A 72,089-nucleotide genomic window follows, 5' to 3' on the forward strand; every position below is an offset into this window, starting at 1 on the left:
CCCCAGATTACCCTTTGTTTTGGACATTTTAAATAAATGCCTCTCCGAGGCCTGACATCACACCCACTGTCTCTTGTTCACCCCTCCACACAGTATTGTCAGATTTAACTGCTTATCTGAAATGTGTTCTTTTTTCGTAATCTTGATCAACCATTTTGGAGATTTCGGTCTTTCTCCATTCAAGTAGATAGGAGCTGCACTGGCAAGATGCTTGTTTACATAGAAAAATAGCTGCCAAAACTGCCGAAGAACGTTCCAAAAACAGAACACTCTTGAAAAAGAGACTTTGTTGAAAGAATCCGGAAATACATTTACCGTTCTAATTCCTTTGTTTTTGTTTACATTCTTGAAATGGTCTATACAGGTCCTGCTATCTGGTCTTTTCCAAACAATAAAAATGGATTGCAACTGGGACTGTTGAGCTCCAAAAAGGACAGAAAGGCATCCTAAAAGTAGTCCATATGACTTGCCATATGATGGCACTATATTTCAAGTCTTCTGAAGTCTTATGATAGCTTTGTGTGAGGAAATGTAAATAATTATTCACTGAAAATGCTCCCCTCCGCTGTAGTTTTCGAATCTAACTTGTGCCAGCTCTTGGTCACTGTTGTTATTTCACTGTATTGAAAAGATCTGCTGCACATTCTTCAAAACATGTATCTTTTGTAGCCTATTTCATGAAAGAAAGAAAATCACATATGTTTGGAATGACACGAGTACGGAGCCCCTTAGAGGACAGAGCGGTAGTTATGGTTTTACTATACAAATACCATAGTTTAATTATGGTTTTACTATACTAACATTGCAGTAACTGTAGTAAAAGTAAGTTAAGTAACCATGTTTTTATTGGCGGAAATCATGGTTTTAATATAGTATACTAGTTATTATTATAGATTAACCATGGTAATTCTTGTGGTTACTATGGTTTTACCATACAAACCACAAAATTATGATTTTTATTACCATAGTTTTAATTTTCCTGTATTATTACTATTGTTTCACTATAAATATCAAAGTTAAAATATGGTTACTCAAGTAAAACCATAGTAAATTTATTGCGAGGGCACTCAAAACTATTTCAGAAAAAAATTCCCGCTCTGTCGTCTAAGGGGCTCCATACATAAGGGTGAGTAAATGATAACGGATATATTGTGGGTTAACTATTACTATCAAAGGTGATGCTATTCAAACAAACCAATCATCTCGACAGAAGTTTAGGGTTGAGCACTTTTGCACCAAATGCTATGCAACCACCTTCCCAAAGCCTGTTCTCAAATTCCTGCCAACTTTCCTTGATTCTCTCCATCCTCATGTGACTCAGGGTATTGTGATGAAATGCCTGATGAGGAGGCACAGCACATGAACACACTCGGCATTCTCACCGGGCCACGTGGATCCCATATCAAATATAATATCACCATTAAAAGTGAGCTCGACTCACCAGTACACACTTGTGTACCTGTTGTTTATTTCTGTAAATTCTGTCCCTAACGTCTGGAGATATTTCAGTGCAAAGACGAGCGACTAAAGCATTACTGTTAAATGGTCGATTGTTTGTCGGTGAAAGTCAAGGTTACTGTAGTACCGTGTTTTACGTTAGGTCATGAACAAACTCTACACAAGTATGCAACCATAAACCTTTGGCTACTTTTCTAGCGTTATTGTGAATGATATATTTGTGCACGTTATTTCAAAGAAAAACATTGGCTTTCATCTTAATGTTATAATGTTCTCCGCCTCTGAAACGATTTTCCTTTTCTGCTGATGTCATCAAGCCCCCTTCCCACCAATCCAGTTCTAATGCATACAATCAATTCTTGCCATACAGTTCGTTTTCTCCTTTGAGTTTCACCAAAGTCTTTCTAGCGAGTCAGTCCACTGTCGGCCCTGTCTGGAACGTTTTCGGGAGGTTATTTCCAGTCATGCCAGTGCAGCTCCTATCTACTTGAATGGGGAAAGAGCAAAATCTCCAAAATGGTTGGTCCAGATTACGATCACAGAACATGTTTCAAATCAGCAGTAAAATCTGACAACACTGGTCTCTTAAATTGTGCTTCTTTACATCAGATTACGCTAACCCCCCCCCCCCCCCCCCCCCGCAATTTTCCCGGCTTGTATAGCTAATGTGCATATGCGTTCTCAAGTTGATTGACAGGTGATGTCTGTATCTAAACGGTGATTGGCTCTTGTACCTGAAAGGCGGGATTTCCTTTCTTCATCCGTTGCCCATTGGCTGCTGTTGGGCGTTCCAATTTCTCCCATTCAGTTTAATAGAAGTTGCCCATCTCTGCTAAATAGTCTCTGTTTTAACTCAACATGCCACATTATTAATGTAAAATGGGTTGCAAATACAGTTTCACAACTAACATTACTGTGGCAGTAACAAAGCTCAGTACACAAAGGGGGCTGATAGAGTTTCCTTCAAATGTCAGTGCCATTAAATCAGACGTGTTATTATTCAGATCGCTGCTATAAACATGTCAACAGTTTCACTAACTTTAATAAACGTACTCAGCAAGATAATCTTCAAACTGTTGCTCCGCCAAAACTGACCGTTGACGCGATTTCTGCTAATGTAACGCTACATCGCCCCTTGCGGCAAAGCTGAGAATGTAAAACGTACAAATCGCGACACATTTTAGAACGAAATCGAGCTTGCGTGGCTCAAAGTGAGTTTGCGTTCACTTACTTATGTAGGGTTTGTTTTAGGCCTTAGTATAATTTCAAACTGAACAATTACATTAAAAGGAATGGGAATGTCATACACAGCAATGATGTAGTCCCGCTTGATGTGTTTGGTCAGTTTCACAGCCGAGCGTTTAATTTCCCAGTCTTGACCTCGATGGTTATGGACGCCTGTACACAGTATGTTAATGTATGGCGTCCTTTAAAGATGGCAAAAAATGAGTGATAACTGTTACAGAACATCATTGGACTAAACAAGACCAGTATGGGTAAATACAATTGTGTGTTTTGAATAATTAAATAAATAAATATAAAAAATGAAGAAAAAAGTCAATGTTGTTTTCTCTTATAATTGCTGACATGTGCTGTAGTGCTACACTGATGCCTAGTGGTGGAACTAACACAGTACTACACAAATATGCCCTCTTTTTGTTCTAAAAACTGAATGTTTTTAATTTTTTTTACATTGTTTAGTCACCCCTGTGTTGTTATAACCCTATATGACTTTCTTTCTTTTTCTGAACACAAAGGGAGAAATTGTGAATAAATGTTGTGCTCAGTGATGTCATACAATGGCAGTTTATGGTGACCACCTCTTCAAGCTTCAAAAGAACACAAAAGTATAATTCAGAAGTCTAATAAATTATTCATGAGACTCATGATTGTTATAAAAGCAATCAAACAGAAACATAGAGGAGCTACAGGCATCCACAGTCACACCGTGTCCTAACCTGACGGCAAACGACATGCGATAAAAGGTATATTTTCTATGTTAATGAGAGTTTTTGTCCTAACCATCAGTGACGAGCGACGGAACATTCTAATGATCACTTGTTTTCTGTTTTCGGCATCACGCGGGTAACTCCGTCCACTGTGAACTGCCACCGGTCCAACCAAAAACCATAGAAAAGATACCTTTTATCATGTGTTGATTGCCGTCGGTTAAGGACACGGTGTGACTGCGGAGGCCTGTCGCCTCCTCTATGTTTCTGTTTGATTTCCGAATACTCCGTTCAAAAAATAAGGCTGGGCATAGAAATGCATCAATTCTTCATCTACAAACTCTTCAGACATGTTTAGTAAGTTCTGTTCTCTGTTTTGTGTGCAGCTGTGTTCTGTTGTCACTATCACTGTAGAGGACCTGTTTTTAGATAAACGAGTTTTCTCTTGAACGCCCCAATGTCGTGAGGGGGTTGCGTGAACTGTTGCTCTCGTGTCCTATCATGAACACACACAGGAGATCAACGGTCAGTGAACATTATCACTAAATAATACATTAGATTTCAGTTTGTTTCTCATCAAATCTTATCATATGCTTTCATAACAATCATGAGTCTCATGAATAATTTATTAGACTTCTGAATTATACTTTTGTGTTCTTTTGAAGCTTGAAGAGGTGGTCACCATAAACTACCACTGTATGACATCACTGAGCACAACATTTATTCACAATTTCTCCCTTTGTGTTCAGAAAAAGAAAGAAAGTCATATAGGCTTATAACAACACAGGGATGAGTAAACAATGACTGAATTTACACTTTTGGGTGAACTATCCCTTTAAAGCCTTGTTTATCTTTGTTTATTGTGTTTTACAATTTTTAAAACAATATATGTAAAAACAATTTAATAACTTTGTGCAATGTTGATTGTGAACTCTTTCTTGCCTGTTAAACAACAACAACAACAACAACAACAACAAAATGGAAAGAAAATCCAACGCAATGTGGCTTAAAATCAGTATATTATTGGTTTCTTTAAAGACGGCCCTTTAAACACCAAAATGCAACATACTGTAATTGTTTTTTCTGAATAGCAAGAAAGTGAGAGATAATACTGCCATATGGCGAGTGGCAACAGCATCACAAGTTCACAAATAACTCTTCTGATTTGCTGTGAAACAGATATATGACAAAAACAGCAAAGACAGTGAACAGGGTACAACATGCTTTTATGAATAAAATGTCTTTTCTCTATTTTGTTTACAAGACAAACTGTATAAAATAAACAGATGCATAGAAAAAATAGCAGACACTTGAAACAACATTCATACACATTATTCTCGACAAAAGCTGCTGTGAGATTAGATGAAAACCAGGTGTAAAATGACATTTTCTGACATGTTTCTTTTTTTTATTTTTATTTTATTATACACATGTGTGCAAACAACAAACGCTTGACCTGAAATATCTAAGATATCCAAAGATATATTTGTTCAACATATAATACCTGAAATCTTCACAAACTCAGTCTGAACGCTCTGTGAAATCTCACAACAAATATGGCTCGTATTCAGACGACGAGTTTAAATGAACAAGTATATTTTCATCCAATCTCACAGTGAGCTTAAAAGACATCAGATGATTTTTACACAATCATAGGTGTGTGTGCTTGACAAGTTTAGGGACCAAAATGTCAAGAAAAGAAAGCAAACGCATGAATTTATCCCTAATGGACATTGTCTGAAAAATAGCATTCCCAAATCTAATTTCTTTATTACAAGTAGAAATATTAACAATTGCTGAGCTAAAGACAGGTGCCCCGTTTTATTTATCTGTACACAATGCTTTACTACTGTCAAAGCAATTAGATCTATCTTATTTAGCTCTAAAAAGCCTGCATCCTATGCACTTTTTTACCCAAAAAAAAAGAAGCCTTTTTTTTCTTCCTTTTTTTTTTTTTTTACTAAAGTATAAATGAGTTTTAATATTTATTATGGGAGTAACAGTCATATTTCCACCTGCATAAAATTTCTCCACAGCATATGGCAGGTGATTCTCAAATAGTTTGCATGTAGCACTTTCACTCTTCGCCGCTTGATGGCAGTAAAGTTACATGAAAGTTAATTTAAGCTCACAATGGGCCAGTGTGCTTAGAGTAGATAAAAACTATTATAAATCATATAGAGCAGTGGTTCTCAACCAGGAGGCCTGGGACCCACTAGGGGGCATCAGCACACTTCCAAGAGGGCCTCAAGATGACTTAAAATTCATTTAAAATAAGAAATAATAATTAAAATAATCCTACTTCATTAAAATGCTAAAAAATACTTTAAGATGTATGCCTACAAATTATAAGCAGACTCTTTCTGAAGCTTCTAGAGTGAAAGATTATCCATGATTAATTATTTTAATCAGACACGACTAGTTTCGGGCGAGGGGGCCTTCAAATATTGTCTTGGACAGTGGGGGGCCTTGGAGTCAAAAAGGTTGAGAACCACTGATCTACACAACACTATATATCTCTAGCGGCTTTTAAGGGAGCTTGATATATTGATGTTTTCATTTCACGGGTCAATAATGATTCAAGAATGTGAACTGACCTCCATTTCAGACTATCAAATCTTTCTCTCTGAAACTCTCTTCACACGTATAAGTTGATCAGAATTTAGTGATGGGAAGAAAATGATGGCAAAACTTTCAACTAAAATCAAGGTTAAATTAATGATCTTGAACGATGCCTTCGAAATTGTCGTAAGAGGTATGACAGTGTGTAATTTACGTTCTAGAACAAAACATCAAAGTATCTTCAAGTAATGTTTACCACGGACCTTATTTTACTCATTTCAAAAACTTCCATTATAAAAACCCATCCAGAGGGCGCCCATGGCTCAAAAATGCTAATTCTCTTCCTGCTCTATAGCCATTCACCCAAAAATGTAAATTCAGTCATTGTTTACTCATCCCTGTGTTGTTATAAGCCTATATGACTTTCTTTCTTTTTCTGAACACAAAGGGAGAAATTGTGAATAAATGTTGTGCTCAGTGATGTCATACAATGGTAGTTTATGGTGACCACCTCTTCAAGCTTCAAAAGAACACAAAAGTATAATTCAGAAGTCTAATAAATTATTCATGAGACTCATGATTGTTATGAAAGCATACGATAAGATTTGGTGAGAAACCAACTGAAATCTAAAGTATTATTTAGTGAAAATGTTCACTGACCGTTGATCTCCTGTGTGCGTTCATGATAGGGCACAAGCAGGGGCGTACAAGCAGGGGCGTAGCATTGAAACATGTAAATGCTTCACACTGCAACCCCCCAGTGTTCAAGACAAATCTATGCCCTTGGGCACGAGAGCAACAGTTCATGCAGCATCCTCGTGACATTGTGGCGTTCAAGCGAAAACATCGCTTTGTTTATCTAAAAACAGGTCCTCCACAGCGATAGTGACAACAGAACACAACACAGCTGCACACAAAACAGAGAACAGAACTTACTAAACATGTCTGAAGAGTTTGTAGCTGAAGAATTGATGCATTTCTGTGCCCAGCCTTATTTTTTTGAACAGAGTATTCAGAAATCAAACAGAAACATAGAGAAGCTACAGGCAGCCACAGTCACACCGTGTCCTATCCTGATGGGAAACGACATGTGATATAAGGTATATTTTCTATTGTAATCAGAGTTTTTGTCCTAACCAGCCGTGATGAGCGATGACACATTCTATCGATCACTTGTTTTCTATTTTCTCCGTCCACTGTGAACTGGTACCGGTTCAAAACCTTTAAAAAAAATAAGGCTGGGCATAGAAATGCATCAATTCTTGGACTACAATCTCTTCAGACATGTTTAGTAAGTTCTGTTCTGTTTTGTGTGCAGTTGTGTTGTGTTCTGTTGTCACTATCGCTGTAGAGGACCTGTTTTTAGATAAACAAAACGCTTTTCGCTTGAACGCCCCAATGTCGCAAGGGGGCTGCGTGAACTGTTGCTCTCGTGTCCTATCATAAACGCACACAGGAGATCAACGGTCAGTGAACATTTTCACTAAATAATACATTAGATTTCAGTTTGTTTCTCATCAAATCTTATCATATGCTTTCATAACAATCATGAGTCTCATGAATCATTTATTAGACTTCTGAATTATACTTTTGTGTTCTTTTGAAGCTTGAAGAGGTGGTCACCATAAACTGCCATTGTATGACATCACTGAACACAACATTTATTCACAATTTCTCCCTTTGTGTTCAGAAAAAGAAAGAAAGTCATACAGGGTTATAACAACACAGGGGTGAGAAAACAATTATTCGGTTGAACTTTCCCTTTAAGTCAGTGCTGTTAAATCAGGATTAAAATGGCTGAGTACGATTAGCTAACCACGTTGATAAATCCGATCCGAGAATGGTTTGCAATTGTACCGTACCGTTCCATGCTCAATTGGAATTGCAGCTAATATTTACTAGGGCGTTTGCTATGCTGTTGCTAAGGTGTTCTGTGTGGTTGCTAGGGGTTCAATTTAGTCAGAAGAATCCACCTTCACGTCTAAATAATATTCTTGTTTCTAGATATGGCTCGACTCCCTCCATCAATGTAAATTCACACGATTCGTTCGCCCGTTTTATCATCCCCCTGGCGAAAACGATTAGAAACAAATACCTGTTTAAGATTCATGACACAACACCACTGACCCAACTGCATTAGCATTTAAAATATGTAGGTCAGAAACATTCATTTAATGAGAGTATAAAACATTTTGTGAACTTAAGATGTTTTTTTTTTCAACAACGAAGTACCTTTTTTCATGAAAGACACTTTAAATGAGAGTGAAATGGGATTGAATGAGGGTTTTCTGCAACATAAAGCAAACCAAAGGCAGTAAGTATTTGTGTGTGTAAGAATCAATAGGAGACGGTAGAGGAGACCAGACTGGCGAGGGGCCCGGGGACCGTAAGACCTACTTTCTAGAGATAAGAGTGTCGTGTACTACACTGCCTGAGCTAATGGGAGAACAAACTCACGGAATGAACCAGAGGATGTGTGTTAAATCATAGAGAACACAAAGAACAGCTCAGAAAAATCCTGTCTGAAACAAAACATCTGAGACAGCAGAGTTTTATTGGACATACTATCTTTGATATGAAATAAACCCACAGGCGCAACAAAACATGCATGGCCTCTTTGATAAATGTGGCAAAGATGTTGAGTAAAAAATGAGAGCTGCTATGTTCGGAATAGTCAGGGTTGGAAAGGTTACTTTTAAGAAGTATTCCGCTACAGATGACAGAATACATGCTGTAAAATGTAAATTGTAACGTATTCCATTAGATTACTCAAGGTTTGTAACGTAATCTAAATACTTTGGATTACTTCTTCAGCACTGGACAATTTTTTCACTTGTTTTGACTATAAACAAGTAAAACAAATTAAGAAAATTGAATTATATTAAAAAATACATTCTCCAAAAGCCTAAATTTATATGCAGTTTTGCTACTCAAGTAAATTGATCTTGTTTTAAGGATTTTTAGATATTTTTACAGCAAAAAAATATTTGAATTCTTATTAAGATTAATATTTTTGCAGTACATCTTTGCTCTAATATCAAACCCCAGTTTTTACACAAAATTGGGGTTAAAATTGTTTAAAGTGCTGTAAGCGATTCTAGCCGTTCTAGAATTTCCCCAAGCTGAGCTGTTGAATTAGCCACACCCACTATTACCAAAACCCAGCACTCCAAAAATACCAAATGAGCTTTATTGAGACTCACACAAGAAGAAACGGTTGTCAAAAACAACAGCAGCAAAATAGCGCCCTCAACTGACAACTGTTATGAACAACATGGCATAAAAATGGCATTAAACCTCAATATTTCGCTGCAACTACAATACTATGAGAAGTTCAAAATGATTGAGAGGCAGAAAGCATCATTTTCCGACGGACACATTTTTGTTTGCTGTTTACAACGTCTACAGCTGTCACAGAGACCAGTGAGATATCTCAGGACACTTATTTCATTAGCATCTTTCAGGGAGTAGTAACATTTTTTGCATACCTTTCCATGAAACAAATCGCTTACAGCACCTTAAATTAATGATGTGATGAGGTCATGCTATACCTTTGGCCCATACATCTGCATTCTGTATACTAAATAGCAGTATACAGTCTATACAGGTGACACAAAAACTATATATATATATATATATACACCTTATTTATTCCTGACATAACACCCCTTCACTCACTTCATTAAACATGTGGAAAGGTCATGTGGCAACATTTGCGTTGTTTACCATTGTATACTGCATATCATTTCACATACTGTTTTTAAAAAATAAAAAGCAATATACAGTATATATAGTATATACTACACAATGCAGTACGCTAGTACTCCATTCCAAACAAAGACTGTGTAATTGAACATCAACCTGTTAAGAGTAAATTGAACCTCCTTACAAGAGAGAGTGCTAATGTTTGAAGCTTTTCTGTTAAAATCAGCATCTGAATGTAGGCAGATGCTTGTAATGTCGCTCTGGGCCTCGAGAGAGAGAGAGAGATAGCAAGGTCTGAATGGAGGTTAGAAGCAATTTCTATTTGTCTGCCAGACTGTATGTATTGACATGTTCAATAGGGGGCGCCATGGAGCCAGTGTAGCTAAACATACTACTAAATATTATCAGTGTCCGCGTGAACACGTGATTGACATCTCGCTGTTCTCTCTGCTTGAAAAACCATCCGACTGAATAAGAGCAAATAGAAAGTTTCACGGTTGCAGAGAATCAGCACATTTCATACATGAACACACACAATCATAGATTTTATGTCTTAAGTAAATGCCTGATGTCACGTTTCTTGTATCACAGGGTTGTGTTGCATTCAGAATTCCATTTGACAATACCTTTTATGCTAATTAACTTCCTGAATTTAAATTGAGGAAGCAAAGAGAATCCAGAATTTCAATTTGAATGTAAGCAATTACTATTCAATTAAAAATACACTTACAGCATTTATATGAATTTCTTTACATGTAATTTTTCAGTATGGAATACCCAACAACACATTATCATAAACAGAAAATATGACTATTTCTTCGAATTGTTACTCAATTTAAATTCCTCTGGGATGTGGCCAATTTAATTGAAAAGAGGCCAATTTTCAAATTCAGAATTATGTCCAATCCTTTTGTATCATCATGCATTTTGCGCCGCGAAAATAATTGTCTTAATCAGCATTTTTGTTTTCTTTTCCACTACAAACGTTCTTAAAGCAAGACATAGTTACTTGAAATGTTAATACTTGAAGAGTTTATTTTTCTTTCCAAAGTGCATAACGATTTATGCTTTAAAAAAAAAAAAAATGATTTTTTTAAATATTATTGTGTTTGATATTATTTCTAAAAAAGATATGCAAAAATACTGATAAAGAAAATTATTTTTTGCAGTGTGTAATCCATGTGGATTTAATTTGGAAAGGCCAACAAATCTGTTCATTACGCTTCAAAATATTCCACAAATAATCACTTTTCTAGTTGAAATGCGGAAGGATAATGCAGAGCAGTACACTTTGAAATCACATTCTCGTGAATGGAGGTGTGAACGAGTCATTTAGTAAAGAAGAAAAACACCATTCAGCTCATAAATGTGGCTGTAAGAATATGATATCGAAAGGAAGGGTCGGTTGAGAGGAAGCCGGGTGGTTGGGGGTACAAATCCTGACGGTGCCTCCAATCTTTCGCTCTATCACCAGACCTATGCACAGTGACTGACTGAACGGCTAAAGGCTAACGCTAACAGAAAGAGCTAAACTAAACAAACAGTTCAACAAATCAACGATATCGAATCACAGGCCACAAAGACAACATCTACTGTACTCACATGACCAAAACTCCAACCTACTGACGGTGGATGATGTCGGTGAGGTCTGAGAACAATACACTTTTAAACAAGTGAACGAAACAGCTAAGGGTAACAAAACCTGATATGTGTACTTCACCTAATCAACTGAACACTAGATTAGGGATGTATTTCTCCCTGTTTAAAAGAAATAGAGCCAAACCAGCTGTATGTCACAGTCCGTTTGCAGCTTTATGCAATTACATCAGTGTGAACTGAAAACAAGGCATGCGTCACTTTGTGTATCGGCTCCAATTTAAAAAATGTCACACGTTTTTGAATCTATACAGTCTGTTAAGTGTATCACTTAACTGTTTTATTTACTGTCTAGATAGGAAGCTACCTTCAAAGAGGCTGTTCATACCGAATGCGTTCTTGCAATAAAAAAAGCTTGACATAAAAGTTGCCATTCTTTTTAACTTGACACACCGTCTATAAAAAACACGAGATGCTGTAAAAACAGCAACGCAGCAGATGTCCGTTTTATGATTGTAAAACAGTGCAGACGGACGGCTCCTAAGGCAGCAAATTATATGAAACCTTACAAATGACTTTAATTACATTTAAATAACACTTCTCATGTCAATTTCACAAGAAATGCAACTAAAGCTCACGGTTAATTCAAATGGAGTTAGCGTTCACACATGGATAAGCTAACAATATGCCTATGATGCATTAAAATGTAAACTAGCTTACTAGGTTTTGGACTACCTGGTTTCCTAGAAAAATGTTACTATACTTACAATTTTGTAACGTGATTTTTACGTGGCTCGTTATACAAATTGCTGCAATTTCCTGGTGAAATGAACACTAGAGGCGCTGCAACAGCAATGCCTTTTATTCACTTTCACACAAATCACGAGTAAAACGGCAGATTATCAGTTCATATCATTTACTTTTCACCCTGTTCTGCCCTGTTCCATACATTTACAAGCATGTTCGAGTGTGATAAAATTGTGCATAAGCTCAACTGATACAGCATTGCACTTGTGATTTAAAGGACAGGGGTACGAGTCCTGAAGAGCACACGAGTCAACACGTGAGCCGAAAGTGTCATAGAAGCACCACAAAGTGACACAATTGTGTTTTTCATCTCGCATTTGCTTTTTCTGACATTATCGGTTAGGTTTAGGTTTAAGGTTTTAAAGGTAGGGATGTTTAAAACACAATAGAGCATTAAAGGTGCTGTAAGCGATTTTAGCCGTTCTACTACCACGAGACTGAGCCGTTGAATTATCCACGCCCCCTCTTTCCAAAACCCCGCACTCCAAAGATACCAAATTAGCTTTATTGAGGCCGACATCATGCAGAAATGGTCGTTAAAAACAATAACAGCAAAATAGCGCCCTCAACTGACAACTGTTATGAGCAACATGGCATAAAAATGGCATTAAGCCTCAATAATTAGCTGCCAATACAATACTATGAGAACGTGCAAAATGATTGACAGGCAGAAAGCATCATTTTCGGCATACCTTTCCTTGAAAAAATAGCTTACAGCACCTTTAATCTTAAAAACCTCATCTACATTTAACTCGCTTTTAGCACCACACAGTGGACATTTCACCTCAGAACTGCTGCGATATGTGTAAAAAGCCACGTAATATCGTTTAGCAACATCAGGAGCATCCTCTAACTAACTGTTTTTTCTTTTTAATATACCCGTGGATGCGACATAGCAGGTTTGACTCTATTTGTCATATTGCACACATATTTCAGGACAGGTGAGGATACGTTAGAACATTCTTTGTTTATGGCTCTTTTATCTACATCTGTTTTCAACACCAGCTGTTGGCTAATTTCATCAAAATAGGCACATAGCTAGGACTAGTTCTCAGATTACGGTTCATTGCCTGACTGTTCGTTTGTCTTTGCCATTAGCAGTGGCACCTCGAGCAATCTGGAACCTCACTGTTTGATTTAACGGTAAGATCAGATCTTAGCAACACACTCCTATTTTAAAATGTTAAGCGACTGTGGTGTTGAAAACAGAATGTGTTGCAATTTTAGTTGAGATTTTCAAAACACTAAAAGAAAACAAAACATTTCAAAACAGTACAAAAACCAAGTTTGAAACTAATCATAAATAGAAACAAATAATACCCTCTACAGTCAAAGACACATGGACTAGATGGGCGACATGATTTCATGAACATTCGAAGTCACCAGCCAGGGACCCCTCCCACATTGAGACCCAGTTGGGGGGGTGAAAGGTAAATGACATGGGGGGGGGTGGGGTGAAGACTGGGCAGAGGAAGCAGAGACTTTAGCACACCGGCCACCAAATAAAGACTGTCAGGATGAGAGAAACTGATGTATGTTGGTATTGAATGTTGTACAAGCCAAGCTAATCAATGGTTAAATATTTGACACCATTATAACAGAGGAAAAATACTCTGAAAAGATTCGTCAAGGGCTGTGTTATTATAATAATGTGCTTTAGAAATTAATAAATGCATCTTAATTGTGCATAAATTAATCACTTATTAGTTAATTTCTTAAGCGCTAAAATGCTGTTAATCGAGCATAAAGGACTCTAGAGAGGCAGTATAGAAAAATAAAATTCACTCTTGCAATATTATTTAACAGTTATTGCAACCATGGTATGTTTGCGTATTTGAATAAAGGTGCAAATTCAATAAATGAAGCTATTGCTGTAAACGTCTTGGTAATATATGGCTTGAGTGTTCATTTCAGTGTGTTTGTGTGCATGTTTCTCTCAGTGCCTGACATCTAGTGATCCGGACACCCAAACCGCCTCCCCCCATGAAGGTCAGTGGGTCGGTACTGTAAATGCACGAGTCCAGGCTGATCGAGGGATAAGAAGCAACTCTTACCTCGTCTGACCCCTCATCAGCATGGTCTAGGCACCTGAAAGCAACAACTGTACAGTCAGAACCAAGGGTTTGGTTTCATAAACATGCCGTGTGATTCTGACTTACAGTAACTGGACTCACAGTAGTACAGTTCTGCGACGACAGTATTGTACTCACAATGATGCGGCCGGTGTGCTTGACCCAACTCACACAGTTGCTCATCGCAGAACGCCAAGCCAATGGTGTTTTATGGTGGAATGGTTTGATTTTATGGTAAGGTTTTTTGTTTGTTGTTAGACACAAATCAAATGTACCATTACAATTTGTTAAATCTATTAATTTGGGTCTAATTTAGTTCCTTGTCTCAGCATCGGTAATTTTTTTTTTTTTCTCTTAGCTGCGGCTTGGTTGTATAAGAACACATTATGGAAATCACCTTGGTGGGATTTGTTTATTACTATGCTAATTAGCAACTCAAAAAACCTAATTTACATGACGTTACTTTTCATAAAAGTCATTTGAAGCTTACAGAGAGAAAACTGTGGTTGTTTGCTAGTCTTGGTCTGATATTGCCTGACGGTTATGACCTCTCCTCTGAGCATGCTATATATTTAGGTATACATTTACCATTGCATATAAGAACTACTAAAAGGAAACTTAACTTAAAAGGGTGATTCTTGTGAAACCTGTCATCAACAAAATGTCATGGTCATATTAAACCCAGAATCAATACAAAAAATATGAAATTATAAGTCAATGTTTAGCACCATTAAGATTTTTTACATTGTGACATTATTTTCAGAACACTTAAGCACATTTTACCTTCCAATTCTCATTTCCGTAACACATCCAGACATTTTACTTGTACTTTTTCCAGTTTCCAATGATAATTTTAATTACCGTAACAGTCATTTAAAAAAATAAAATATTGTACGATAATATTTTAACATTAAAATCAGCAAAAATGAAAGGCAGTACCAAGAGGGTACTACTATGATGTAGAAATACTTTACAATTTAAATAATATATCTTTGTTTTTGCATTGCAGCAATGAGAATTGGGGAGTAAAATATGCGTAACTGTGACGAAAATAATGTCATAATGAAAAATCTTAATGCCCCTAAAAATAGGTCTTATTTTCCATATGCAAAATATAAATAATATTTGTTTTTAATCATGTTGCGGTAATGAGAATGTCATTACCATATTTTTTGCATTGCGGTAATGAGAATTGGATGGTAAAATGTTCGTAACTTTCACAAAAATTGTTTCACAATGTAAAAAAACCTTCATGCCCCTAAAATAGGCTTAATTTTCTATATGCAAAATATAATTAAAAATTAAATAACATTAAATTTTTTCATGTTGTGGTAATTAGAGTATCATAATGACCATCTTTTTTGGCATTGCAGTAATGAGAACTGACGGATAAAATGTTTGTAACTGTCACAGAAATAATGTTGCAATGTTCCTTAATATCGGCTTCACTTTCTATATGCAAAATATGTTTACAATTTAAATAATATTAAAAAAAAGTATAATGACCGACCTTTTTCATGTTGCGGTAATGATAATTTGGGGGTGGGGGGGTAATTAAAAAAAATATAATGCCACTAAAATAGGCTCCATTTTCTATATGCAAAATATTATTACAATTATATTAATATTTTATACATTTCACGTTGCGGTAATGAGAAATTCATCTTTTTTTGTGTTTTGCGGTAATGAGAATAGAGGGGTTAAATGTACGTAACTTTCATGGAAACAGTTTCACAATATAAAAAAATCTTCATTTTCAATATGTAAATTTTATTACAATTTAAATAATATATTTTAAAAATGTGCATTGCGGTAATGAGAATTGGGGGGTAAAATGTGCATAACTGTCAGAAAATATCCTCAAAATAGGCTTCATTTTCCGTATGCAAAATATAATATCTTATTAGTTTTTTTTTTATTATTATTTGGAGTAAAATAGGACCACAAAAGTTTTTTGACAGGTTTCATGAGAATTCCCCAAAAGCAGATTTGAGATTTTTGCCAAAAGGGCAGAAAAGTCACATTACTGTCACGTTACCATATTACATAACCATCAGCTGCAAAATAAATATCAATACGTTTCCAAAGGCAGTGAGATCAAGGTTGTCTTACATTTTTAAGATCATGTGTGACCTGGCGTTTGTATTTCTGCTCTGAGTCAGCACTGTGTGTGTGTTAGTGTTGGGAGTCTATGCTTCCCCTAGCGGGCCCCTGGCTGCGTTGTTTCATATCATCTTCATGTTAAACTTCCGTGTCCCTCCAGAGGTTGTGGTGGTGGTGGGTCCTTCTGTTTTCCTGAAGGAATATTCCACTGTGAAGTTGTTCTTGCGTTGACCACGTCCACGGCTCCACACAAACAACAACAGGAAACAAAACAGCACGACACCCAGGAATGTAATGCAGCCCATCGCTGTTGACACCAGGATGGTTGTGAGATCCAGCGTGAACTTCAGGAAAACACGTGTGCTGTTGAGACCTGTGTCGTTAAAGTCCACCGCATACAAGGACCGGTTGCCGAACAGCACAGAGTCCAGCGGCTGGCCTTTCACTGTTAGTGTGGCAAAGTAAGTGTCGTTGCCTCCAGCATTGCTGGCAATGCAGATGTACGTACCACTGTCAGTGACCTGTGCATAACGGATCTCCAGCGTTCCGCCTGGAAGCACTGTGATCCTGCCGTTGCTTTTTGAAGTGATTCTTCGCCTCTGCGGTGAGATCCATATGATAGCAGGTGTCGGCTCGCCTTCAGCCCGACAAAGGAACGATACCAGTTGGCCTTCATGTGCCGTCACCTGTTGAAGCTTCCGATTCCGTATCTTTGGCTTCTGGCAGGTGAAATAATCAAACAACGCAGAATCCGTGAAGGTGCTCAGCATGTATCCCTGCACCTCTGCAGGGCCAGCACACACTGGCATCTTTCCGTCAAAGTTTAAGGTACGTCTGCGTTGCAGGATCCAAAGAAGCCGGCAATCGCAGGACAATGGGTTTCCATCCACCCTCAGAGTCTCCAGACTGTTGACGGAGTGGAACGAGCTCTCCTCGAGAGTGACTAGCTCGTTGTTGGACAGGTTTAGAACTCGTATTTGTCTCAAGCCTCCAAGGGCATGGGGTTCTATGGTGAGCAGATTGGTGCTGACCATGACTAGTTCCTTCAGCCTGATCAGGTCTCGGAAGGCCCAGGGCTCCAGCACGGAGATAGGGTTGTAGGAGAGGTTGAGCGACGTCAGGTAAGCAAGGTTTCGGAAGGATGCAGATGGCACGGAGGTGATATTCGTGTTGGTGATGAACAGCCAGGACAGGTTGAGCCCTAGGAAGCTCAGAGGTGAGATGTGCTCCAAGTAGGGCCAGTTGTCTATTTCAAGTCCTCTTAGAGCCGACAGCTTGCGGAAATTTTGGTCCTCGAGGGCTGAGATACTCAGGTGGCGTAATCGAAGGGTAACAAGGTTACGCAGGTATGAGAGCGTCTGGCCTGAGATGGACGTCAGGTTGCACCTCTCGATGGTGAGATCTTCTACACCTAACAATCCTGAGAACGCTTTATGAGAGATGTAGACCAGGTCATTATCACCCACCTGGAAGACATGGACAGATTTACGCAAATGCAATGAAAGTGATATTATTGAGCAAGATATTTAAAGGGATAGTTTACCCAAAATTTCTGTCATCATTTATTTACCCTTATTGTTTCAAAACCTATATGACTCATGCATTAGACTGAATTTTAGCTTCAGTCACCATTTACTGACATTGTATGAAAAAGATGCAACTAAAATAAATCTCCTTTTGTTTGAGGAAAGTCATACATATGATGACAGAATTTTGAGTGAACTATTACTTTAACATTTCAAGCACACCATTCATCCATTTATTCATCCTCTTTACACTCAGAGACAGAAAGAGGTGGACAACTTATAGAATAAATATACCTGCAAGCGGCAATTATCGGGGTTCAAACACTCATGGCTCATGTAGGCTATTAGGTTATTAGAATGTAGTGCACTGGCCTATCGGAGTGTCTATTACAAACTAGACTTTCATTATATTTATTATTCCTGATGTTACAGGCTACAAAATAAGATCAACTCTTTCTCTTGTTAACCCCCAGTGGACAAAATTGGTAGTACATCCTTTATCTGTCAAACAAAGTTGAAATAAATAGCTGATTATTTTGATTTGTTGTAAACAATTGAAATGACTGAAATTTGATTGTCCTAGTGTGAATGTCTAGTAAGTTTTGTGAAGTTTGGACCTTGAGCACACAAGATACAGGCCATTTAATAAGTATCAACCACACCACAAAATTCATGTATCGGTTCATATCTGATAAAAGATTCAATGAATTCAAATTCTGTTGATACATTTTTGTCAGGGACATCTCTGGATTATACATCCCAAATTTTGTGCAAATCAGACAAATGACCTAGGATGATTTTGAAAAAGTAGGTTTTTCAAAACATTTAAAGTGGAGCAAAAATTTTCATATAAAAATGAAATTTCCACATGACCAACTGATTCGGGGGTACTAAAGGATTCTGGGGAATACACATTTTTATTCTAGCCCTTACGGTTCTGGAGTTATTAGCAAAAATATAAATTAGCTTATTATAGCGCCACCTTGTGGTCAATTCTCACAAAGTTTGGTACACAGGCTCATCTTAACATTCTGTATGTATATGCCAACTTTCACAATGATCAGACATAATTTAAGTTAGTAGCTGCTGAAATGTGATTGGCTGCAGGGGGGCCATTTTTGTTGATTCGTCCAATCAATATTTAAGGACATGTTAGCACTTTAACAAAAGTAAATGCATGCCAAATTTCTTCAGCCTTTCTCAGACTTCTTTGGTTTGGGTCACAATATAGTGCTAAAGGAATGGAAATGGAGCTTTCCCTTTAAAGAGACTTTGTCACACCTGTGAACTAACCTCCAAATTTTTGAGACTGCGCAGATCCTGGAAGGTGTAGTCCAGCAGGATGACAATCTTGTTCTCACTCAGATCAAGCGTGGTGAGGTTCGACAGTCGTGCAAATGCTCCCATGGGCACAAGCTTCAGCTGGTTTCCTCTGAGGCGCAGAGTACGCAGCGTTTGCAGGCTGGCGAAGGCATTGGGTTCTAGTGTCGTAATGAGATTTTCACTTAGATCGAGCTCCTCCAAATGCGGGTAAGGGGCCAGATCACCCGGGGCCACCCAGCGCAAGCGGTTCCGACTAAGATCCAGCAGTCTAGTTTCTGTGGGAATGCCCTCTGGTACTCCAGACAGACGCTTACGCTGACAGAACACAGAGCGGAGCTGCGCCGCACAGTCACAGCGTGGAGGGCAACCCTGGCATGGGTTTGGCAGGGCCATGAGGGCCAGGATAAGACCCAGCCACCCCAGCTGGCCCAGGCCCCGCGAGGAAGCCATAAGCCTTCCTCCACTTCACTCTACACACCTATGGAGAACAAGAAAGACCAAATATAGGGGAGGGAGGAAGAAACGGGAATGGGGATGGAGAGAAGAGAGTTGGGAGGTAATTAGGACAGCTGTTTTACTCTATTGAAATAATGCATGATATATCATTACATAAACAGTTTTTGATATGCATCCTATACAGTGGCCACAAAACATATTGGCACACTTAACCCTTGGGTGTTCTTAACGATCAAGTCCCTACTTTGAATCTGCCGGGTCAAATTGACCCGCTTTTTAACTTCAATTTCAAAGCTTGTAATAAAGTCTCTGTTTCCTCTGTTGCTCTATTTTTAGTCTGAAATATTTTCTCTAGGAGGCAGCAAACAGTAAAAAAAAAATTTCTCTTTCACCTTCTATCACAATATACAGTTCTGAAAGGTAGGGGAGCCCAAATGTGTTTTGTGACTCCACCCATAGACATCCAATCTTTTTTGGGAAGCCCCGACCTTCCCCCATGTTTTGTTGAATATCTCGGCCTCTGAATGGACTAGAAACTTGATATTGGTGTCACTTGAAAGCTAAGAACCTTTGCAATGATGTAAAAATGTTTCTTCAATAGCCAGGAACATATTCAAACGATGATTTGTTTATAATACTTATTTTTGCTAAAATGTCCAAAATTTTTGTTCTCGACATTTGAGACATAACATTGGATTATTTTCCCAAACAAGCTGAACGAATAAGTAAAAATAGACTAGTTTTGTAGAAAACAACCTAAGGTAAGAGTTGATATAGAGTTTTTGGCTATTTGGGGCTTACATATGGAGTAATTGGAGAAGATACGAGAATTCTTTTTTTTTATTCACAATAAATGTCTTGTTGCTAAACTGTTGAAATAGTGTGTATTTTAACATTTATGGATTGGCCCAATTCCCTTCCATTGTTAGTGTCTTACTGTAACTGCAATTTTTGCTTCTTTTTTTAAATAAATGAGGGACTAAATAAGTCTAAATAATTTTTTGCGGTAATCAACATTATGCAACAAATGCTGTCAATTGAGCTTAACTTGTATTGAACCCAGAATATTCCTTTAAAGGGATAATTCACCGAAAATGAAAATTCTGAGGCTAACATTCTGCCTCACTTCTCCAATTGTTTTCCATAGAAGAAAGATTTGCAACTACATGAGGGTTTGTAAATGATGACAGAATTTTCATTTTTGGGTAAACTATCCCTTGAAGTCACACTTAAAGATGTTTGAATGTCACTGCATGAAATAGTAAATATCAAATCGAGTTAACATGTCACTTGCTTTGATATTTTATTATCGAATGCAATGATATTCAGACATTTTTAAATGTACTTTTAGTTTTCAAATACTTTTTAGAGCCACTATTTTGTGAGGTTTGTAAAAGCAACTTCAAAACTTTGTTACTTCCAACCTAAAAGTTTAAAATGGTGAAATCACCCTCCTGAATAAGTTCACGCTCTGCTTATGACAAGCTAATTTCTCAGCTCACTGCACTCTTCATACACTAAGCCGGTCACGTAATATCAGTAGACAAGAGGATGTGCCTCGCAAACACTCCTAAAATGACAACAGAGAGTCTGAATGTGTGTTTGTGTGCCTGTGGATGATTATACACAAACTTGGTTACATAAAAGGGGTTAGTAAATACAGCAGTTTTTTGTCTCTATGTAAGAGAATAATTGATGTGATTGAATAGAAAAGGCAACGTCTCAGACTACTGCATTTATTTTCCTCAAATATTCAGCTCAGTGTTAGTCAGGATAAGATGATATGACAGGCTGGTGATGAATTGCATTCAGCTAGTTATATAACACTAATACCAGCCTGAAAGAGGCAACTCAGGCAACATTTTTGTCTTCTTTTCAGTGGCGTAGTGGGCTAAAGCACATAACTGGTAAACTGGTTGTTGGTTCAATCCCCACAGCCATCACCATTGTGTCCTTGAGCAAGGCACTTAACTCCAGGTTGCTCCAGGGGGATTGTCCCTGTAATAAGTAAGTCGCTTTGGATAAAAGCATCTGCCAAATGCATAAATGTAAAACAAGATACATTTATTTGAGAAGCAAAATTGCATAAGACATTAAGTCTTGTTTTCAGAAAATATTGAATATAAAGTGAGGTGTGTAATTTTTATGCCACTGATGGCACCAAATGGAACTGAAAAAATTACGATTTTAATCAAACTGGTTTCCTGAACACTCCCGCACAAAAAGCTAAGGGGGGTGAACAAATCTTTATTGTCACTGAAGGAGTTTTGGTGCTAATATTGGACATATCACTCTTGTTTTTGAACACATCTCTGGTGTAGGCTATGTGAAGTTGAAAACTTGATGTTTGATAGTTGACAATCACTGAAAATCGTACTGTTCCTCTCCTTATATTTAAAGTAATTACTAAAAGGGATAGTTCACCCAAAAATGAAAATTCTCTTTTCATTTACTCACCCTCATGCCATCCCAGATGTGTATGACTTTATTTCATCGGCAGAACACAAATGAAGATTTTTAGAAGAATATATCAGCTGTGGTTGTCCATACAATGCAAGTGAATGGTGACCAGAACTTTGAAGCTCACAAAAGCATAATAAAGGCAGCATAAAAGTAATCCATAAGTCACCAGTGGTTAAATCCATATCTTCTGTTGTGATATGATAGGTGTGGGTGAGAAACACATCAATATACTGTAGATGTCTTTTTTTACTATAAATCTCCACTTTCACTTTCACATCTGTAAGTCACACGTGGCACCTGTTTATTGATCTGTCTCTCATTCACAGTGCAGAGATATTTCCCCCCCCAAAAAATAAAAATAATAATAATAATTTGTCTTCAGCAGAAGAAAGTTAAACACATCTGGGATGGCATGAAGGTGTGAAAATGATGAGAGAATTTTCATTTTAGGTGAACTATCCAGTTAACTGACATTCCAACATTCTTACTATGAAAACGTTAACTCATATACGTATATATATATATATATATTAAGCACAAATATTAAGAGTGCGGCCCTCAAGGGTACAGGGATCCAGCTTTCCGGCCCCTGACCTTTCCGAAGTTGAGTAGCCCTGTTTAAGACGATCTAAAAAAGCCTGGTAGTATAAAAGAGCCTTAAATGTATACTGTGCATTTTACACTGAAAACTGCCTATTATTATTTTTTTTTTAATCCTCAAACAGTAGTATGCTACATTGTCACATGACTGTAACGTTGGTTCGAGGAGTGGAAGAGAGGAGATACAGGAATAACTTCCCGTCTTTTAATAGTAGATGCTGGAGTGGAACAAATACAGGAAATCAATCAAGGTAACACGCTGGAGTGGAAACAAATATCAGACTTGGAATTAATCAAGGAAATGCGCTTGAGTGGAACATCATACAAAACGTAACAACATACCAATTCATAACCAACTAAATAACACTTTAAGAACTGACAAAGGAATGAACAAAACTAAAGGGTATTTATACACAGGTGCTAATGAGGGAATGGAGGACAGGTGAGGAGAATTGGAAACAGATGGCAGTGATGAGGGCAGTGCATTATGGGAAATGTAGTTGGAGAAAACTGAAGACATAGGACAAAAAAACCATATCAAAATAAGAGTCCATGGAACAGAACTGTGAATAACTGTGACAATGTCCTCATTACCTGCATGTTTTAACCCTTATATTGTGTTCCGGTCAAAACTGACCAGTTAAATGTTTTCTTCTGAAAACTGTACTTTATTTCATCCAGTTGGAATAAAATTACATGACTTTGTTCACACAGGGCATCTAAACACACAAATGTGTTTTTTTTTAGATAATTTTCATAAAATTTTAGTGGTTTTATTTCACTTTGTTACACCTGTGGTGTTCCCGGTCTAAAGTGACCGGCCATTGGAAATGAATGGATTAGACTAGAAAATACAGAACTATTAAGTGTTCAGGAGCATCCCAAACCTATAGATGAGCACATATGTGGATGTGTGTTTGCACACACAAAGTCCTCGGACACAAACACACACACACACACACACACACACACACACACACACACACACACACACACACACACACACAATGTGTGTTGAGCGCTCTTGTGCATCATCTTTCCATGTACACTCTTTGAGGAATATTTCAAGACCACCTCATCATATTATGTTGTGTTTGGGCTCGTTTGAATCATGATAGTCTGCTGTAAGTTACGATGTGTCAGTATCTATGTTATATGTATGTTTCAGAAAGTAATAAGGAGAAATGTGACAAAAAGACTCCTGTTTACTACAGTATATTTATGTGTGTCTGTGGGAATTTCATACACTGAAATTCACTGCAGTTTGGCCTCTGAGTGAAACACATTTGTTCATTGCATTATAGAAAATGAGATATTTCCAACGATGTATAACACATGACTATCTCATCTTTTTATGGTTTTATCAACTCTGAATATAATTGTTGTGATAACAAATGTGCAAATGATGAGAACGAAATATCTTATTTGTCAGTAAATTAAAAAGCATTATTTAAGGATTGGTAAAATCAGCTATATGCATTATAAAGTCCAGATTATAAACTTTAAAATGACACCTATTTTTTTCAGATCAAGCAAGTGGTTATTGATTTACTATGTAATTATTTGTTTTTTCTGCAGAGAGTGCCCCCCACTAGCCTTCTATCAATACTTTTTTTTTTTTTTTTTTTTTTAAATATGTGCAAAAAAAGAAGTACAAAAACTGTCATAATTACTAAAAAAGAAGTTGATAAAAAGATCTGATGCAATCTTGTGATAATATATGCAATATGAGAGATTTATAAACAATTTTAGTGGGCTGGTCATTTTTGACCTGGAACACAAAAGGTGTTAGCACAAACGAACACAACACGAGGGTCAATTCAGTGAGTGGCGACCAGTAAGTTATTTTGTTGTTTTTTTTATCCAATTTTGTTTAAAAAATATGTTAACTTTTGGCAAACCAATTAAATAATAAGTCAAAATGGAGAGCTAATATCTCCTCTGGGTCATTCGTAACACTGCAAATGGAGGAAAGTTGAGCGCATTGCATTGTGGGATATAGTATTAAGCGCAGTTTGTTCTGTTGTATACTGTACATTGACAAATGTCATCCGGGTATTCTGTTAAGTAGGGATGTGCCTGAAACTGAATACCTTTTTCAGAAATGCATGAAAAATGAACAAATAACAAATCCTGCAGAATAATAGAAAATGTATTCGTAAGATTGATTGTCCAGCAATCACAAGGATAAAGTGATATTGTAAATAAATATATCTAAATTTATATTTGCTATATGGAAACAGTAAATGATGTACTCCTGCCCACATCCAGTTACATCTGTATACAGACACAGATAATTTTGCCACTGCAACAGATACAGATACAGATAATGCTTTGCTGTGCACAGTATAATGCATAGAAAATAGTAAGAGTAGTATGCTATTCTGAACATAGCGACTGATCGATATAATCTGTTTTATTTCTGACTGCATTTATACAAGTATTATAAACAACATAAAAAGCAGGAGTTTAAACTAATATTCAACACACTGACTGATAATGTAAAGAGCATTCATCAAAGATTCCCACACAAATGCACATCTCACCTCTGTCATACGCAGTCGTCACATATTTTCATGCAGTGGTCATTAGACACACGTGTGGGTGGATGTTCAGTGCCTGCAGCTAACAGAGCATTTGTGAGTTACTGTGTATCCGCTGTTTGATTTATAGTGTGGCCATCAAACTGTGTGTATCATTTTAATAGCATTATGTTCTACCACTCAGAAATGACAAACAGCCAAACACAAACACACACAACCATCACTGAATGAAGATTTATTACTGACACGCATCACGTTTTTATTTTTCTATCTGTCTGTCTGTTCATTTAAGACCTTTCTTTTCAAAGCCTGGACAAAAGCAACCTCAGCAGGCTTGTGAAATACAAGTGAACTGCTAAAAAGGTGATTGAAAATGGTGAAACCTCAAATTTAACCCTCCTATATCTACTGTAGAAAAACAAAAAAAAAAACAAGCCATTGGCAATGTCTATGTTTATAATCAACAGGAAAATCTGTTTTCACTAATAACACACAAATTATTGTATCGCTCATTCATCATTCAAACATTCACAGTGTAGGTTGGAAAAAGTATGTGAACCCCTAGGCTAATGATGTTAACAAAAGCTAATTATAGTCAGGAGTTGGCAAACCTGGCATCCAATTAATGAAACGAGATTGTAGGTGTGGGTTAGAGCTACTTTGACTTATAAAAAGCACTCAAACATTTTGAGTTTGCTATTCACAAGAAGCATCTGCTGACGTGGACCATGCCTCGCAAATAAGAAATCTCAGAAGAATTGTTTTTAAAAAGCTGGAAAGGGTTACAAAGTTATCTTGAAGAGCTTCGATATTCATCTGTCCACAGTTAGACAAATTGTCTATAAATGGAGATGATTTAGTACTATAGGTACTCTCACTAGAAGTGGCTGTCCAGCCAAAATGACTCAAAGGGCACACCGCAGAATGCTCAATGAGGTAAAGAAGATCCCTAGAGTGACAGATAAAGACTTGAAGGAATCATTGGAACTGGTTAACATCTCTGTTCATGAGTCTACTATATGGAAAACATTAAACAGGTATGGTGTCCATGGCAGGACATCACGAAGGAAGCCGCTGCTTTTCAACAAAAACATTTCTGTGTGCCTGAAGTTTGCCAAAGACCACCTTGACACTCCACAACGCTACTGGGAAAATGTTTTGTGGACTGATGAAAGTACGGTTGAATTGTTTGGGGAGAACATGCAGCACTATGTATGGCAAAAAAGGGCACCGGATACCAATATGAAAACATCATCCCAACGGTGAAGTACAGTGGAAGGAGCATCATGATTCGGGGCTGCTTTGCTGCTTCAGGGCCCGGACCACTTGACATTATCAAGTTTATCATGTTATCCTACTACAGGATAATGTCAGGGTGTCTGTGCGCCAGCTGAAGCTCAGTAGAAGTTGGGTGATGCCGCAGGACAATGACCCTAAACATCAAAGTAAATCCACTACAGAATGACTTCAGAAAAAGAAAATCCACCTTTTGGGGTGTCCAGTCAGAGCCCAGACCTTAACCCAACAGAGATGCTGTGGAATGACCTCAAGAGAGCCGTTCACACCAGACAGCATAAGAATATGGATGAGCTGAAGCAGTTCTGTAAGGAAGAATGGTGTGCAAGTCTAATCTGCAGATACCGGAAACACTTGGTTGAGGTTATTGCTGCCAAAGGCGGATCAACCAGTTATTAAATCCAAGGGTTCACTTACTTTTTCCACAGCACTGTGAATGTTTAATGGGCTGTGTTCAATAAAGACATGAAGGATTATAATTGTTTGTGTGTTGTTAGCTTAAGCACATTCTGTTTGTCCATACTTGTGACTTTGATGAAGATGAGATCACATTTTATGAGCAATTAATGCAGAAAACCAGCTAATCCCACATACTATGTTCACATAATTTTTCTTGCCACTGTATTTAATTGTTTTGTGAAACAGTTTTGGGAAGTGGTGAGGAGAACTCGGTTCATGTCCTAAAAATAGCGTGGCTTGCACTCATGGTCTTTTAAACAGATACGCACGAGTGCCGCTGGTGTTTTGGCTGTTTGTCAGAGTCCAGCGGCCCCTGTGAATGTGTTCGTGAAAGACCTTTCTCTGAGGACGTAAAAGAACGCAGGCGGTTTAGCATTCCAATTAGTCTACTCACTCATAAGAAAGCAACAACAAGCTACTCACTCACACACACACACACACACTCGCAGCCTTCAGCAGGAAACCCGCTCCGAGCATCAGAACTAATGAAATTCAATGTGGCCAACAGGGATGGGTTTTTGTGGATTGACCTAATTTAATTTATGTTAATCGAGAAGATATGGCAAAACCTGATTTTTATTCAAATATCTGTCGAATCCTTCATTAATTTTTGAAACTCTTGCTGCATTTCAAATTGGACTGAAGTGGAAATGGAATTGAATAATTGAGTTGGTGGAGAGGAATTTTTCTGGATGCATGAAGGGCTGTACTGGAGGTCATGACCTCAGGGTCATCGATGGGTAATGAGTGAAATTATATTGGAGTGTGCAGGGTTAAAGGTTAAAAACTTCCAGAGAGTGTGTGGCATTACATTAAATCTCATGGCATTTCAAGTGACACGCCCACATTGTTTTATCTTTATATAATATAATATAATATAATATAAAAGTCAGTGTTTATTTTATTCTAAAAAGGAAGAGAGATAAAAAGCTAGAAAAGATAAAGTAGAATAATCAAATATTATAGTACTAATAAAAGGAAGATATATATATATATATAAATTATTCAAATATATTACAATTATTCAAATATTTCAGAACTAACATTTCAAATATCACGCCCACATTGATTCATCTTTATATAATATAATATAATATAATATAATATAATATAATATAATATAATATAATTAGGGTTAATTACAAGTGGTCGCACACCAGACGACATGGCACATTCTAAAATTCAAAACAATTATTTATTATTAAAATAAAAAGTATTTAATTATTACTATAAAATATTTAAAGAGTTATTAAAATATTAAAAGATATTATATAATATTACATTGCACTATAATGAATAAATATAAACCATATAAATTATATAAAATGTTATAAAAAGTTTAAATATGCCATTAGTAGTATAAGGAAATATATTCCATTGTGTTAGTATTACCAGACAGATGCCGTTTTTTCTTTTATTGTCACTATAACATGAAAAGAACACTTCAGAGCGTGGGCATCCTGTTAACAGGTTAAAGGAGAAGCTCATCCAGTTTTCAAATTCTAAGCTGGGGTGTTGTGATTGGTCACGAGACTTGCTATCGTATGACTTTGATTATAGTCAATGAGTCATATGGACTAATTTTTATGATGCTTTTTGTCTTTTTTAACCTTCTGCTTATATTGTATTGAAAAGAGCAGCATGAACATTCTGCCTAACATCTCCTTTTGTATTCCGCTGAAGAGAGAAAGTCATACAGGTTTGGAACAACATGAGGTTGACTAAAGAGTGACTAAACTATTTTGTAATAGCTTTGTTTCTCAAAAAGCTCTGTTTTTAAAATGTATTCTGTCTCTCTGTCTTCCTCACGCTTGCCAAACGTCCCGCCGGCGGATGTATCAGCAGAGAAATTGTATCGCCTTGAGCCTGTACCATGCTCTATGATTTGTGAGCCGATTCTCTGCCCCCCCTGAGCATCATCGCACAGGTCAGCACACTGCCACCACATCACACATGGCCCCGGGGCCCCAAACCAGAGAGAGAGAGATGTGCTATCAATCTTACTATAAATGGAGAGAAGAATCTGCGATGCCAAAGGAAGTAGAGACAGACAGAGCTGAGGAGTGTGTCAGTAAAGGTGTGTTTGAAATTCTGCATCAGCAAACACAATGTCATATGAGAGACCGGGGTTAGTTGTTTAGATTCAAATGTCTTTATGTAAAGCTGATATGATTACAGTGGAGGAACTGTGTCCAGAAAGGGGGTGAGTGTGTGGTGACCGTTATTTTGACATTTTGACAAGTATGACATCTGTGTTGGTCCTGGAACAACATTCCTATCAACCAATTAGATTTTAGGATGAGGGAAAAGGGTCAGGCTACACTTTTTTTAATTTTTTTGTCATATCTTTTTTTGTTTTATACATTTAACACATTGTATGCATGTAAATGTAATCGCACCATTAGCTAGGTAACTCGTAGCCAATCACATGTAAGCCATTGCTTTATAAGTCTGCTCACAGTCTATCACATTGCTGTTTCAGTGTGCTAACACGGCAACCTCCACCACCACAGGTTGAGTCCTGTCCTGCACGGGGGTAGGCTCCTCGCCCCTGCCTCCTATCTCTGGCAGGATATGGTGGTTCCGAGTACAGCTTCTTCGGCCAAAGAGAGACATTACATTTCTGTTTTATATTCATCAAATAAATGTCATCTTAAATTTTAATCAAGTCTGCGAATCTTCCTGATAGAACTGAACCTTTCCCCAAATCTAACATGTGGCAGTGTAAGTAATAAAATTAGAAGTACAAGAAAAAAAAAATACATGGCAGCTTATAGCACATATTCATCATCATAGCGTAGTTAATTTCACCTTAACTTCACACTTCCAAAGCCTCTTCAAAGTCACCATTTTTATTTATCCCCTTTTTTCTCTCAATTTGGAATTCCCAATTCCCACTACTTAGTAGGTTTTCGTGGTGGCGCGGTTACTCACCTCAATCTGGGTGGCATAGGACAAGTCTCAGTTGCCTCTGCTTCTGAGACTGTCAATCCACGCATCTTATCAAGTGGCTCATTGTGCATGACACAGTGGAGACTCACAGCACGTGGAGGCCCATGCTATTCTCCACGATCTGTGCACAATGAGCCACACACCCTATTGAGAGCGAGAACCCCTAATCGCAACCACAAGGATTTTACCCCATGTGACTCTAGCCTTCCTAGCAACCGGGCCAATTTGGTTGCCCAGGAGACACCCTGGATTCGAACTCGTGACTCCAGGGATGGTAGTTAGCGTCAATACTTGCTGAGCTACCCAGGCACCCCCAGTGTCACCATTTTTTTTAATTACCAAAATACCTCCCAGATGTCATAAAATTCAGAAGCTTTCTTCCTCACTGCACATGTGAGTTTCTCAAGGACCAAACTTGATATTAAGTTTTTCAGCCATTTCCAAGGGATGGGCAACTAACATACTTCCAACACATGGCAATTGAGCATCTAGCTTGTAATAGACATAGGTCAACCATTTTCCTTTCTCTATGAGGTAAATACTTAGTATACACAGTTTAGGACTTAGTGGTATTGGGGAAGAGGTAGTTTGAGAGATATTGCTAATCGCTGCACCCAAAACTTTTTGCATCTCCTCACATTCCCACAAGCAGTGAAATAAAATACCTTGATAATTATTGCACTTATAGCATTAATCAGGAATACTAGGATCAAATTGATTTAACTCCACAGGGGTGATGTCCATTCTCATCAACCAATTATATTGTATTAATCTCAGTCGAGTATTGATGGTTTGTGCCTTTGAACATATTATACCCCATTCATCCAATGAAATGTCCTCTTGAAAGTCTTGTATCCAATCTTGTCTCTTACTTTCAGAGTTATCTTTATGATTTCCCACACCCTATACTGAAACAATTTTGTGTGGAAAATATTTCCACTGTGGACAATGGGGGTTGTTGTACAGATAGTTAAAACCATCTATAACATTTACAAATGGGTGGGATATTGTTGGTTTTCTTCTCTCTTGTTCATTTAGGAACATAATAGATGATTTATCTTTGTTTACCTTAAAACCAAAATTTACTGATCAGTTTTAAGAGGGATGGTATTGATTTTCCAAGATCTGATAAAAAAACAATGGTATCATCTGCATACAATGCAATATGATGTTCTAGGACGCCTGACCGAATACCAAAAATTGAAGGGTGTGATCTTATTGCTATTGCCAGTGGTTCCAAGGCTATTACAAAAAGTAAAGGTGAAAGTGGCGAGCCTTGTCTTGAGGGATAGTTGAGGGATCAAATTATTTGTCGATACTTCTGCAGTTGAATCAACAAACAGAATTTCAACCCATCTACGATAGTAGTCCCCAAACCCAAAACGCTCAAGCACCTCCAATAGATAGGGCCATTCAAGTCTGTCGAATGCCTTTTCAGCATCAAGTGACATGATGGTGGTATCAGGGGACCCTTCACATATATGGATTGTATCGAGTGTCCTCCTCACATTGTGGAACCCCCGTTTTGATCTGCATGTATCAAGGGAGGCAGGACCCTCTCCAGTCTCATTGCCAAGGCTTTAGCAATAATCTTTGCATCAGCGTTCAAAAGAGAAATTGGTCTGTAGGAGTCACATTCTGTAGGCGGTTTGCCTGGTTTCAGAATAAGAGTGATCAGGGCACTTCGTAGCGATGGGGGAAGGTAACCTTTTTCAAAGGATTCTACATACATATCTAACAAAGACACTATTCGTTTTTCTTTAAATAACTTATAAATGCCTACTGGGAGCCCATTGGGACCTGCCGCTTTACCGCCTTTCATGTTAAGGATAGTGTTAGAGACCTCCTCCAAACCCAGTTCCTTTTCAACTTTTGTATCTTCAGAGATACTGGGAATGTCCAATCTATCTAGAAAAGTGTTCTGATTTAATGAGTTCATTGGATATTCCGATTGATAAAGGGCTTTATAGAACGAAACGAGAGCATGGTTAATTTCTAATGGATCTGTAGATATTTCCAACTCTTCATTCCTAATTGCATTTATGGCTCTTTCTGAGTTAAATTTCTTAATTTGCAAGGCTAGCAATTTACTAGGTTTTCACCCTGATCATAAAAAGTTTGCTTAAGTCTTAATAGATTATTTTCAGCTTTTTGTGTGAAAGCTCCTCATATTCAGTTTTAAGGGCTAATAATTGTTGTTTAATTTGTACTGACGTATCAAGGTTCACCACTCTCTCCAAGTCTCTGATTTCTGAGTCCAACTCGTTCATCTTTTGTTTGAATTTATTAAATTTGGAACCGGTGAAGCTGATCATTTGACCTTTAATATATGCTTTAAAGGCCTCTCACCTAGTGGTCACCGAAGTCTGGTCAGTGTTTACTGCGAAGTGAACATCTATATGCTCCCCCACAAATTTTATGAAATCAGAGTCCTGTAGCCATTTAAGGTGTAAGTGCCACCTAGGGGAGCCATTGAATGACTGTGAATCATTGTAAAATAGTGAGGTGGGGGAAAGATCAGACAAAACTGTGCTATCATATATACATATAGCTATATTAGGTAGCAGACAAATGGAAATTAAAAAATAATCTATATGAGAATAGGTTTTGGAAGAGGATGAAAAATATGAATATTCCATTTTAACTGGATTTTGCATCCTCCATGGGTCGCATAGGTTCAGATCTTTCATGACCTATTGAATTTTCGTTCTACTTTGAGAATGAGAGGAGTCCAGCCCAGAGGAGCGATCAAGCTTCGGGTCAAGAGCCCAGTTAAAGTCTCCTTATACTATTACTGTACTTGGAAGGGAGGCAATCAGTATAAAAATATTCTCAAAAAATGTGGGATTATCATCATTCGGACCATAGACATCAACTAATATTTTTGCTCAATAGAGTACCCTGTACCATCAAGTATCTACCAGCTGTATCAGAAATAGTATTATTCACTTGGAATGGCACAGACTTATGGATCAACACCATAACCCCTCTAAAGTGAGACAAAAAAACAGTACCTGGCCTGGACATCTCCTTTGTACCTTCAGAAGTTCATCCCTAAGTAAATGAGTCTCCTGGGGCCTGGGTAGCTCAGCGAGTATTGACGCTGACTACCACCCCTGGAGTCACGAGTTTGAATCCAAGGCGTGCTGAGTGACTCCAGCCAGGTCTCCTAAGCAACCAAATTGGCCTGGTTCCTAGGGAGGGTAGAGTCACATGGGGTAACCTCCTCGTGGTTGCTATAATGTGGTTCTCACTCTCGGTGGGGCGTGTGGTGAGTTGTACATGGATGCTGCGGAGAATAGCGTAAAGCCTCCACACGCGCTATGTCTCTGCGGTAACTCGCTCAACAAGCCATGTGATAAGATGTGCAGATTGACAGTCTCAGACGCGGAGGCAACTGAGATTCGTCCCCCGCCACCCAGGTTGAGGCGAGTCACTACGTCACCACAAGGACTTAGAGTGCATTGGGAATTGGGCATTCCAAAATGGGGAGAAAAATATAGAGGACTCAAGCTGCTTAAGCCTAGTAATAACCAGTTTCAACTTAATCATTGTAATCATTTCTCTTACATTCCAAGAGGTGAATATTAGTTTCTTATTCGAAGTAATCTTAATTTAACTTTAGACCAGATTGTACAGCATATTAACATCTAAATAACGTAAATAGACCTGTTGCTTCGATGTGGAAGTCACCTTAAAAGTCTGCTGACGTATCAAGTTATATTGTGAAAAACACAGACAAACGTATAAAATAACAAAATCCTGCCCAAACAAATCCCCTTAGCTGTCATCAAGAACAGGACAGCCTTTCCTACCCTCCCACCCTTCCCATCACATTGGGGTATAGTTATGCACAAAAACTGATCCATTGCAACCAAGGGAGCAGTTAAACCAAACCAAGCTATCAAAGTAGTAGTAATACACTACAGTACACAGAACAAAATAAACAACAAAAAAACAACAGAAAATCAAAAGAGAGACATGTGAGTCTCCTGGCAACAAATTATTATTTTCACGGACAAGCATTTATGCAATAATCCAAGTAACCACTATTACAGAACACTCCATGGAAATCAGCCACTTAGAGTGCATATCTATTACTCACTAAAATTATAGGTAACAGCTATTAGGGTGAACACCAGAACGCACCACACCCAGTTAAACTAAATAAAAATATTGCCAACACACAACAGGCTAACAATATAGTAAAGATTCATAATAAAGGTGTAAACGTTACCCTTTGTATTTAGAATAATCTATTTGTCAATGGATCAAATAGTGTCACTTCTTGCATAGTGTCGGTGAATATGGAAAGTCTTCATATTTCCACTTCAGCTCCTCTGTGCATCGCCTGTGAGTTGTATGCCCTGAACAAACTTCTCAGCGTCTGCAGGGGATTCAAACTCACGAATTTGTCCGTCAATTGTCATACGAAGCTTGGCTGGGTACACTAATCCACAGCTAATGTTCAGGGATCTTAGTTGTTGTTTTATCCCGTAGAAACGCCTCTTCTGCTGGTGTTGCTCCGCCGATAGGTCCGGGAAAACCTGACCTCTTGCTCACTGTACAGAACTTTGCCTTTGGCCCTGGCTGCTTGCATTACTCTGACTTTATCTTGGAAGTTGAAAAACTTCATAATGAGCACTCTTGGTGGGGTTGGGGGGTTGGATTGTGTCCGGCCGGGCAGCCTGTATGCTCTCTCAATGATAGGTGGAGTAGGAAAGGTTGCGGGGCCCAGTGCTTCAGGAAGCCATTTCTCGAGGAAAGTGATCGCATCTAACTTTTCCGGGCAAGTTAACCAGTCTGAGGTTGGATCTCCGCAAGTGGTTTTTGAGCTCATTGCGTTTATGTGTAAGGAGAGCCACTCGTTTAACTAACTCTTCAGTCTTGCCTTTCTCTGAATTAACTGTGTCCTCAACATTGCCAATGCGCTCTTCAGCCTCGTCCATGCGGCCAGAGAAATCTCGCACATCCCTCTTAACCTCATGAATTGCATTCAGGACTCCATCAAACTTTTTGGTAAAATTACTTCTTATCATGTCTAGTTTTTGAATAACATACAAGTTTTGGGCAGTTCTGGCCAGCACTCCTTCCGACTGGAGGGCAGTGCTAGCGTTACTTGTTGAGCTAGCTAAGCTGCTGGCATCCCACTCGTCATACTCCTTGACTGGGTAAGAGTCCACTTTGTTCTTATTTTTTGACTTTTTCGACAACATTGTACTCCACAGAGCTAATACAAACAATTGGTATTCATGTCCATGTTCTTACCGGATAATGAATAGAAATTTAAACAAATATCGCCATGAGCTCATAAAAAGATGCATGCTTAGTTCAGCACCATAGCCATGTATTTTTGCTAGTCAGTTTCTGCATATCCATATATACGGAACCTACATTTTTCTTTTATGAAATAGTTTTGCTTTCCCTCTAATTATTTACCAATAAATTTACAATGGTTTTACTACATTAACCATATTTTAACCATGATATTTGTAGTGAAACCATAGTGATCATACAGGAAAACGAAACTATTGTAATAAAAAAAAAAATGTTGTGGGTATCATGGTTTTACTATAAAAATACCATAGTTTAACTATGATTTTACTATAGCTATATTGTGGTAACACTTTTAAATAAGATAACATTTGTTAACATTAGTTAACATGAACTTTTACAGCATTTATTTATTAATCTTTGGTATATTAATTTCAGCATATACTAGCACTATACAAAAATCAAAAGTTGTATATTTTAACATTAATTACTGCACTATGAACTAACATAAACTAACAATGAACCATTGTATTTGTATTGACTAACATTAACAAAGATTTATAAATACTGTAAAAAATATATTGTTCATTGTTAGTTAATGATACCTAATGCATTTACTAATGTTAACATATGTAACCCTGTAATAAAGTGCTAACAATATTGTAGACTTTGGCAGTAGTCTTTTTGGCAGAAAACATGTTTTCTCTATAGTAATATTGTAGAAACTATGAAAAGTGAGTTAAGTAACCATGTATTTCTTGGCGGAAACCGTGGGTTTAATACACTATATTGCAAGGGAATGCAAAAATAATTGCGAGGGAACGAAAAACTAATGTGAGGGAACGCGAACTATTGCGAGGGAACGCAAAATGTATTGCGAGGGAATGCAAAATGTATTGCGAGGGAACGCAAAATGTATTGCGAGGGAATGCAAACTATTGCAAAGGAACGCAAACTATTGCTAAGGACGTGAAACTAATTGTGAGGGAATGAGAAACTATTGTGAGGGAACAAAAAACTATTGTGAGGGAACGAGAAACTATTGTGAGGGAACGCGAACTATTGCGAGGGAACGCAAACTATTGCGAAGGCACACAAAACTAATTGCGAGGGAACACAAACTATTGTGAGGGAACAAAAAACTATTGCGAGGGCACAAGAAAATATTGTGAGGGAACGCGAAACTAATTGCGAGGGAATGCAAACTATTGTGAGGGAATGCAAACTATTGTGAGGGAACACAAAACTTATTGCGAGGGAACAAAACTTACTGTGAGGGAACACAAAACTTATTGCGAGGGAATGAGAAACTATTTTGAGGGAACACAAAAGTTGTTGCGAGGGAACACAAAACTTATTGCGAAGGAACGCAAACTATTGCGAGGGAATACAAAACTTATTGCGAGGGAACTCAGACTATTGTGAGGGAACAAGAAACTGTTGCGAGGGAACACAAAACTTATTGCAAGGGAACACAAAACTTACTGTGAGGGAACACAAAACTTATTGCGAGGGAATGAGAAACTATTGTGGGGGAACACAAAAGTTGTTGCGAGGGAACACAAAACTTATTGCGAAGGAACGCAAACTATTGCGAGGGAATACAAAACTTATTGCGAGGGAACTCAGACTATTGTGAGGGAACAAGAAACTGTTGCGAGGGAACACAAAACTTATTGCAAGGGAACACAAAACTTACTGTGAGGGAACACAAAACTTATTGCGAGGGAATGAGAAACTATTGTGAGGGAACGCGAAACTAATTGCGAGGGAATGCAAACTATTGTGAGGGAACGCAAACTATTGTGAGGGAATGCAAACTATTGTGAGGGAACGCAAACTATTGTGAGGGAACACAAAACTTATTGCGAGGGAACAAAACTTACTGTGAGGGAACACAAAACTTATTGCGAGGGAATGAGAAACTATTTTGAGGGAACACAAAAGTTGTTGCGAGGGAACACAAAACTTATTGCGAAGGAACGCAAACTATTGCGAGGGAATACAAAACTTATTGCGAGGGAACTCAGACTATTGTGAGGGAACAAGTAACTATTGCGAGGGAACACAAAACTTATTGCAAGGGAACACAAAACTTACTGTGAGGGAACACAAAACTTATTGCGAGGGAATGAGAAACTATTGTGAGGGAACACAAAACTTATTGCGAAGGAACGCAAAACGTATTATAAAGGAACGCAAAACTTATTGCGAGGGAGCACAAAACGTATTATAAGGGAACGCAAAACTTGTTGCGAGGGCATGCAAAACTATTTCACAAAAAATGTCCTGTCCTTTAAAATCGATATATAAATGTTAAAACAATGCAATTCAAATATATTTATTATTTAATGAAATAAATATTGATACTGATTTGCATATGGGTAGCTGATGCATAACATGCCCATTGACTTTTTTAAATCAGGATTTTAGATTCAAATTGTCATGAGACATGTCAGTGCATGAGCTGAGAAAACATGCATAGATCTCTCATAGATGCATCAGTGGGCCTTCAGGTGTCCCGACTGCATGCAGAGTCAATGAACTTGACATTTACACATTACAAACGCATTCAAGAGCCTGAAACACAGTTATAGAACTGATTCCACACCTCAGAGGGGAAGTGAGATCCTGGTTTTGTGTGAGACTGTAGCTTTGTTCCAAAACCTAGTGAGCTGCCTTACTGTCTACTGCCTACAAAGGAAGCTACTTTCTAAGGCAGCATCCTAACTGAAATTAATCAAGCAAGTGACTGATTTGGAACAAACTAAATAGGCAACAACTCTGCATGATACAACAATAAACCCCACCCCCAATCGATTAACTGATTCCAATAGAGTTTGATGTGCTAATAATGTCATACTCTAAAAAGCATAAAAATACCAACTTGGTCTCATCGAATCACATTACTAGACCTACATTTTGCTAAATGATTTTGACATGGCTCGTTGTTCGTATCGCAGCAGTTTCCTGGTGGAATGAACACTAGAGGTGCTACAACAACAATTACTTTTATTCACTTTCACACAAATCACGAGTAAAACGGCAGATTATCAGTTCATAAACACTTACTTTTCGCCCTGTTCCTCACACAATGCTATCTTATGACATCTGAACACATTTACTATAGCACATGACTCATTTTAATGTTTGCATTACATAACAGACTACATTTACAAGCTTATTCGAGAGTGATCAAAATGTGCGGTAGCGCAACTGATAGAGCGTTGCACGTTTACGCGTTGACGGGAAAATAAATAAGTGTTTTGAATTTTAGAACTCGCCATGTCTTCCGCCAGATGTGTCTGGAGTGCGACCCCCTTTAATTAACCATGCCACTCACAGTTTACCAAAGTTGTGTTGAGAAATATTTCTGAAGACACCAAAACTATTGTGCAACGAGCAGCCCTATTTATATTTGAAAAAAACAAATCGATATATATCAATAATCATTTGGAAAATCCTCCGATTATCGATGCGTAAAAAGGCATTGATCCCAAGCCTTATATATATATATATATATATATATATATATATATATATATATATATATATATATATATAGCTGCCAGAATTAACGTGTTAACGCATGCGATTAATTCAAAAAGTTTAACGCATACATTTTTCTTAATCACGATTAACACACGTTAATACAGCATAAACCAGCGACACTTGTTGGGAGGGCAAAACCTTTGTAATGTGCCCGGAGTCATTACACTGACGGACACAACACACACACACACACACACACACACACACACACACACACACACACACACACACACACACCAGTCGTGTCAGTGTTTCAAATAATGGAGAAAGGAGCTCTTAGTGTTATTCGATGTACAAAACAAGCCCAGATGGGACTTGTGATAGAAATCAAGTGTTTTTCAGCCTATGTAAGGCGCATTTTAATTACCACAGATGCATGCTAAGTCTTAACTATCACCAAAACGCAGAATGAGACGTTTTTGAAAAGCAAGTGCTTTTCATGCAGAGTTCAAAGCGGCGCTTGACGCTTCGACACAAATCATGAATGCAGCTTCCATGCACATTGCAATGAATTAGTCAAACTCCCACTTAGACTTTGGGAAACGTTTAATGTTACTTGAATTGGAGATATTTTAGTGCATTTCTATCTTTATACTGTGAAAGACTTCGTTTGGAAAATGTTAATAAAGCATTATACAGTTACATGTTGTTTTGTTTTATTTCCTAAGTTGGAAATAAATGCATTTTGACAGGAAAAGAAGCATACAGTATATGGTGTCAAATTTAGCATTTTCAAATTCTGTGATTAATCACGATTAACTACAAACAAAATGATGCAATTAATCGCAATAAACAATGTAATCAACTGACAGCACTAATATGTATATATATATATATACACTATACACAATATATATATATATATACATATTAGTGCTGTCACTCGATTACATTGTTTAATTGTGATTAATTGCATCATTTTGTTTGTAGTTAATCGTGATTAATCGCAGATTTTGAAAATGCTGAAATTATATATACAGTATGTATGTATATATAAACATATATATGCATGCAATTTTAAGACATCCTATTTATTAATGGAATTCACAATATATGTACATAAAAAAATAAATAAAAATAAATTTAAAAAAAGCCAAAATGTGACCAAAATGTAAAAAAAAAAAAAATTATTTTAATCCGATTCACAAGCTCTCGATTTGATTAGATTATTTTTAGATTCCAGTTCATTTAGGTATATTTCTGTTATAATGTTAATTATACAGACAACAAGGTACACTGTGAAAATATTGATTTTGCTAATTTTATTTTATCATTGAAATGGGAAATCTGTATCAACACCCAGTCCTAGTTACCAGGGTGTAGTGTTAGCGTGAATCTCACAAGAGTTTCCCAAAATTGGCTTGTGTCTGTTTGGTTACCCTCGTTCTAACATCTCATTTTTGCCTTGATCAGATTGCAAAAATTTTAAAAACTAAATTGGATTAAAAATAATAATTAAAAAAAATAAATAAAAGCATTTATTTAAAGCTAAATTGTGTAATGTGACAATGCATAATATGACTGGTTGAAATGTTTACACTAGCATATTTTTACATACTATTAAAAGTAGCCTACTATTTGTTAACAATCGTAAGTGAAACAATAGGCATTAATATCATGATAAAACTATCTGTTTTAAACAGTGGATTGAAGGGTTTAATTTAGTTTGAATGTTGAAGTAAAAAAAAAAGTCTTAATTTTTAGCTGGCCGATCAAATATTAACGTTTGCTTCTGTTTTTCTGTCACGTTGGAAATGGACACAGAGTATACTCTAATTTCAAAAATAGTACGAGTGCTAAAGGTAGTATGCCACCCCGTGTACACAGTGAGTATATTTACCTGACCTCATGTATATCCACTATATGTGTAATGAAGGTTAAATTGATGAATTAGACTGTATATAGAAATGAGAGTGCTGTACACACAGCAGCTGTAGGCCGTTCTCCTCTGACACCACACAAAAGGACACACTTTCTCTGTGTCAGCATTATACACATCCAAACACATCTGGTATTATGATGCATTTCAGGTCTGATCACAAGTGGACAGTGCTAAATACCAGTGTAAACAGAGTAAACACATATGGTGATTTGTGAGCAAAAGGGTTTTAAACTTTGCCAGTTACAGCATGTGTGGCTTTAAAAGAAAGGAAAAAATGGAATGATTGAAAATGTCGGAAAAGCCCATACATATAGGCCTACATAAGTGGCGACTGCTGTAGGTCTACCTGTAAAGCATGGCTTCCCCTCAAATTTAAGGTTAAGGTTTAAAAAAATGTGGCAATATATGTAAGGAATAATTGAAAAATAATGCATAACTCGAAGGGGTAATGCGGTCATAATGCGCAGCGTCGTCACTCTAACAAGAGTTTCCCAAAATTGGTTTGTGTCTACATGGTTACCCTCGTTCTAACATCTACATAAGTTGTAAAATCAATTATTCTGCTTATACCACGGTTACCACACCTCAAGACATCGTTCAGGGTTTCATCTAAAGACATTTTCTGGTTTTCGTACGTAAAACACTGTTGTGAGTGGAACTACTTTCTTCCACCACGGAATCAGCGTATTGTTTTGATACAGTCCGAGCCACCGTTGCTAGTTCAGAAATGTCACTTTAGAACTAGCAATGGAGAATTGCAATGCTTGCGCTGCTTTACTGGAGCACTTACTGGAGTAACAAGGTAGAGCGTTTGTGTGCGCGGCCCCATGAGCGAAACCGAGAGAAAGAAAGAAAACAGAGAGAGATTGCGTGTTTGATTAACTGTGTTTGCAGCTCTCGTCAGCAGAAACTTGTAAGATGTAAGCCAAGATGTAAGTTTTAGTATAGCTTTCCCGTTGCTATACAACTGTTTTATTATGCTATTTTATTACGCTATGTGTCAGGCTTGCCAGTATGTGTATGGAAAAAAAATAACGTAGAAACTATTGTATTGACAGTTTACATCAAGGCTCAGTTTGTTGGTTGCGACTCGAGTCTCTATGTGTGTGTAATGCGTTCGCAGATGTTTCAGCATGTGTAAGTTTGTGTGTGGATGAGACGAGAGCGAAAGAGCGAGAGAGAGAGAGAGCAAGGGTGCTTTTCAATAGGGATGTGCGAGACTAGTCGACTAGTCGACTTAATGGTTCTGATGCTGCTAGTCGACACTGGAATTACTAGTTTTCTCATTAAACTGTTCAGCATTTTTAAACATTTACATTTGGCTTTATATTATTACAAAGGCCGCACTTAAATTACTGCTGTGTTAATGTTACAATTTTAAATATAATTAATAATACAAATATGATTAAAAAAAAAGAGTATATCTTGAACAGCACAGGAAAATGTCCTCTCTCGCAAGACCAGCAAAGTAGCTATGAAAATCACTTCGGTGGTGGTGCGGGAAGTGAATTTCCGAAACACTGGCTTGCAAGTCACTATGGATGTTTTCACATTTTAGTCTTTAAATCTGGGTGTGCTTGCAAGTTATTTTCCCACCGAGCGAGCTTTTACAAGCGCAGGATAATCGCCTCAGTGAATCAGGTCCCGTCTTTCACTGGACCATGTTGACATGTTAATCAAAAATGTATGCTTTTGAGAAAGTATCCTAGAAAATGACTATTTTAGGATAGTTATGCAAATTATTTTTTACCTGTATGCACGTCATGTTTAGAACAATACATTAGGTTTATTGTACATTTCTCACAGGCCTATTTTCTTCTATCCAATGGCTATTTTTTTTACATCATAACTGCTATTGGCTAATACACATTGTGAAATATGCACAACTTTTCAGCGCATTTTTTCTCTTTCAAAGATTCGGCTTACCTGTTAATGATTTTCAACAATGTCCTGACTGTTTTAATATGTTAAGTTACTTTTACTTGGTTATTTCTGTTTAGTACAGACTGTTAGGTTTGCTCTATTGGTCCTGCACTATTCATTTAATTGTTTTCAATAAATATGCCTGTATTTGCCCATGTTGATTCATTAAATGCATGTCATGTTCTATATTTAATGTAGCCTACAATGATGATAATTCAAGTCAAGCTCATCACAGATAAATGCCCCTTTTTCAGCAGAATTTTGTGTCGGATTTGGCTGTTGGGAGTATTTTAAGTGGGTCGCATAAACACAATGTTTATTTCAGTGTTTTATGAAGTTTTCTTTCTTTTTAGACTGGTCGATTCCAATATTTTCGCTTAAACGTCAGTGAAATTTGTCGTTCCACACATCCCTACTTTTCAACTGAAATTGAAATAAAATTAGGATATTATATACATTGCCGTTCCTATCTGATAAACTTAGCCAATGTCTTTGTTTTATACAGTATGGTTATTTTGCTGTGGTACCTGAAATAATTTGGCAAAGTTATACGGAGACATTATGTTGTCAAGGCCTGGAACTACTTCATAGTTGTGCGTTTACTGGAAAATAATTGCACACATTAGAACAGTAGCGGATTTAGGCACTGGTGACATGGGAGGTTGCCCAGGGCGGCATCTTGTGGGGGAGTGTTGAAGCGGGTTTTGCCCAAGGCACCCTACAATCTCACCCCAAGATATTTGCAGCTCAAATAATACACAAAATATAAACAAAATACTTCAAATTATGAGCCTCACATTTCTGTCTTTAAACCCTCCAAAAATGGGTCCCATTCACTTCAGTTATAAGTGTCTCACTGTAACCTCGATTTTTGCTTTTTTTAAAGAAAAAGAGGGACGAGTCTAAATATATTTTTTTGGTAATCAATATTATGCCATAAATGCTGTCGACTGAGCTTAACTTGTACTGAACCTGGTATATTCCTTTAATACCAGGTGTAAAAAGGGCCTAATTTACCAAACAAATTAATCAACTAAAAACATTTAGTTGCAACAAGCTGCTGCAAAATAGATATAGACTTATGAATTATACTTGGCAGAATAATTGATTATTATAAATAGTATTATTAATAAATGTATTTATTGAATGTTGGTGTCATGTTGTTGCTGCCACTTTATAAAAGCATTCAGCCATTTCAAGGTGTGCATTACAGTGATTTTAACCGAGGTAAAACACATGATCTTGTGGCTTATTGCTTTAATATATTGCACTAGAACACTCTTGTGTTCAGTGCCAGTGTTTAATAACATATGTTCTCCGTTTCCTTTCCTGAATTCTAACAGAAATTATGAAATTCTTTCAGCAAGGTCTTCACAACAAGCCTGAAGGTGAAAGCAAAAGTTTACAAAGGCGCTGTAACCTTTTAATAACCGTTAACACAGCAGAGCATATGGTGAAGTCTATACTGGGACCTCATAAACAGTTTACAAACAGCATGTGAACATCAACAGCTGGCCGTGAACTGATAACGTCTGAACAGACTGCATCACCTCGCCGAAGCCCCGTTTAACCTTACGAAAGCTGCCGGGCCCAGAGGAATGCCACTGTGATTAACTGCAGCTTTAGGGGCTGTAAATATGTCGAACAGAGACGGTGTGTTGAGTGCAAACATCTCTCGCCAGTATTGGGAATTGGATTGGACCCCAGCCGAATAGATCGGCCCCTCTGGATTTAGACTCCTGGAGTGAGGTGTATGTCTGGAGATAAGTCTATCAAGATCACCGATACAAACATTCTCAGAAATGGAAGAAATATTTTTTTTAAAGACTAATTCTTAATTATCATTTATTTTTTAATATGCAGAATTGTCTGGTTGGTCAAGCATCACTATTACTATTACTTGAAAGAATTGAAGACAAATGTCAGTGTAAACTGTCCTTCAGCATTTGTGCTCCAGACATGAATGATAATGTTACTTTACTAAAAGATCACACTTACAATTTTCATCTGAAAAATCACATAGACTGATATTGAAGGAGGGACACGCATCATATCAGAAAGACTTGTGTGGACGTGTGTGGACTTTTTTTTTACATCGGCCAGTAAGTAATCATCCACAATACCCTAGCAACTACCTAACCAACACCCAGAACATCATAGCAAGCAACCACCTAACAACCAACTAGAACACCTTAGCAACCACAAAACAATCACCCAGAACACCCTTGCAACCATATAACAACCACTCAGAACACCATAGCAACAACCTAACAATCACGCAGAACACCCTAGTAACATCTAACAACTACCTGAATAACCTTGCAAGCAACTGCCTTGAAACCACCTATAACACCCTAGCAACCACCTAACAACCACTCTGAGCACCCTAGCAAGCAACCACATAACAACCATCAAAAACACTGTAGCAACAACCTACCAACCACTCAGAACACCCTAGCAACCATCTAACAACCATAAAAACACTGTAGCAACCACCTACCAACCATCCAGAACACTTTAGCAACCACCCAGAACACCCTAGCAAGCAACCACCTAGCTACCAGCTAGAACACCCTAGAAACCACCTTACAGTCATCTATAACACCCTAGCAACCACCCATAACACCCTAGCAACCACCTAACAACCATCAAAAACACTGTAACAACCATCAAAAACACTGTAGCAACCACCTACCAACCATCCAGAACACCCTAGCAACCATCTAACAGCCATCAAAAACAATGTAGCAACCACCTATCAACCACCCAGAACACCCAGGCAACCACCTAACAACCATCAAAAACACTGTATCAACCACCTACCAACCATCCAGGATACCCTAGCAACCACCTAACAACCATCAAAAACACCCTAGTAACCACCCACAACACCCTAGCAAGCAACCACCTAGAGACCAGATAGAATACCCTAGCAACCACCTACAAGCCATCTATAACACCCTAGCAACCACCCAGAACACCCTAGCAACAACCTTATAACCATCAAAAACACTTTAGCAACCACCTACCAACCATCCAGAACACCCAAGTAACCACCTAACAACCACCCAGAACACCCTAGCAAGCAACCACATAGCTACCAGCTAGAACACCCTAGCAACCACCTAACAGCCATCTATAACACCCTAGCAGGAACACCCTAGCAACCACCTAACAACCACCAAGAACACCCTAGCAAGCAACCACGCAGCCATCCAGAACACCATAGCAATCACTTACCAACCATCCAGAACACCCTAGCAACCACCTAACATCCACCCAGAACACCCTAGCAAGCAAACACCTAGCAACCAGCTAGAATACCCTAGCAACCACCTAACAACCATGTACAACACCCTAGCAACCACCCAGAACACCCTAGCAAGCAACCACCCAGCCATCCAGAACACCCTAGCAATCACCTACCAACCATCCAAAACACCCTAGCAACCACCTAACAACCACCCAGAATGCCCTAGCAAGCAAACACCTAGCAACCAGCTAGAATACCCTAGCAACCACCTAGCAACCATGTACAACACCCTAGCAACCACCCAGAACACCCTAGCAAGCAACCACCAAGCCATCCAGAACACCCTAGCCTAGCAACCACTTACCAACCATCCAGAACACCCTAGCAACCACCTAATAACAACCCAGGACACCCTAGCAAGCAACCACCTTACAACAATCTAGAACAGCCCAGTAACCAGCAATAACACCCTAACAACCACCAAGAACACCCTAGCAACCACCTACCAACCATCCAGAACACCCTAGCAACCACTTAACAACCACTAAGTACACACTAGCAAACTCCTAACAACCAGCTTGAACATTTATAAAGCACAAACCTCACATTTCAAGTAGAAAACTTTATATAAATGGAGTACCTGTATTAACTGAGCTTCAGATGTGTGTGTTCTCATCTGTGTACAGAAGAAAAAGTGAAGAAGATTTGTGAAGTTCTCGTGCTTGTACATTTACCACTTTTTTAATTGTTCTGATTGGACGGTTTTCCTTTTAGATGCACACACACCGGCAAAGTTAAAAACTCTTGTTTTAGTGCAGTGGTTGATAGACAGGTGAGGGGTAGTGCTTTGCTGCTGTCCAGGATGCATTCAGGATGGATTAGGATTTTACACATGCGTTTTTGACAACCACCGAATGGGTCTTAGACCCTGAGAACACCTGTATTTAGTGCATTAAAAACACTTAATAACACCAGGTGTAAACGGGGTCAGTGTAGTCTTCAGGTTTTTTCTGTACGACTCGTGAAGGCTTTTACAATGCGCTCTCTCACACGCCTTGCTCAAGATGAACGTGTGCATGTGTGTGTGTGTGTGTGTGTATGTGTGTTCAGTGACTCTGAGCAGGTTAGTGCACTTCAAAGGGAACAAGATGTTGTTAGGGACTTTACCGTGAAAATGAGGCTGCAGGGAAAGATAGTGGCTGGAACACATACACACACACAGCTGTCCTTGGTTTAGTTGAGAAAACCAGATTTCACAGATTGTCATTGTGTCAATGTCATTATCTTTCCATATCATAGCTTTCCATTTCTCTGCTGTCATATTGTGTTTTCAAATATATTACATTTATCTACCATTACTTTACAAAACAAATATGGGAAAATAGATCCCTACATTTCTACAGCTGTAAACAGAAATGAATGTTTTAGACATAAAAATATACAGAACAATATCCCTTCAATATATTAAAGTCTCCATTTTTACAAAAAATGGTTGTAGTGAAACAAAATTATTTGCCTTAAAAGAATACTTCAAAAATCATCACCCAAGATCAATTTTTTTTTATCTGTCAAATACAATCAATAAATCAGACACAATGCAGAAAAATTAATTACAGGGTGAGACTCTAAAACATCCTCAGTGCAAAACATACACACCCACTCACACACAAATACACTTATACACACACAAACACACTTACACACACACACAAATGAACTGGTGAAACAATAACACAGAAATTATTTTAAAATACGTCAGTCAACAATGCTAAACACGCACACACTCAAAAATGAAGGCGTGAGATGTTAACACACTCACAATGTACAACACACACACACACGTTTGCAAAACTTTTTCCTATAGACCATTTCAAGGACTGTTTGCTGTTGACTGTTCTGTGTACATTTCCTGCTTGTCAAAACAGAGACCATTTAGCAGAGGCGGGCCACTTATATTAAAATGAATGGAAGTAATTGGAATGCCCAACGGCAGCCAACTGTCAACCAAAAAAATACAGCCTCATCACCACTTCCTTTAAACACCGAGCGTGCCTCTCCTTGGGAGACCAGTCACTACCTGCTGACGTCTTCGCGGGTCCAGGAATGGAGCGGTAAGGGTCCAGTGTGAGTTAGATGTGACGTCGGGATTGGAGCACGCATCGCGGCCGGGCCGCTCGAGTGAATTCATTTGTTTTTGTTTACATTCTTGAAATAGTCTATAAAAAGTTTGAAATTGCAAAATGTTTACTCTGATTCTTCTGTTTTATATTCTAATTGAATTTCAGAATTTTGCAGTTCATTTGTTTCTTGATGTTCATTTTCTTGACATTATTATTACATTTTTATGTTTTAAATAATTTATTGGTAGAAAAATGCTTCTTCTCTGTCTTCTCTTTGTAACACCATGGTCAGGTTTGATTGCAAGCATAATGACATTAACTGCAAAAACTGACACTTCAAATCTATTTTAAAATGCTAAATTTTGACAAATAATAGTTTGATAATGTCTAAATAAATATCCAAATGCATATCTTGTGATAAAATATCAAATTAGGTTACAACAAGTCATCAGACAACACCGTATGTGTCTACAGTCATCTACTGGCTGTTACTGGCATGACATGGTGTTCAAGTCATGTTATTTATATTTTGTTCACCAGATGCCTCCAATTTATGTCACATTCTCATATTTTCTTCATGTTTCAACTTACAGAAGTGTAGGCTCTGAATTTTTAATTAAAAATAATGATAATTTGTATATGCAAATTAATGGTAAAATTTAGAAATGTACATGTTAATAAGATCAAAATATAATAAAATCCCAAAAGAAATGCATAATTTTATTGCTCTTACTTCAGGGAAGAGGAAATGGTATCATTATCATCATCAAAAAAAAGGGTTCCATATCTAACTCTTCCGGTCAAATATGACCACGAATACCAAAGGGAGGAGCCATTTTTCAACAGCAAAGGATGGGGAGGAATTAAGTGGGGGGAATAGATTTGTTATAAAAAAATTTCAAAGTGGGCTCACATTGACTGATCCAATCACAATGGAGATTCAGTTGTTTATAGAATAAAATGTGAATAAAATGAACTGAAAATGGTGCAAGTGGTTATTCTGAATACGCGTTATCTTCATTTGTAAGACTAAAAAGCATCTTGCTGTCTCAAAAGTATTTGCATATTTGCATAAATAACTATTGTCCCTACAGTATCTACACTGTATCACTACAGTATAACCACAACTTGTCCACTAGAGTGTTAAACTAGTGATACATTTCTACGATGACTGGCACAATTAGCACTGTGTGTGTGTGTGGAGGGGGATTTGAGCGGTACATTATTTTAACATTTCGAGTACACAGCACAATGGATTCATAAATAGCTCCAATGCTGCCCGTCCTCTGCCAACGTCCTGCTCGATTAACGCTCATGTGTGCACTAGGCCTAGACCAATTTAATGGCAAATGTTGAATGTTACTCAGCAGATCCAAGCAATTAGTTTGCAGAAACATGCATTTCTGGCTATTAGGAGTAAAGAGCAGATTCAAGTCTCATAATGCGAGGGCCACAGACGTGGACATGAATGCTGATGTTCAGGCATTAAACTCAGATTAGCGAACACACTCAGCATCTTACTCTCACCGCTGTCAGTGGGGTGGCACAAGCTCTTGCACTCTGTACAATGACTTTAAAATATTGCTTATGGGATTAATTAGCCACATCGCTCGCTGTGATCCAGACAGCGCACAGATCCACGTGTGACTAACAGGGCACAATTAGCTATGGCTAGGCGGTATGATGGTATGTAGCCTACCACAACTATTGTGGTAGCTGTAAATTCTTTTTCAGCCCTGAGTTACGTTATAATGACTTCATTAGTCACTACACAAAAGAATGGCACTTTTTTTCAATGGATAAGGCAGGATTGGAAATGTATCCAATTATTAGGCTTCATATTTTAACATGATATCGGAAATTCGGTCAGAATCCAATTGGATTATTTTTGAACGATTCATAATTATTTCCCAAAATATAATGAAAAGGCACAGGGGAATATTGACAAAAACAATACACCGGGGGGGGGGGGGGGGGGGGTTGGGGGGTACAACTCCCCATGTTATTTACCAATGCATGTAGACATTATGACCAAAACTGAACAAGTGCTTTGAAATTTGCAGACAAATCAGAACTGTTGCGTTTTGATCATTTATTTAAAAAAATTTGCACTGTACGTATTATTGTAATCAGTAAAAACATCAAACTCATCAAATAGTCATGTGTCATATGTTGTTGGAAAGTTCTCAAAGAGTAAAATACATCCAGCCATCTCTGACATACATGTTACTTGTAAACAGGTGTTGATTAAATGCAGCATTTTCACTTTTAACTTGATGAAAAATAAACAGAACATAAAATATCACATATTATTAATCAAAATATAATTACTTAGAGGAGGTGATTATCTTTCAAACGAGTCCACACACAAAGTAATCGGTTTCATAGATCATTAGATAATCCACATGAAGCACAATGTTACATATGACCACCAGGAGATGGCGCCAAATACAAGGACCCTATGAAATCCGTCTTATTTTTTCCCAAATTCTGTGTTTTCCTTTTTATTTTCTCTGAATTTCGGGTTTTAGAGTTGAATTACATTTTATCATAAAAAAACTGTCTAATCAAATTAATATAATTTTAATAAAATGAAAACAGAACAATTACCATTGCATTATTTTTTATTAAATGAAGAGCGTCTATACTGATCTTCACAGCACAATCCAAAACCCAAAATTTGAGTTTTTTATTTATTATTATTATTATTATTATTATTATTATTATTATTATTATTATTATGGTCAAATACAGTGCTGCACAGCAGAGCATCACAATATTAATGAAGGCAGTGATAAAACTCTTAAGATATTGCTTAAATATAATGTAATTATTATTGATATATTATTATTATTATTATTATCATCATTATTATACTACTACTACAACTACATTGAATATTACATTTGAATATACAGAAGTAAAATATTTCTGTTGCATTTTTTCAATTTCACGGGTCTAGTTAAATGAGCTTTTTTATTTATTTATTTATTTATTTATTTGCCATTTTGGTGTTGTTTTCGATGGCTTCACTTCTCATCTCCGGAAAGCAGTTCGCTATATGTGCAAATGTGCTTATTAAACTGTAAAAGGCTATGATTTAATTATATAAATATATAGTCTGCTTGTGCTGCACTTCACATCGAATAAAGTGCTCTCTCTTTGTCATTAATACACACACAGATTGCATGTGATGTTAATAATGCGGTTAGTGTATAAGCAGTGACTTCTCACATTCAATTTCTGTTGGAGCTCCTGCAGACCGTATAAATGATTCTGGCCGTGTTTTCCGCAACACAAAAATCATAGGGCCCTAAAGTACATGACACAGACTCAATGATGACTCAAATGACACAGAATGAAACTCATTCTGAAATCTCATTACTAAAATCATGTCTGCATGCTATACAAACCTTTAGTCATTGTTGTGTTTGCATGTGTAACTAGTTTTATTTGTTTAGAGAAACTTTTGGACACTTGATAAATTATTGTTTTAATGCTATATAACTTTTGATTACTTTCTCGTATCAACACAATTTCTCAGATACAGTTGACATGATTGGGAAAAAAACAAAAAAAAAATGATTGAACATTACTTTTAAAAGTAACATTCCCAGCACCCAAAACTCATCTTAATACCAGTGTACACATGGTCTCATTCGGGGATAATTGGTCATGTAGTTGATACAGTCCTGAAGTGTTCGCATCAGCACGATGATGAAAAACAGGTCTGTGAGGCGCCGACTGCAAGTTGTGTAGTGTTCACTTGGATTTAGACATATCCTCACTGTAAACTTCAAGTCTGAAAATATAAATATCCATTAACCTTTTTTTTTTTTTTTTTTTTTTTTTTAAAGTACCAAGCACCTTGAGATCATTTTTTAATATAAAGAGCAAGAGATGTGATAGATTAATGACATTAACCATCAAATACTAGTATTATAATGTTGTAATGCTTAATATTTCTGGACCACTCCATCATTTTGAGTCACTTTGACCCAGAAACACATTTTGAGTTTTATGCACTAAAGTAAAAAGGACAGTCCCAATTTTCTAATGATATAATTACTATATTTCTATAGACTCTAAAGATTATGGAGAGAAAGCGCTATGCAGTGCATCCATTTGAATTATGATTGGTCACCACTTTTGTGGTATAAAATTTGTCCCGTATTTAAGCAGGTCAGATGGCGTTACGGTGAAATCGTTCAAGAGGAACCACCCCAGCAGCGTACAGTATACAGCTGCCTGTAGTGGGCAAGGGACCGTGTAAAAAGTACACACATTGTGTTAAAACGTGCTAAAACTCTGGAGGGGGTGTGGTAAGGGACTGTCTGAAAATGTTTTTGAAAATGAAAACATTTATTGTTTGAATTTCATGGGAGGATTTTCATGGTTTGAAAGCTGAAAATAAAAATATCATAAAACACAAAACAAGTGTTGGTCTAAAATCACATTTCGACTTCCGAAATCAACATGACAGAACGCGACTAGTAAATTCATCTTACCTTTTGAGATTTAAGACAACTGAGAGTTCATCCTAACTTTAAGATGTTATTTTTAAAAACGTTTTTTGTTTTTCTCAAAAACATACAGTTCTTAGAAACTTAAGAAATTAAGATAAGAACTTTCTTAATAATTTTTTTTTTTTTTTTTTTTAGGAATACAAAATATTCGTAACTTTTTTCTTAAGCTAGAAATCATGAAGAAAATAATAAGAATAATTTGGGAAAATATTCCGTCTGGTTTTTCTCAACAGAACTGAAGTTTATGTTATTATTTACTTCTAGAGAGAGGCGTCTAATTTATCAATGAATTCAAAAAGAGAAACAGGCAAAAAGACTTTAACCTCTTCAACACATTTTTGGGCTGACGCCCACAATTTTCACACTCAAATTTAAAAGCTCACCATTTACACATACTGTGTATTAAATGCAAAAAAAAATTATTAATAAATAATATTGTATATGTTTACAATCTAATAATGAATAGAATTTAAAAAAAAAATTGTTGTCCTAAATTTGAAAGCATGTAATTCTGGTTTTGTTCACCTTGTCGCCCTCCAAATTGTCACGTTTAAATGTGTTTTTGTTCATGTTTTCAGGTCTTTTATTTTGAAATTAATTCACTTCCTTGTCTAGTCATGTGATTATCCTGTTTCCCTCTTGTTTATGTGCCTTGTTCTCATTGGTTTATAGTCTTGTTATTAGTTTAGTCTTGTTACTGGTTCATGTTTCATTGTCTTGTTATCAGTTTTGTATTTTCACTGGTTATCTTGTTAACTTGTTTACCTAGTCTGTGTATTTATAGCTCTCATGTTCTCTGTTCTCTAGTCCTTGGTTGAGTATTGTTGATGTAATGTTGTCAAGTCCTTTATGTTGTTTTCTTTTAGATTCACATTTTTGGATTTATTGCACTTTCTAGAATAAAACTGCACTTGGGTTTCTCACTTCATCATCGTCTCGTCCGTTCCCGTCTTCAACCTGTCCTGCCTTGCCCGAATGTTACACAAATAGTCTAATTTTATTCCACTAGATGGCAGTAAGCACTAGAAAAAATGTTTCTCTATCACATTCCATCACAATATACAGATCTGAAATGTAGGTGGCGCTCTAACGCATTTTAGCCCTCACAGATGTGCTCGTCCATAGACATTCAGTCTAATTTTCAGTTCAAGCAACACCCTCGTTATTTCATCGAATATCTCGGCCTCTGAGTGGACTAGAAGCTCAATAAAAAAATTAAAAAGCTGATAGTCTCCTCTTTGCGATGTTGTGTAACATTTTATCATCTATAGTCGATAACATATTTTTCTGATGATTTGTTTTGTAAGCTTTTCCTGTTGGACTGCATATTTTGTTCTGGACATCTAAGATATAACACTGGATTATTCACACAAGCAAACTCACAGACAAGTAATCAACGGTTCATTTTTTTGAGAAATTCCTTAGGTAAAAGCAGATATACATTTTTTACCTATTTACCTTACAGCAGCAGTTATCGGTGCATAAAAGATGTTTGTATTGGATGTCTTACAAAAATCATATTTCACTTTGTGATTCTTTTGAAAATCTTTTAAACTGTGGTATTAGTGCAATAAAATACCTGAGAATGAGAGCTTTCATTGGATATATAATTTGTCCATTTAAGTGCTATTTTAAAGACTTTTATATTCATATTAATATTTTTACCACATGACCACTAGCGCATGACCACTGGCGCATTTTTCAGGCCTTATTTTGTTCTTTTAAGTAACGTAAATGCAGAAGTGATGGTTATTTCTGAAAAGTTCAGATTCTAAGCTTTCAAATGACACCTCATATGCCTGACTTATGTACACAGAGACTTTAACGTTTTAAGCGTAAACTTTTTTTGCGATATATAGGGCCCCCGATGGGTCCACAGAGTTGAAGAGGTTACACCATAAACTGGACACCAAATAATTTGGCTTCTTAAGGAGCTCTTGATTCATTCCACAAATTGTTAAAACCACAAATTCCTCATTTTTCAATCTTGTAAGATGTGAGGAAGCTGAATAATATCAGTAATGGCCAATACGATGTAAATGTGAAGGGCAAACAAGAGGAACACAAAGGGAAGAGAATGTTCTTTCTGTAGAAATCTGTGACAGATGGCAGTCTTGTCTCTGCCCAATTGAAACAACACGTCTCAAGATGGCAGTTCCAGCGCTCTGCTGGCATTGATTGGCACGACTCTCTCTTAGGTTCGGTCAGAGAAAAATCTATTACTAGAAGATGCATCAAAGTGTCACAGATTTCTCCATTAGCAGACTGACATTTCAGAATGAGATGGTAATATCACTGTGAACTTCTGCCCTGAAACGTTCAGACTGTCTGATTCATGCAGACATGATGGTTGAGGTCAAAGGTCATTCCTTTGCTCATTAGAATGCTGTCTAGGATCTAAAAAAAGGCTTGCCAGGAACATTACATTGAAAAGTAAAATTACTGCACGTATATCTGTAATTCAAAAGTATACTTTATTAAAGTCTGAAGATGTCAGTACAAACAGTGCTGGTGTTGTCAGTTGCATGCAATGACTATATTGTTGCCTATTTTAATATAACGTGTATTTTAGCATGGCTGGAACGCTGTGTTAACCAATCAGCATCCAGGATCGCAAAAGATAGTTTATAAATGAACCATCAAATCTGCATGTCTGCGTATAAAATAATATTTTTATGAAAGTATACACCCAGTACCCAATATACCCTTCACTGAAAAAAAACAAAAACATTTGGTCACACTTTATATTAGGTGGCCTTAACTACTATGTACTAACATTAAATACATACAAATCTATGTATTTACTGTGTAACTACATGTTGTTCTGCAAAATGCCCACATTTGCTGCTATGGGTAGGTTTAGGAGTAAGGGTAGTGTTAGGGTTAGGATTAGGGGTTAGAGTTAGGTTTAGGAGTAAGGGTGGGTTAGTGTTAGGATTAGGGGTTAGAGTTAGGTTTAGGAGTAAGGGTGGGTTAGTGTTAGGATTAGGGGTTAGAGCTAGGTTTTGGGGTAAGGGTGGGTTAGGGATAGGATTAGGGGTTAGAATTAGGTTTAGGAGTAAGAGTGGGTTAAGGGTTAGGATTAGAGGTTAGGTGTTATGTTTAGGAGTAAGGGTGGGTTAGTGTTAGGATTAGGGGTTAGAGTTAGGTTTTGGGGTAAGGGTGGGTTAAGGGTTAGGATTAGGGATTAGAGTTAGGTTTAGGAGTAAGGGTGGGTTAGGGTTAGGATTAGGGATTAGAGTTAGGTTTAGGAGTAAGGTTGGGTTAAGGGTTAGGATTAGGGATTAGAGTTAGGTTTAGGAGTAAAGTTGGGTTAAGGATTAGGATTAGGGATTAGAGTTGGGTTTAGGAGTAAGGGTGGGTTAAAGGTTAGGATTAGAGGTTAGGAGTTATGTTTAGGAGTAAGGGTGGGTTAGTGTTAGGATTAGGGGTTAGAGTTAGGTTTTGGGGTAAGGGTGGGTTAAGGGTTAGGATTAGGGATTAGAGTTAGGTTTAGGAGTAAGGGTGGGTTAGGGTTAGGATTAGGGATTAGAGTTAGGTTTAGGAGTAAGGTTGGGTTAAGGGTTAGGATTAAGGATTAGAGTTAGGTTTAGGAGTAAGGGTGGGTTAAGGGTTAGGATTAGGGATTAGAGTTAGGTTTAGGAGTAAGGTTGGGTTAAGGGTTAGGATTAGAGGTTAGGAGTTATGTTTAGGAGTAACGATTAGAGCTAGGTTTTGGGTTAAGGGTGGGTTAGGGATAGGATTAGGGGTTAGAGTTAGGTTTAGGAGTAAGGGTGGGTTAGGGTTAGGATTAGGGTTTAGAATTAGGTTTTGAGGTAAGGGTGAGTTAGGGATAGGATTAGGGGTTAGAGTTTGGTTTAGGAGTAAGGGTGGGTTATGGGTTAGGATTAGGGGTTAGGAGTTATGTTTAGGAGTAACGATTAGAGCTAGGTTTTGGGGTAAGGGTGGATTAGGGGTTAGAGTTAGGTTTTGGGGTAAGGGTTGGGTTAATGGTTAGGATTAGGGGTTAGGAGTTATGTTTAGGAATAACAGTTAGAGCTAAGTTTTGGGGTAAGGGTGGGTTAGTGTTAGGATTAGGGGTTAGAGTTAGGTTTTGGGGTAAGTGTGGGTTAGTGTTAGAATTAGGGTTTACAGTTAGTTTTTGGGGTAAGGGTGGGTTAGGGATAGGATTAGGGGTTAGAGTTAGATTTTGGGGTAATGGTTGGGTTAGGGATTAGGGTTAGGATTAGGAGTAATGGTATAAATTAGGTTTTGGGGTAAGGGTTGGGTTAGGGGTTAGGGTTAGGATTAGGAGTAATGGTTAGAGCTAGGTTTTGGGGTAAGGGTTGGGTTAGGGATATGATTAGGGGTTAGAGTTAGGTTTTGGGGTAAGGGTTAGGGTTAGGGTTAGGATTAGGAGTAATGGTTAGAGTTAGGTTTTGGGGTAAGGGTTGGGTTAGGGGTTAGGGTTAGGATTAGGAGTAATGATTAGAGTTAGGTTTTGGGGTAAGGGTTAGTGTTAGGTGTTAGTGTTAGGATTAGGAGTAATGGTTAGAGTTAGGTTTTGGGCTAAGAGTTGTGTTTGGGTTGGGGTTATGGTTAGGAGTAATGGTTAGAGCTAGGTTTTGGGGTAAGGGTTGGGTTAGTGATATGATTAGGGGTTAGATTTAGGTTTTGGGGTAAGGGTTAGGGTTAGGGGTTAGGGTTAGGATTAGGAATAATGGTTAGAGTTAGGTTTTTTTGGGGTAAGGGTTGGGTTAGGCTTAGGGTTAGGATTAGGAATAATGATTAGAGTTAGGTTTTGGGGTAAGGGTTAGGGTTAGGTGTTAGTGTTAGGATTAGGAGTAATGGTTAGAGTTAGTTTTTGGGGTAAGTGTTGGGTTAGGGGTTAGGGTTAGGATTAGGACTAACGATTAGAGTTAGGTTTTGGGGTAAGGGTTAGGGTTAGGTGTTAGGGTTAGGATTAGGAGTAATGGTTAGAGTTAGTTTTTGGGCTAAGAGTTGTGTTAGGGTTGGGGTAATGTTAACAGTGTAACTAAAAATGCAATTAAATGCAAGTATTTTAAATGTAATTACCATGCAACAACATGTCTGCACCTAAGTACATTGTTTCAGTTAGTTTAATACATAGTAGTTAAGGCCATCTAATATAAAATGGTTCCAATTATAATTTTCTTTGATTTTCCAGCCAAATGTGAGATTATCAAATATATCATCATTTTTATGTTGTTTCATAGACCCAATTTCGGTTTTAAATTAATTTTGACAAACTATGTTGCTATTGCGTTTTGCCTTTACAGGGCGGTATAGACTTTATAACGTACCTGAATATGAATTCATAAAATCTGCTACGAGCCGAGGATTCTTCATAAATCACCTTCTCGATATCTCCAGCGACAGATGCTGCAGTCAAAACAGCTCTGATCTACATGTTAGCAGCGAGTGGATACTTTATCAAAGCCTGAAGACATGAACGTCAACAGAAGCGCTGAGAGAAGGCAGATGGTGACTGAAGATACGACGGTCTGACCTGATCTTCAGTGTTGGATGGAGATTAACTCTGATCGGATACCTGGATAATGTCCAGCGTTCTTCAGCTGGTGCAAAGCAAAAAGACCATCTGCATGTGTAGGGGAATGAAATGTAAGACTTTTTAGCCTTTTTAAATCATAAAAAGGGAATTTAAAGGGCCAGTTCAACCCAAAATTAAAATGATATAATTTACTCACCCTCATGTCATGTTGATAACCAACTCAATTTCACAGACCACATCTCAAAGACCGCAAGGTCATGTAGATTTACACTCTACAATATCAGGAAGATAAGACCCTTCCTCTCTGAACATGCCACACAACTTCTTGTTCAGTCACTTGTCATATCTAGACTGGACTACTGTAACGCTCTCATTGCAGGCCTCCCTGCATGTGCAATTAGACCCCTGCAAATGATCCAGAATTCAGCAGCACGTCTGGTCTTTAATAAACCAAAGAGAGCGCATGTTACACCACTTGTTGTCTCTCTTCACTGGCTGCCGGTTGATGCACGTATCAAATTCAAGGCTCTGATGCTGGCATACAGAACAGTTACTGGGTCTGCTCCAGCATACCTAAAATCATTTCTGCAGAGCTACGTGCCCACTAGAAGCCTGCGGTCGGCTAATGAGCGGCGCCTTCTTGTACCAACACAAAGAGGCACCAAAACACTTTCCCGGACTTTCGGTTTCACTGTACCTCGTTGGTGGAATGACCTTCCCAACTCCATTCGTGAAGCTGACTCACTCTATGTCTTCAAAACACGGCTAAAAACACATCTTTTCCATGAGCACTTGAACATGTACTCACAAAAAAACTAAAAATAAATATATATTCTCTAATATGTCTTGAATACTACTATTCTGATGCTAGTGAAACTTTGTAATGCAGCACTTTTCGTACCACTGTCTCCTTAAGATGATTCGCTTATGATGTCGCTTTGGATAAAAGTGTCTGCCAAATTAATAAATGTAAATATAAATGTGTTAGGCTTATGTTAGTCTCAGTCACCATTCACTTTCATTGTCTGGGAAAAAAAAAGGTGTAATAAATGGTGACACAGAAAAGAGAATGTCATACGGGTTTGAAACAACATTTTGGGTGAACTATCCTTTTAACAAAGTTAAATGAATTATATTAATTCATTAAATAGTGAGGTTATAACAGCTTCAAACACCTGAAATGTGAGTTTGCTGAACTGTACGGCAAACAGATCTTGATTAGGTAAAAAATACAAAATCCCGATTTAGTTTTCAGCTTTCTGATAATATTTTGAGATGACTTCAAAAAGCTTTTTTTTTTCTTCAGATGAAAATAACAATTGTTGCAAAGTAGATTAAATTGTTAAATTCAATAATTACAATACAGTAAAAGTCTAATTAAAACAATCAAGGCAGGTTATTAATTATTTTGCCAAATGGTTCATGTATTTATGTGTACCTTAATATTCAAATTAATTATAATATTAATAGTATAATTATTACATTTATATTATAATATAATATAAATAATATTAAATAAATATTAAATAATATGTATAAAAATAATAGTATTAAATCTATGACTATAAATGTTATTAAATATTGTTTTTATGTTATAAATAATTATACTATTTATATTTTTATTTCCAAATGTATTTGCGTATATCAGTAAACAATAGCAACAATAAGCAACAATAATTACCTTTTGAGTGATGACGAAAATGAATAGCAAAATGTGTACTTTAATATTTATATTAATTAAAATATTAATATTAAAAATATTATACTATACATTAAGAAAATATTAAATAATATGTATAATAATAATAATCATAAATATAATATTAGTATTAAATATTATTACATAAATTATTATAAATGTTATTAAATACTGTATTTAAATTATAAATAATTATATTATTTATATTTCCAAATGTATTTGTGTATATCAGTAATTAACAAACAATACTTACAATAAGCAACAATAATTACCTTTATAAAATGCCATGTGACGACTTCCATAAACACTTCTGAGTGATGACGAAAATGAATAGCAAAATGTGTACTTTAATATTTATATTAATTATAATATTAATATAACAAATATTATATTTATATTAAAATGTTATAAATAATATTTATAATAATAATAATAATAATAAATAAATAAAATATTATTCATGTTATTAAATATTGTATTTATGTTATAAATAATTAGATTATTTATCATATTTAGATTTCCTAACCCTAACCCACCATGAACTCAAAACAGGTAAACTGATTCCTTCAGGGAAAGAAAAAAAATTACAATAATAGTAATTTTACAGTATCTCTTTTAGTACATGATAATAATAAACTATGTCAAATACTTAACAATTATTACATAAGATTTCAAGACATTTTGTATACATTTTAAGGACCCGTGGACACCCTGACATCAGCCCTCAAGCTATGTAGTATTCAGACATCAGGTCAGGCACCAGACTGTTTATGCTGAAACATAATGAAATGCTGTAAACAAGCTGTTACTAATGGAGAGAAGGGGACCACAGAGATCCAGTGATGTAGGAGGTAAACAGTTACAGCAGTACAAAGACTTCATTACGTGGGTGTGTTGACAACACAACTGAAGGGTCATTTATTGAGAAAACAGTTCATTATGAGATGCAAAATAAGACTTTTAATCCAAATAAATGATTTAAGAGATAAAGAAGAACACTGGCTAATTATTTGCAATGTAAACAGGGCAGTGAGGGTGTTATGCTACAAAACTTTGTGGCGGAGTTATTCCTCAGTACCAAAAAGGACCATAAAATTATCATGAAAGTAATCACTACGTGAATAAATGATGACAGAATTGGAATTTCTGGGTAAACTATCACTTTCTAATAACAACAGCACAGTGATATTCATCGGGCAGTTCTGAGGACACAGTAATGCATCTACAACCCTAATTTAATTTTCAGCAGAAAACTGGTAAAAGAGACTGGAAGAGATGGCAAAACATGCAAAGTCAAAGGAGAAAATGAGAAGATCTAGAGAGAGATGGAGTGGAACGGGATGAGAAATGGAGAGATAGCGATATGATGGATGGGCAGGCACGAGAGAGATGAAAAGAGAAAAGCAGGACAGCAGACCGTGGCGGGAAGGGTTGGTATCTCTCCGTCAGGAGGGGGAATGACATTGGAATGTCAGGAAGATCTCTGGGAGAGATGGAGACGTAGGAATAACAGTGTTCCTCTCATCTCTATAAATTACCTTTGTCTTAGGAAAATACCCAAATTGAAGTCATTATTCACTTAAAATCCCCTTCGTTACACCTCTTAAATCTCATTCTCCATTCCATATATTAAACTGGCACATTGTGTTTGGTTATGACACTGAAGAATCAGTGAATAACTAATTCCTAAAAAGTAATATTTAACTACTAACTAATACAACAACAAACTAATATGGGAGAAAATAAATAATTTAAAAATGGAGCATTTTTGCATTCTTTGAAAAAAATAAAACGAAAAATACCTTTAAGTTTTGAATGACATTAGAGTGAATAAATTATGACAGATTTTTATATTATTTTAGAATAAGTTAATTATTCCTCAATTGGCATCTCTGTCTATATTGTTTGTGACCACACTGGTCACACTGAATGTTTCATGCTATAGATTCAAAAGAATCGGTTCATAAGAGTCATTTGTTCGGCATTCAGACTACACTGGTTGTACTAGTATGTTTCGCGCTGTAGACTCAAAAGAATCGGCTCATAAGAGTCATTTGTTCGGGAATCAGACTATACTGGCCGTGCTGTATGTTTCGTGCTGAAGATTCAAAAGAATCGGCTCATAAGAGTCATTTGTTCAGGAATCAGACTACACTGGCAGTCTTGTATATTTCGCACTGAAAATTCAGAAGAATCGCCTCATAAGAGTCATTTGTTTGGGAATCAGACTACACTGGTTGTGCTGTATGTTTTGCGTTGTAGATTCAAAAGAATCAGCTCATAAGAGTCATTTGTTCGGGAATCAGACCACACAGGTCGCACTGAATGTTTTGAGCTGTAGATTCAAAAGAATCGGCTCATAAGAGTCATTTGTTCAGGAATCAGACTACACTGGCAGTCTTGTATGTTTCGCGATGAAGATTTAAAAGAATCGCCTCATAAGAGTCATTTGTTTGGGAATCAGACTACACTGGTTGTGCTGTATGTTTTGCGTTGTAGATTCAAAAGAATCAGCTCATAAGAGTCATTTGTTTGGGAATCAGACTACACTGGTTGTGCTGTATGTTTTGCGTTGTAGATTCAAAAGAATCAGCTCATAAGAGTCATTTGTTCAGGAATCAGACTACACTGGCAGTCTTGTATGTTTCGCGATGAAGATTTAAAAGAATCGCCTCATAAGAGTCATTTATTTGGGAATCAGACTACACTGGTTGTGCTGTATGTTTTGCTTTGTAGATTCAAAAGAATCAGCTCATAAGAGTCATTTGTTTGGGAATCAGACTACACTGGTTGTGCTGTATGTTTTGCGTTGTAGATTCAAAAGAATTGGCTCATAAGAGTCATTTGTTCAGGAATCAGACTACACTGGTCGTGCTGTATGTTTTGCGCTGTAGATTCAAAAGAATTGGCTCATAAGAGTCATTTGTTCGGGAATCAGACTACACTGGTTGTGGTGTATGTTTCGCACAGCAGTTTCAAAAGTAAACGGCTCAAATGAGAATGGGTAAAATACTCCAGGAACAACGGCTGCTGAAAAGCTTGCGGTCAGTGTGTGGCGCTGTATTGAAGAATTGCATTGCTGGTTTAGTACTGCAACAACTATAGGCCAGTGTGAAATAAGACTGACTGACTGTGTGGTTTAATTGGTGGAGACTTACACTATGATGAAAAGAGATTCTGATTTTTCCACTTTGTTTAATCATGTCTCTCTCCACGAGTTCTGCTCTCTGCTCGACTGCGACACAAGACGATGACAAAATTTAAACACTTCAAAATTAATTCCTCCTCCGCTGATTCACTGCTTTCCTCACGGGCCGTATGAAAGGCCACTTCCTGTCGCAGTGGACTGCCGCTCATCACAGATGACATATTTACTACTGACGCACTGAAAGCAACAAGATCATCTAACGCTGGTGATCAATACATAAAGACACAATCATTTACCAAGAGAGTTTAGATTTATCAAGATGGCAAACAGTCGACAGTGTTCAAAGAGGATATGTTAATTTGAACTGTTTTTCTAGTCAAATATCACCATTATTATTGCTCATACTTGTTAGTGATTTGAACAAAACCCTCACCCTAAGTATTAAGTGTGTAACTCGTCTAGTTTTCGCATCTTTGAGCAAACAGAGTTGATGGGTGTTGATGTATTACAAGTTGTTCTCAGCAGGTTCTCCATAAATATTGTGGAAGTCATCTGAATATTTCTGCTCAACTGACACACCTGGTTACACTCACTATCACTCACTATTTATCCAGGTGTGTTAGTTCAGGATTGACGTATCTGTCATGACCACAGTTCCATTAAGACTAGAGTAAAAGCATAGATTTGGGCTGAACGATTAATCGAAATAAAATCGAAATCGCAATACGACCTAGTGTGATTATCAAACTGCAAAGGTGTGAGATTTCATTAACATGTACTACAGGTACACAGTGATCAGGTACAATATGAATGCAAAAATGACCTTTTAATAGTGTTTCACAGAAAAGAGAATGTCATACGGGTTTGAAACAACATTTTGGTTAAATGAATTATATTAATTCATTAAATAGTGAGGTTATAACAGCTTCAAACACCTGAAATGTGAGTTTGCTGAACTGTACGGCAAATAGATCTTGATTAGGTAAAAAATACAAAATCCCGAAAAAGTGTTTAGCTTTCTGATAATATTTTGAGATGACTTAAAATAGTTTTTTGTTCACATGAACCATTTGGTTCAAATAGAAATTGTTGCAAAGTAGATTAAAATGTTTAATGCAATAATTACAATACAGTAAAAGTCTAATTAAAACAATCAAGGCATGTTTATCATTTTTTTTTTTTTTTTTTTTTTTTTGCCAAGTGGTTCATGGAAAAATAATATAGTATAATAATATTTATTTATGTGTACCTTAATATTCATATTAATTATAATATTACAATTATTACATTTATATTATAATATTATAAATAATATTTAAAAAACTATATAATATTTACAATAATAACCATTATACATATATTATTAATATTAAATAGTGTTAAATAAAATATTATAAATGTTATTAAATATTGTATTTATGTTATACATAATTATATTATTTATAATATTTATATTTCAAAATGTATGTGTATATCAATAATCACCAAACAATAGCAACAATAAGCAACAATAATTACCTTCCATAAACACTTTTGAGTGATGAAGAAAATAAATAGTTGAAAATGTACTTTAGTATTTATATTAATTACAATATTAATATTATAAATATTATATTTATATTATAATATGAATACATTTGAAATAATATTAAAGCGATAAATAAATCGCCTTCGCACATGTAAATAACAATAATAAGATCTTCCGTTATACACATTTCTTCCGTAGCACGGTATATACCATGATATCCCTCAACCCTACATGAATTTTTGCTGTTTGTTCCATTTACTTAATTAAAATAAACTAAAACAAAACAATTCAAGAACATTTTGTCGCAACTTAACTTCATTGCATTCTATCCATTTAAATTAGTAAAATGGAAGTTTCCTTAATGCATCTGAGTTGAGACGACGTGAATACTTTGTGTGGTGTTAATGTAGCATTGATTAAACTGGGCAGGGGATTTCCATTTCCCAGCATGCTTTGCATGGGACTCGATAGGGAGAATACATTTTGTTTTATTTTATGTTAAGATGAATGTAAAGGGGGGGGGGGGGGGGTACGTGTTAGTGTTTAAAACCCTTTAAGCTCTGAGGGTGTTTTTAAAAATTTCCTGTTTCAGTGGCATACCCAAAATTAGAAAGCTTAAAACTCGACAAAAAACAAAAACAAAGAGGGTCAAGTGTTTCATCTCATTGTAAGATAAACTTTTGAAATATTTAATGATATAGATTATGGTAGCTTCTGAGACTCTCAGCCTAAGAAACTGCTGAAAATCACAAAAACAACTGAGCCATAAATTTACTTTTTTTCTTATTTTACGGATTTATCATGATATATCTCTGGGTGTAAATAAGGTGGCTCTGAAAAACTGCTTTTGTTTTGTTCCCAATCATGTCAACTGTATCTGAGAAATTGTGTGTTATGACAAAGCAATCAAAAGTTATAACATACAAAAATAATTTGTCATAGTGTCCAAAAACATCTCCAAACAAATAAAACATAATAATTGTACATAAGAACTAATTACACATGCAAACACAACAATGACTAAAGGTTTGCATAGCATGCAGACATGATTTTAGTAATGAGATTTCACAGAATGAGTTTCATTCTGTGTCATTTGAGTCATCATTGAGTCTGTGTCATGTATTTGGCGCCATCTCCTGGTGGTCATATGTAACATTGTGCTTCATGTGGATTATCTAATGATCTATACATCTGATTACCTTGTGTGAGGACTCGTTTGAAAGATAATCACCTCCTCTAAATAATGGTGTGTGATATTTTATATTCAGTTTATTTTTCATGAAGTTATAAGTAAAAACGTGGCATATAAGCAACACCAACATAACTGACAAAGACATATACTTAGCTATTACTCACTACATTTTTGTCTGTGAGTTAACCAAATAGGCTGGTTGTATTCTACTTTTTGAGAGTTTTCCAACAACATATGACACACGGCTGTTTGATCAGTTTGATGTTTTTACTGATTACAATAATACGTACAGTGCATAATTAGTAATAAATTGTAAAAACTGATTTGTCTGCAAATTTCAAAGCACTTGTTCAGTTTTGGTCATAATGTCTACATGCATTGGAAAGTAGAGCTTCTGAGCTTTAAAACGATACCTATCTTGTGTTGGTCAAGACTGTTTTTTTTTTTTTTTCTCGTGGGTCAGACTGAGCTTAAAGGGTTACTGTTTTGTAATGTTGAGATTTTGAAGAGGTTTTTTTATGTTGGAGTTTTGGGAGTTTACCATTACGGTGAAGAGTGGAGCTTGAGCTAACATTGAGGACAGGTAGACGTCACATCTGAAATTGATTGCTCGCTTCATTTAGTAAATAAATACTGTGCTAACCATAACATTGTTACTAAACTACACTCTGTAGTGCTTCCAACAAGCATGTATTTAGCATGCTAACATTCACTTTCACTAGTTAGTACATAAAGTAATAAAAGAGATTTATTTCAGTTACACTGACACTTATACTTTTGTTGGGTTCGCCCAATTCAACTAGGTTCTTTCTACACAAAGAGTTTGTGTTAAGATTACTTAGTAATTTTAAGTTAAGAAAACTCATTTCAAACACGTGAAACCACTGTCCACAATTGAATCAAGTTCAGCCAAAGAGCTATTATTTGAGTGTATTTCAGATCTAGGAAATCTACTAATGCAAGAATATTCTAACAGATCCTGAGTGCAAGTCGAGATAAAGCTTGTTCTGCCTCTCGAGGTGTGGAAAAAACCAGAATGAAACAGCTGGTATCATGAGAGCATTCACTTTGTTAAATTATTCAGGTCATATGCATTGTGAGAAGGCATCCGTTTTCTTTTTTGTCCAACCCAATCAAACAAAAGATGCAAGGACTCCCAAAGCTATTCCTTTGAATAAACACTCATAAATGTTTAAACATGTAGACACTTTAAATACAGAGAGTTTGTGTAAATAATGATGGTGTCTCTTTATTCTAATAGAGACTTCAGTCTATCAGGTATGTAAGTGTACTGATTAAACTTCAAAGCCTGTGCACATGCAAGCAGATGCATGCATGCATTCATAAACATCTATTATTGCATAAAGGAAATTATGCATCACACCTGTTAGTGGAAGTAAACTAAAGGAACTTCAGATAGTAACACAACAGAATTACAGAAGAATCGTTCTGTACATTTTGGGGAGCACATTTATGCATGGATGAATCGTTAATTTGTAAAACACAACTGAGTTGCATCATCATGTGCTCGACTGTGCATTAAACTAGTCCTTGTGTTTAGATTTACACTGGCCTTGTTTTAGAATTAGCTCATATTTGAGAATAAACAATATATGAAAAGTGTTTCAATAACACTCATCTTTGGGTTTGATGCTTTCCAAACATTTGGGAAGACTGAAGCAGTGGTGGTGAGAGAGGACACAATGGTTATTTTACCAAGACATTCTACCCTGGCTATGTTTTGGAATCACATAACCACAAACAATAAGTCTCTCAAGATTTAAAAGAGTGACCTCTGAACAATAAAATTTATTTTTCAGTATGCAATAGAATACCATTTGCCAAAATGTGCAGTATTCAACACTGTGCTGGGTACTGTATTTCACAATGCAGTGCAGTTGACTTGACCTATTATTTTCAGCTTGGCAAATATACGGAGCCCCTTAGAGGATAGTTTTGCGGTGTATTGCGATATTGCAATATTTTACTCAATATTTCTGATTGTTCTTCATAGGACTTCAGAGAACTGTTACCATATCACCAAATGTAGTGTTTAATTAATATAAAAGTGCCAGTTTAAAAATCAAGGCCAGTTAAAAAAAAATGTTTTCCTCTATCACATTCCATCAATGCATTTTAGCCCTCACAGATGTGCTTGTCCATAGACATTCAGTCTAATTTTCAGTTCAAGCACCACCCTCATTGTTTCATTGAATATCTCGGCCTCTGAGTGGACTAGAAGCTTAATCTAGGTGTCATTAGAAAGCTGAGATGATATATAACATTTTATCATTAATAGTCGAAAACATATATTTCTGATGATTTGTTTAGCATGCTTTTCCTTCTGGATGGCATATTTTGTTCTGGACATCTAAGATATAACATTAGATTATTCACACAAGCAAGCTCACGGACAAGTAAACAATGGCTCATTTTTAGAAAACTGCCTAAGGTTAAAGCAGATATAAATTTTTTAGTTATTTGGGGCTGATAAAAGAGACATGACAGCAGCAGATATTGGAGCATAAAAGAGACGTTTGTGTTTGATGACTTACAGAAATCATATTTCACTTTGTGATTCTATTAAGAATCTTTTGAACTGTGATATTAGGGGAACAAAATAAAGTTATATTCCTGAGAATGAGAGCTTTCATTTGATATATGACTTGTCCATTTATGTGCTATATGAAGGGCTTTTATTTTCATATAAAATATTTCTACCCCATAACCTCTAGGGGGCGCTAATTTTCAACGTGAATGATTTGAGGCCTTATTTTGTTATGTTATGTAACATAAATGCAGAAGTGATGTTATCTCTGAAAAGTTCAGATCAAAAGCTTTCAAATGATGCCTAATATGCCTGACTTACGTATACGGAGACTTTAACATTTTAAGCATAAACATTTTTAACGATATAGCGAAAGAGAAAGGCAGATATTGAATAGTCTCCGACGCATCAGTGCGGTCAACAACTTTTTTCTGTGTTGGTGACATCAAAATAGTTCAGTTCTGTCTCAGCGGTAAAGCATGATTAATGCAACATCGGGACTGTTGTTCAAGTACTAGATTGTTTAAGAGAACCGTTTTCACCCATCACCATAATATTTATGTGCAAAATGTAAACAACAGTATAGTTTTTTGGCACGTGAATATCGATACAATATCATGAGGAAAAATATAGCAATACTTTAAAATATCTATTTTTTCCCCCACCTCTAGTTATGAGCAGTTTTGTGTAAGTTACTCAAATTAAGTAATCCACTAAAATTGACTAATTATTTATCTAAAAATTAAATCAGATTAATTCACCAGTTGCTTCATCTAAAAAGTATTTATCTTACTACTTATTTTCATTTTAAGTAGAGATAGACCGAAATATCAATTTTACCAATTAATCAGAGGCGATAGTTGCATTTCGAACTATCAGTTATTGGCAAAAGTCTATGCCGATAGTTGCCGATATTTATTTTTATTATTCCTCTGTTTTCCTCTATGGCCAGTGCTATTTTGATTTGAAAATCAAGTAATCTAAATATAAGCAAGGGCATGCAAAGAAAAGCTTAATTTGGTAAATACTTAAATATAGAGCATTTTAATGGAGCCAAGTCTTTGTCATTTCAAAATAAGAGTCCCTTATGTGTTTTGGGCTTGTAACAGTTAAAAGTCCCACATTAAGCAACAATATTATAATTTTTGTATTTATTTATTTATTTTTATTTTGGTTAAACAATAAACTGAATCTGGGATTTTATTAATTTTGGACTCTTTAGCCTCTATGTCTGTGCCCATTATAGTATAGTAATTTTTTAACATTCTTTGAATTTCATTTAAAAACTATCATCCAATTATTGGCCTATTGCACCACCTTAATTATTGGTATCAGCTAAATCCACTATCGGTCGACCTCTACTTTTAAGATACTTTCTAAATCACTTTTCGACTTAGGGTATGTTTACACGACAACGATGTACTAAAAACGGAAAAGTTTTTCCTTTGCGTTTTTGAAAAATTTTGCGTACAGACAACAACGTTGTCAAAATGATCCCCGTTCACACGGATCCGCGAAAACGACTAAATACGCTGTATTATGCATGCCAGGCCAGTAGTTGGCGATGTCACTTTGTAAAGAAACACTACGCGCCTGCGCACATAAGCATTCTTCCACAGAGCAGTGAATACAAACAATGAAGATGGCGAAAGCATCGAGCAATTTTGTCTGGACGGATGATGAGTTTGCTTTATTACTACAATTACTTTGCTGGAGAAGCGTCAATAAACTTGAAACCTTGAGCAGCACAAACACAGTCCTGTAGTCCGCCATTGTAGTTTTGAATGTCTCGCGCGTTGTTTTGATGTACTCGCGCACATGCCTATAGACTGAACACGTAATACGCATGCACATGATGTCATCGTTTTCACAAATTCACGTTTTTTTATGTTTACACAGAGACGATAATGGCATCGTTTTCAAAAACGTGCACTTTGAAACCCGTTTTCAAAAGTTTGCGTTTTCAGGCCCCAAAACGCCATTGTGTAAACAAACAGCCAAAACGCATAAAAAGTTTTCCATTTTTAGTTGAAAATGTTGTCGTGTAAACGGCCCCTCAATGTCTATATTTCCTGCTCATTCATTGTTGCACACCGTTCAGCTGTCACAGAAATGCTAAAAGACGTACATATGAATATTTTAAATGTATTATATTGTACATATTACTTCAGCACAAATAAAGTACTTAAAAGTAATTACTTTAATTGAAAGTTAGTAACTAATCAAATTACAAGAATTAAAATGTAATGCATTACACTACTTTTTTTTACTAAAAAGTAATTAGAGTACAGTAACTAATTATTTTGTAATCGGATACACCCAACACTGGTTATGAGCATGTGTAATTTCCAAATCGTAGCAAATTGCAATTGTATTTTTTTTTTTATTCAGAATGGTGAATTAAAACATCGCACAATTCTGATTGATGCACATCTTTTGCACAGTGACGAGATCTCGCCAATCAGAATGCCACACAAAAAAGTACCAGTGAGAGAATGGAACAGAAACCGGGAAGGCATAAAGAAACAACCAACTCTATCAACTGTCATTTACCCTCCTAAAATTAATGCTAAAATATGTTTTTTGAATTTAAGGAAAAACCAAAATCACAATAAAATTCCCAATGTCTATCAAAAATCGTGATATGATTTTTTTTGGTCAATATTTTACATTTCAGACAACTTTATAAACCCCCAAGGGTACAATTCACGCACAACTCACCACACGCCCACCGAGAGCAAGAACCACATTATAGTGACCACGAGGAGGTTAACCCAACGTGACTTCTACCCACCCTAGCAACCGGGCCAACTGGTTGCTTAGGAAACCTGGCTGGAGTCACTCAGCAGACCCTGGATTTGAACTCGCAACTCCAGGGGTGATAGTCAGCATCAATACTCGCTGAGCTACCCAGGCCCCTTATACAACTTTATTAATCCCAAGGGTACAATTCACACACAAAAAAAATTGGTGGTATGGACTATACCATCCCTAAACTTAATAAAATATGTGACATGATTATGTGAAAATATGTACTTCTAAAAAATATATATATTGCGCACAACCATAAACAAAGGTTTTGTATTCCCTCGAATACGTTTTGCGTTCCCTCGCAATTATTTTGTGTTATATTTGGGTTTTTATTACCATATGTTTGGTTTTCCTGTATTATTATTTACACTTTTACCACGAATACCATGGTTAAAATACGGTTACTGTCGTAAAACCATGGTTAATTTTGTAAGGGATGGATAAAGGTATTACGAGGGAACACAAACAAGGTTGGAAAGGTTACTTTTAAAAAGTATTCCGCTACAGATTACAGAATACATGTTGTAAAATGTAATTTCGAACGTATTCCATTAGATTACTCAAGGTCAGTAACCTATTTTAAAAACTTTGCTTACTTCTTCAGTACTGGTAATTGTTTTCACTTGTTTTGACCATAATTAGTTAATTTAAGTAAGGAAATACACTTAATTAAACCTAAATATCTTATGCAGTTTTGCTAATCCAGTAAATGTATCTCATTTAAGGATTTTTAGATCTTTTTACAAAAAAAAAAAAAAATAAATAAAAATATTTAAATTCTCATTAAGAATAATATTTTTGAGGCCTGGGTAGCTCAACGATTAAAGATGCTGACTACCACACCTGGAGTTGCAAGTTCGAATCCAGGGCGTGCTTGGGTTTCCTCAGCAACCAATTGGGTTGGTTGCTAGGGTGGGTAGAGTCACATGGGTTAACCTCTTCGTGGTCACTATAATGTGGTTCTCGCTCTCGGTGGGGTGCGTGGTGAGTTGTGCGTGGATGCCACGGAGAATAGCGTGAGCCTCTACAATTACGTCTCCGCGGTAATGCGCTCAACAAGCCACGTGATAAGATGCACGGATTGATGGTCTCAGACGCGGAGGCAGCTGAGATTCGTCCTCCACCACCCGGATTGAGGCGAGTCACTATGCCACCACGAGAATTTAGAGCGCATTGGGAATTGGGCATTCCAAATTGGGGAGAAAAAAGCAGTAAATTTTTGCTCTAATATCAAAGGTCCAATGTGCATTT

The 72,089-nt window shown here is 36.8% G+C and overlaps 1 protein-coding gene across 1 annotated transcript; it reads right to left on the reverse strand.

The window, feature by feature from the left end:
* Window positions 1-15,819: 15,819 nt before the first annotated feature.
* LOC127443023 (leucine-rich repeat and immunoglobulin-like domain-containing nogo receptor-interacting protein 3) lies at window positions 15,820-19,551 on the reverse strand. The gene is made up of 2 exons (XM_051701502.1): window positions 19,072-19,551; window positions 15,820-17,718 (listed from the first exon to the last, which is right to left on the reverse strand). Exons 1-2 carry the CDS (start codon window positions 19,549-19,551, stop codon window positions 16,375-16,377), a joined length of 1,824 nt encoding a protein of 607 aa, XP_051557462.1. The 3' UTR covers window positions 15,820-16,374.
* Between the last annotated feature and the right edge of the window lie 52,538 nt (window positions 19,552-72,089).

Source organism: Myxocyprinus asiaticus, chromosome 6 (assembly GCF_019703515.2).
Source record: "Myxocyprinus asiaticus isolate MX2 ecotype Aquarium Trade chromosome 6, UBuf_Myxa_2, whole genome shotgun sequence".
In the NCBI taxonomy this organism is placed as follows: Eukaryota; Metazoa; Chordata; class Actinopteri; order Cypriniformes; family Catostomidae; genus Myxocyprinus; species Myxocyprinus asiaticus.

Coding starts and splice junctions, on each gene's coding strand:
- LOC127443023 (XM_051701502.1), bottom strand. CDS start 19,551: ATGGCTTCCTCGCGGGGCCTGGGCCAGCTGGGGTGGCTGGGTCTTATC. Junction 17,719..19,071: donor GCAGTCTCAAAAATTTGGAG/GTTAGTTCACAG, acceptor CATGTCTTCCAG/GTGGGTGATAATGACCTGGT.